Source organism: Nicotiana tomentosiformis, chromosome 6 (assembly GCF_000390325.3).
Source record: "Nicotiana tomentosiformis chromosome 6, ASM39032v3, whole genome shotgun sequence".
Lineage (NCBI taxonomy): Eukaryota > Viridiplantae > Streptophyta > Magnoliopsida > Solanales > Solanaceae > Nicotiana > Nicotiana tomentosiformis.
In genome coordinates, this window is record NC_090817.1 from 127297162 (window position 1) to 127369250 (window position 72089).

Consider the following 72089-nt stretch of genomic DNA (forward strand, 5'->3'; position numbering starts at 1 on the left):
AAAATATAACAAATATTTCTAGGCTCTTTACTCCAATGACAACTTTTAAAAAAAGAAGTTAATTCCTTCTTGATATCTGAAAAAATCAAATATTGTTGACTACAAAAAAGGCCAAAAACTCGGACAGAAGGGAGTAATAATTTTGGATTTGCTTAGAGAAGCTAACATTGCCTATTATCTACTTGACTTAAAACCATCATTAAGGCTCTAATGAAAGATGTTGCAGGTAGTAAAGGTGACTAGTGCAAGTCACTTAGTTTTCACTGTAAAGATATCTTCTTTTATTCATTCCTTATTATTACTATTGCTTTCTCCACCTTTTGCCACATAAGAAATGTACTATGGACTCCTAAGCAAATCGAAAAAGTAATTATCCACCTTTAAATCAGCATCCTTCAATCATCTCTAAACAACTAAATTGCTTAATTATTGGATTTATAAATATTAAAAAGTGTTCCACGCCTGATAATGACTTATGGGCAACTTACACTCATCCTTAGCAATTATTGCTATGAATTATACATTAAATTATCAAATAAGTATAACAATAACTCTACGTACTACATCTACCAGGAGTAATAACTCCAATTAGAAGAGGCTTCAGGGTTTGAGATTGGTTGACCCACCCATCATTAACAATAAACTAATAATCAAAGGAGAATCTAGCATTTTTAAAGGGTAATTTAGAATTTAAATCATAGATAAAAAGAAAAATTGTTCAATTATATATGATTCAAGGCAAGGACAGTGCTAATCTTGAGATAAAGTTTCATGCAACTTGCTTGAAAGGTATATATCTCGTATCTTATACTATATTCATTAATCTTAAATCCTCTGTATTGTATTGCATTATTTTGGATATATTAATCATCTATATATTGGATCGCCGCCAGCACCTGCATGTAGAATATCCCAGATGCTAAACTGCATATATGATTAGTGGTGGGCATCGGTCGATTCTGTTCGGTTGTGAATGTTATCGGTTTAGTATATCGGTTATCGGTTTATAAATATGCTAAACCGATAACCGAACCGATAAGATATCAGTTTTCGATTATTGGTTAATCGGTTATCGATCGTTATCGGTTTTCCCGATAAGATAACTCAATCTCGATTATATTAGAAGAAGTAATGAAAGATTATGTGTGCTGTATAAAGAATATGATAAATTTTCTCGATTGTTGTAACCTCTCAAAGAATATAATAAACTTTACAACATTATTTCTCTCTGTTGAATGACAAATTTGGGAGGGTTAGAACAGTAGATAGAGAATTGAAAAATTTATATATCTAAGGGTAAAATCGTATTTTTATAAAGTTTATTGGGTTATCGGTTAAACTGTTAAAAAATTGGGCAAACCAAGACCCGAACCGATAACCCAATAGTAAAATGACACTAAACCGTTACCGAACCGTTAATCCAATAACCTGATACTACGGGTGTCTAACGGGCGGGCTAGGACAGGCTGGACATAAAAAAAATCAGCCCGTCCGTTTAACGTTGCGGGCTGTTAGCGGGCTGAGTTAGTGGGTTGTACTTTTTCAGGTTTTTTTTTGTCCGTTCGGGTTCGAGCTGGACCGGGCCGTGCAATTTTTTTTTATTTTTTTTTTAGTAAATTTTTTTTTTCTTATTCAATGTTATTGATACTTAAGTGTTTGCAAACTTTTAAGGCTTAGAATTAAACTTTGAAGTTTAAAGTTTTAAATTTAAAATTTGAATTTTATAATTTTAAAATTGAAATTTGAAAGTAAGTGGCTACAAAAAATTATTTAATAAGACCAATAGGCAATATGTAAGGATCAAGCTTCGAAGACTTTCATTTGATATTTTTATTGAATAATATATAATACTTCAAATTAAGTTGCAAGTTCTTTTTTGATTTTGTTATTTTTGAACTTGCAAATTAAAGGTAAACTAAACAAAGGGTTATAAATTCTTTGAATATAAGTAACAAGATATGGTGAAGCAGCAAAACTAAAAGGTAAACAACCTAAAACAATCATTTTAGCTAATTCTTCCCGATCTTTCTCAATATCGTATTTACCCATTAACCCTTCAGTACCCGGGTTAAGTTTTTGTTGCCCATCTTCCTCATCTACTCCCCAATCAAGAGGGTGGTTGTCTACCATGTGCCTACGAAATTGACCCGTTCCCCCTCCCTTACCGGTCTCATGTTTATAAATATCCTTACAAATTCTACATCTTACATAATTTTTATCTTCTTCTAGTCTGTCAAAAAAATTCCAACACTTACTTCTTAATCTTCGATTCTTCTTAATAGGGAGGGGAGGCCCACTTGTATTACCACGACTTCCACCCCTAATATTTTGAGTTTGACTAGCATTACCAGGTGTAGCTGGTGGTGTTTCAAGATTATCAGGTGATGGAATATCATCTAAATTATCATTTAAATCATCATTTATACCATAATTTTCTTGAAGTCGCTCATAATCTACATTTAAATTTTCAGGTGAACTTTTAGAAATAAGTGTAAAGCTACTAGAAGAACAAGCACCACCTCTTGATCTTTTGGAAGTTTTCTTACTACCACCTCTACTAGTGCACGCTTTTTTGGCTGCTCTAAATATATCCATTATGTAAATTAAATTAATAATTCTAAATAATAAAATAAGTGTACACCAAAGAAGAGAAAGATATGGAACGAGTGTACCGGGATTCCGGATGCCGCACCAAATTTAATATCAAAAATCAAACTTCAATTGATAGATCGATATTTGATAGTTGATACCACACTTCACTTGAATACTTGATATTTGATAATAATAATTTTGCAATGGCTAAATTAAATATTTGATGAAACTTAAAATAATAAGTAATTGAGAATTTAAGAACAATAATCAATAATATCAAGAGAGAATTGAGAGAGAATTAGAGTAGTAAGAGAGTGAATTGTGAGGAAAAATGAAGAAAAAGGGGGGCTATTTATAGTTTTTAAAAGGTTAAAATTGTAATTTATCAAATGTTAGGGGTATGGGGGCTATTTTCTTAAGGAGGTAGGCCGAAATGGCCATTTCTGCAAAAAAGGGCCGTTGGCCAACGGTCATATTTGAATTTGATTGTTGGCAATGGTCCACAAAAAAAAAACGGGCTGAACCGGGCTGTAGCCCGTTAACGGGTTCCGGTGCACCAATATCAAAAAACTGTTCGTTTGAAATCCGCTCCCCGTTCAATCCGTCCCAGCCCGCCCCCCACGCTACAGTACCGAGCTGAGCCGGGTTGTAAACGGGTCAGCCCGACCCGATTAACAGGTATACCCGATACCGATAACCCAATAAGCTTTTTTCGATTTGGGCTATCTATTTTATCCGATATATGCCCAGCCCTAAATATGATAACTCATTCATTACCTTGTACAAAAGGATTTTTCTATCTTGTACATCAATTGGGGCATTAATTGGTCTTTGCAGCGTTAATGTTTTTTGCTGGTTGGTTTGATTATCATAAAGCGACGTCAAAATTAACTCGGTTTCAAGATGTAGAATCTATGATGAATCACCATTTGACAGGACTACTAGGACTCGAGTCTCTCTTGGGCGGGGCATTAAGTACATGTATCTTTAATGATTAACTATTTTCTAAAGGCTGGAATAGATCCTAAGGAGATACCACTTTCTCATGAATTTATCTTGAATCGAGATTTGTTGAATGTAATTCTAGCACACCTATACGCCTTTATATAATTGCTACTACATGCTACTCAATTGTTTTTTTTTTTGTATTGCATGTTTTTGCTACATTAACCGACGAGGACAGTGTGGAACATCTATAGTGGAACTTGATATGGACGAATACTGTATGACAAATGTGGAAATGACGAAGGAAATAGAAACATGCATGTGGAAGAAGTTTGATAAATTAATCAAAGAATGAGGCAGCCAGAGCAAGCAAACCATGAAAATGTCTTGTCTTTTGAGTTATTAATTCTCTACTCATATAACACCATGAAACAATAAATAAACATAACATGCATTGGACATAAATGTCTAATCTTTGTAGCAAGATAAAGACTACTTGAAAGAGGTGTGGCTCCTACTCCCAGATGTAGGTCATTCAATGATGTTTTTTCTTAACCATTCCGTATTAGAAGTCTGGCCCAACTAATTCGCATCCATATCAGATTAGGTTTTACTAAGGAAAATAAAATGCATCCTACTAAAGAAATTAAATATTCATTCCCAAGCCTCGACCACAAGACCTTGGTTAACGATGGTTTAAGTGTATCGATTGATCAGATGACTAGAAGTTGGCATGAAAATGGTTAAATGAATATGAAAGCCAACTAATTAATAAGAAGTTTGATCCAGATAAGACTTTAATCTTGATGGTCATATTGGGACGTGACCTAATTCCTCTTTACTTTTCCTTCTTTTTTTGGAAGCATTTGCCGGTTTTGCGTAGAGCAGTTTCACAGAAATTAAATTCACACTATCAAATAAAGCTAGAGTTGAAAAAATTTGTCAGAATTGTATATATCAAGTAATTTGGTTTCGTTTTCTTATAGTTTTTGCTCAGGCTTGATTGGGGATCAAAGTCGTATGGAGTAAAGTACAAAATATGACGGAAACGCAACAGTCCTGTTTTTTGAAAAATAATGTTACTATGATACTGTGTCGAAATGCTTGCAAAATATTTAAAGAATATACTTCGTGTTCAATTTTGTGAAACTATTTGAAAATATAGAGCTTAAAAAAGAAAGTTGACTTTAGAAATTTGTGATCTCAAGCATATCATATAATATATTTGTGTGACTTTAAATCTTTTGAAATTTATGGTCTTAAACAGAGGCGGATCTAGGATTCAGATTTTATGGGTTCAACTTTTAAAAATTTTAGCATCGAAATTACTGGGTTCAGATAAATCCGGCAGCCAAACTCTACAGCCGCCCCTGGTCATAAATATGTCATGATATATGTATGGTTATAAAAGTTTCTTATTAAGAATAAAATAAAAAGTTAAGTTAAATTATTTTCAAATTTATGATTAATTGGTTACTCGAAACTACTGGATATGGAATGGGAATTGTTAGGGAGAAGATATTTTTTTATCTTGGTTCTTAGTTTCCTCTACCTAATGCTACTTATTTAAAAGGTTAATACCATAGACGTATCTTTCGCAAGAGTTATCTATAGAATTGACAAAACAAGCATAAAGCATGAGATACGTGCTAATGTGTCGATATTTAATACAGTACCATGTGAACTGATGATCCTTGATGTCTTCCCATGACAACAATACTTCAACTTTTCTATTTTTAATTAATTGTTTTTTCCCTAGCTAAATTCTTTTCCTAAGAGTGGGTCGTGGCCGAAGGGAGATGGGAGGGAGGTGAAAAAAGGAAGGAAAAAAAAAAGAAAAAAAAAAGCTCTTTCTGAAATTGGAACTATAGACCTAATTGAAGTAAGTGGAATTGTTACTTTTTTTTTTCTTCTAAAAGCACCCAGTATTATTATTGTGTACTAGTCCAATTAAGCACATGAATCAAATGTTCTTTATTCTCACGGTTCAAATGGACTCTAATTATTATTCTACCTCACTCTTTCGTAGCAACTTCAACATCTATATGTTTAATCTCAAAATCGGATAACAATTAAATTTGTAAGTAATTTTAAGGATATGTGGATTAATTTGATACAAACGATAAATCGAGTTAGAATGGACAAGTAAAGATATAGTAAATTCAAACCACGCGAGTAGGATGATTCCAGCCTCAGTGAAACATTCACCCTCGATCCGGGCTCATAGTGGACAACTTTGACGAATGAGAGAAAAAGCTTACAATAATAGTGAAATTAGTAGTATATTACTTTGGAATGTGTGTTACCCTCTCCCTTATGAATTATCAGACCCCCTTTATATAGTAGGGGAATCCTACTCTAAGTACATCTCTATAAAAGGTAAAAAAACTTCTGTTTTAACTGATTGCTGGTTCTACATCGATACGTGCCGAGATCTGCGCCATGATATCCGGCCGGTCGCTGATATTACGACCTTTTATTGGTCGTGCTTGATTGCCCGACAATGTTCTCCAAAGTCTCTCAGTACTTGGATCGATCTCGAATCATGACCCCGATATTCTCGAGGGCAGACAATCAGCCCCCGGACTCTGAGTCGATGAGACCCTTGCTTCGATTCTGATCCTTCGCAATCATATCTCGAGCTCGTTTTACTCTGTTGGAGGCCGGAGTGTATCATGAGCTCGATGTTTTAACCGTATACAGATAGTCCCCTCGTTTCTCTAAAAGCAAGCTAATGAGAAACGACATGAGCACCCCGATTCCTTCTCCAATACGTCGTGTCATAAACGACAAAAAGCCTAAAACATCTCGTCAGTCATGTCATAGTGGCATTAAATGCATGTTAGCTGCCGATCGGCTGTCCCTGGAGACGAAGCATCGCGGAACCACTATAAATAACCCCTCTTTCGTTCATTTTTTTACTTTACATTGAACCGTCTACCCTCGTACCCTTAGGATTTTACTACTCTTTTTCACATTCTAGCATTTTTACCTTCGTTATTCACGATTCCTTTGAAATCTTTACTCATCATCTACTCAAACCAACACATCTAAGCTTCCAACTTTCAACCTTTTTCTATCTCCTTCAAGTTTTCCCTTATAATAATGGCAAAAACCTCAAAATCTGTTCCCCAAAAGGTTGTTTCTACCTCCCAATCGACTGTCGGAACCAATGAAACTACTTCCGATATGGTCGACCTCGGGAGATCCGCTGCTAACGTGGTCAGTGATGAACCGGCTGAACCTCCCTTGAAGATGTTCATTCCCGGGGGTTGTTCGGTTGTTGATGACTTCAAGGTCGAGAAACCCTCATCGGTGCAGGGTCGGTGTAAGGAGGCATCGAGATTTATTTGCCCGATCACCGAAGACGATCTCCCCTTAGTCTGAAAGGACTATAATTGGGCCGATAAAGACATAGTGGTCCCCGACTCTGAGGAGGCCATTACTACACATGCTGAGAGATACCTAAGTATCTACACTTATCCCTTTACGCTGGGCCCAGTGGATCCGGTCATTATAAACTTCTACAAGAGGTACGAGGTTTGTCTCGGCCAAATTCACCCTTCACTGTGGAGGATCGTGATCCTCCTTCGAGTTTTTGTAAATAAAATTGATTCATGCACATTTAACATCGATCATCTGCTCCATTTATACAGTCCTCGAATTTTCCGGGGGTGACTGATAAAGCTTGTTCGCCGGTCCAGTAAAGCCCCATTTTTGTGTATCGATGAGGACCGGGACCGAGGCTGGTAGGGTCATTTTGTATGGGTGAGGACCTCAGATTTGATCCCGGACGAATTCATGACGTTCCCCGAGAAGTGGAATACATCACATAAGTAAAACTTTCCCTCGAATGTTGATTTTGTGTTCGTCTCTCTTTTTCTCGTTGTATTCGTGGTGGTGCAGTTGTTGCCCGAGTTCCGAATATTGTCCCTCAACTCAAGGAGTAGGTCTAAGTATTGTCTCATAGATGTCTTACTCCGAGCACTTGTGGCGCAAATTCTCGAAGGGCCATTGGGAGGCCCGTTGTCATAGTAAGATTCCTTTCCTGAGTAGGTTGAGTTAGGCTTCTTCTCTTAGCATTACGTTCTTATTATTTTTTCTTTACCCTTCTTTTGCAGGTCTTCCTAAGACCGTAGAGCTAAAGTCCTCGGTTGGGGGCGAGGACTTATCTGTCGATCCTTCTGCTTCAGGACAGCCCGGGGCCACAGTAGGGGAGAAGAAAAGAAAAAGGGCCCCGAGTTCACCGAGCTTGGAGAAAAAGAAAACGAAAAGGAGGTTGGTTCGTAAGCCAAAAGAAACCTCCAACTCCCGATTGCTTGACTCAGAATCACTCCTCTGGCTCAGAGACGAGCCCGAGGAGGATGACATCTTCATGGCCCATGAGCCATCTGTCCCCGAGGAACGGGTGGCAGCCGAAGGGGAAACGACTCAAGCCAATCCCCCTCAAGTTCGCGAGGCTGATGCCGAGGTAAGGGCCGAGGACTCGCGAGATGTCGGTCCTACCCCGCCCGACGTTATAGATATTTCGGTAACATCTTCGTTCATAGAATCAATGTTTGATGAAGCCCGAATGACGAATGAGCGATCCCATGAGGAGGTCCATGGAGCGGATGATCCCCTCCGAGGCTTTTTTGATGGTATAGACTCATCCGCCCCGGAGGATTTTACCGGGTTGGGTGACTTAAAGATGACGAAGAAAATTCCACCTTCGGTTGCTGGCAGGTGAAGCTCGAGCCCGAGATTAACCAATCGGTTCCCCGCTCCGAGCACGGATCCTGATCGGAAGCGGACTATTATTATCATCGTTCCTGAGGATGCCCGGATCCTTTCAGCCCCCGTAGAGGTAGCCAGTTGCCTCCAGTGTCTGGTAACCGAAGAAGACCAATCCAAAATGAATGAGGTAGACGCTCCATGCCTATTCAATGAAGCACAACAGGCGCTGAACCGAGTAATTCTTGATAATTCTTGATGATTCTAATATGCCTTCTAATATTTGAACTAACTTTTGATAATTCTAATATATTTTCTCATATTTGCAGGACTCGGTGTTCCATCACGAGACCTTCCTCCGGTACCGGGATGAGCTGAGCCAACTCGAGGCTGAAGTCAAAGAGCTGTTGAGAAGAGAGGCATGTATAATATTTTCAGCGAGCAACGTGAATGAGAAGTCAAAAACCTCCGAACCTAGTTGGATGCGGCTTAGAAGGAGCACGCCGACCTGTTGGAATAGGTAAAAATCTTTGAATTTAGTAATGATGAGTTAGGAACAGTATCTAACGGTCAGAATGCACAGGTCCAACAGAAGGTTGATCGGGTCGATCAGCTCCGGGCTGAGATGGATGAAGTCAAGGCCATTACTGAGTAGTAGAAGGGCAAGATGTACCGATTGTCTTCGGAAAAGGAGTCCGCCAGGGAGCAGCTGGCCTCGGTGGAGGCCCAAATTCGATCGATGAAGGAGAAGGCTGAAACCCGGTCCCAAAAAATTAGAGACCTCCAATCTCAGCTGGGCTCGGTCGTCGCCGCACGGGATACCCTTGCCAAGGAGCTTGAAGCGGCCAAGTCAGTGGAGGAAATAACCAAGACTGACGTTGAAGAGATGGTGGCCTAGTATAAAGCTGGTGCTAAGGCGGCTCAGGAACACCTGAAAGCTATCGTCAAATATGTGAGGTGGCAGTCCCGGAGGGAGGCTCTCAAGGAAGTTCATGCCCAGGGGTTTGATTTATCGGCTGAGATTAAAAATGTTAAAAGGCTTGAGGTCGAGGCCAAGAAGTTGGCGTACCCCGAGGAAGAGGAAGATTCCAAAGGTTTGGGCGAATCTGAGGATGGGGAAGACCCCGATGGTTCCGGTGACGAGGCGGGCTCCGACGAAGATCGGGCTTCTTAGGTGCCTTGTAGATTTTTCTTTTCTTCTGTACTTTTGTATTTTGTTGAGGCCGTTTGGCCTTTGTAAATATTTCTGTATACATACAAGGCTTTTTCCTTTTGACAAATTTCAAGCTTATTTCTTTTTGCTTCTTTCTTTACGATCGCAGGGATTTTGAATGCCTTAGCAGGTAATAATTAGGTCTTGTTCGAAGGTTCGAACAATGGTCGTTCTTATTATTATTTTTCTTGGGGGCTCGGTATGACCGGAAGCTTTCCCCGAAGTATTTACTTAGAATATTTTTTAGATTATAATTTTGCTGATGGTAGCCTTTGAACCGATTTAGAATTTTTAAAGGCCTTATGTTTTGGTTACAGATCTCGGACGTCTCCGAGCCATTATAGGACAGTCGTAGCCTCTTAAGTTCGGGTGTTGCCTGATGCGCTTATTACCTCGAATCATCCAGGCTCGCCCGGGAAAATAGTCCCCGAATGAGGATGGATGTAGCCTTAAAGTTCGGGCACTACCAAATAGGTTTTGTGCCTCCATGCTTCGTAGCCCGAGCCGTCCGGGCTTGTACATGATGGCAGTCCCCGAGTGAGGGTGATCTCTTGGATTTGGACAGAGGTGGCCCTTGGGCTTGATGTCTTTAAGTAATAAAACACAGTAATTAGATAAAATATGTATCTGCAAGGTAGAAACTTTCTTTTATTTTTGTGCAACATACAAGATTGCAAATGTGTACAAGATTCATGTTATGGCTTAAGTGGTCTATGTGGGCACGAATCATTTGACCGTTTGGACCTTACAAAAAATCTTATCCAGCAAGCCCAGACTTGTCTGAGCATGAAGTTTCCTTCCTTGCTAAAATCATTGCCCGAGGGTGATGGCCACCAGTATTCGGGGCAGATCTTATAGAGAGCTCGGATACTGTTGAAGTGAACCTTGATTCTGGTTCATAGTCGGTCTTCAATTCTAAGTTAGCACGATCCACTGTTGCCTCATTAAAAACCTTGCTGGAAAACCCATTTGGGACAAAACTGGTTCAAGGGAAAAAGAGTGCAACGCGTGCTTTCAGGACTAATAGTTGCATCATTCCTTGGTTGTTACCTGCAAGTGTTAGTCCCATCCACAATATATTTAAAGAAAGGTAATGAATGAGATTGTACCTTAGCAGTAGTATCGTTTTAAGTGGGTTGTGTTCTAGTTGTTCGGTAGCCGCTCACCGTTCACCGTTTCGCGTTTATATGATCCTTTGCCGGTGATTTCTATAATTTGATATGGACCTTTCCAATTTTGTCCCAGCTTTCCTTCATTCGGGTTCCTGGTATTTAGTGTCACCTTTCTTAAAACCAAGTCCCTGATATTGAAGTGTCGAAGGTTGGCTTTCCGATTGTAATATCTTTCGATCCGATTTTTTTGGGCAGCCAATCGGACGACGGAAGCCTCGTGCCTTTCGTCTAATAGTTCCAGATTCGTACTCAACGATTCGTTATTTGATTCTTCGATCGCATGTCAGAACCTAGGAATCGGTTCTCTTACTTCGACCGGTATAAGAGCTTCGGCACCGTAGACCAACGAGAACGGGGTGGCCCCAGTACTAGTCTTTGAGGTCGTACGATATGCCCATAGGAATTCGGGCAAGATTTCCTTCCATTTCCCTTTGGCGTCGGTTAACCTCTATTTGAGGTTTTGGAGTATGGTTTTATTCGTGGAATCTGCTTTACCATTTCCATTAGGGTGATAGGGCGTTGATAGGATCCTTTTGATCTTATGGTCCTCGAAAAACTTTCTCACTTTGCTGCCGATAAACCGCTTCCCATTGTCGCACACGATCGCGGCCGGCATTCTGAATCGACATATTATGTGGTCCCATATGAAATCAATAACTTTCTTCTTCCTGACTTTTCCAAATTCCTAGGCTTCCACCCACTTAGAAAAATAATCAGTCATAAATAAGATAAATTGAGACTTACCGGGCACCAAGGGTAGGGGACCAACGATGTCCATTCCCCATTTCATGAACGGCCAGGGTGACAAGATCGAATTCAGCAGTTCCCCGGGTTAATGGATCATCGGAGCATGCCTCTAACATTCGTCGCATTTTCGCACGAACTCCTTTGCGACTTTTTCCATGTCGATCCAGTAGTAGCCGACTCTGATTATCTTCCGAACCAACGACTAGGCGCCCGAATGATTCTCGTATGTGCCCGAATGGACTTCCCTCAAATCATACTCGGTGTCCTCCGATCCTAGACATATGGCGAGTGGGCTATCAAATGTTCTTCTGAATATGGTACCGTCTTTGGACAAGCTGAACTGGGCCGCCTTCGTATGCAGAGCTCTCGACTCTTTAGGATCCGATGGAAGTTTTCCAGTCTTTAGGTAATCTATGTATTTTTTTCTCCAGTCCTAGGTTAAGCTCGTAGAGTTTATCTCGGCATGGCCTTCCTCCACTACCGACTTCATGAGTTGTACGACCATCCCTAAGTTGAATTCATCATCGTCGACTAACGATCCCAAGTTAGCAAGAGCATCGGCCTCGCTGTTTTGATCTCGAGTCACATGTTGTAAAGTCCATTCCGTGAACCGATGTAATGTCACCAATAGCTTATCCAAGTATCTTCAAATCCGTTCCTCTTTAACTTCGAACGTCCCATTGACTTTGTTCACTACAAGGAGGGAATCGCACTTAGCTTCGATAACCTCGGCCTCCATGCTTTTAGCCAGTTCAAGACCTGCAATCATGGCCTCAGACTCGGCCTCTTTGTTGGTCAATTTTACAGTTCTAATAGATTGCCTAACTACATTACCCGTTGGTGGCTTCAACACGATGCCAAGCCCGGACCCCTTTGTGTTTGAGGCGCCGTCCGTAAAGAGGGTCCAAATTCCGGAAGAGGTCCCCGAGTTCAACAACAACTCCTTCTTAACCTCAGGAATGAGGGCAGACGTGAAGTTGGCCATGAAGTCCGCCAAAATTTGAGATTTGATGACAGTTCGGGGTCGATATTCGATATTGTACCCACAAATCTCCACGGCCCATTTAACCAATCGTCCCGAGAGCTCGGGTATATGCATTATGTTTCTCAATGGGTAAGTAGTCATAACACATATGGGTTGTCATAATAAAAATGGTTTTAGCTTCCTAGAGGCGCTTAACAATGCGAGAGCCAATATTTCTAGGTGAGGATACCTAGTTTCGGCCTTGCCTAGAGTTCTGCTAACATAATATATGGGAAATTGTATACCTTCCTCTTCCCGGACTAGGACTCCACTTACCGCTACCTCGGATACTGCTAAGTACAGGTACACTTGTTCGTCTGCCTTTGGAGTATAAAGAAAAGGTGGACTCGAGAGGTACCGCTTGAGTCCCTCCAAGGCTTTTTGGCACTGCGGGGTACATGGGAAGTTCTTCTTCTTCTTCAACACTAAGAAGAATCGGTGGCACTTGTCGGAGGACCTCAGATGAATCGACCCAAAGCGGCTATGCGCCCGGTTAACCTTTAAACGACTTTGACACTATCCACAACGTTGATCTCCTCGATGGCCTTGATTTTATCGGTATTAATATCGATTCTCCGGTTGGAAACCATGAATCCGAGGAATTTCTCGGACCTGATTCCGAATGCGCATTTCTCCGGGTTCAGCTTCATGTTGTATTTCTTCAATATATTGAAGGTTTCCTACAGATGTTTCAAATGGTCCACTTCTCGCAGGGACTTAACCAACATATCGTCAATGTAAATCTCCATTGATTTTCCTATTTTCTCTTCGAACATCCGATTTACTAGACATTGGTTAGTGGCATTGGCGTTTTTTAGTCCGAACGGCATTACGTTATAGCAGTAGGTACCGTATTTAGTGATGAAGGACATTTTTTTTTCTGGTCGTCCAGGTCCATCTGAATTTGGTTGTACCCAGAATAGGCATCGAGAAAACTGAGGATCTCGTTACCGGTCGATGCATTGATCATGCAATCGATATTTGGTAGAGGGTGTAAGCACGTAATTTTTGACCCACACATTAGAATTACCTTTAATAGTCCTAGTATTTTTTTAGAATATTTATTTGAGTTTATTTCATTAGGATTTCACTTTATTATTAATTTTTATTCTATTTTTTTTAAAGCACAAAAATTGAAAAATACAAAAATAGTTTCATTTTTCTCTATTTAATTTAGGTCTTAGGTATTTTTAGAAAGATATTGTTTTTATTATTATTTGAAAATACCAAAAAAATATGTTTTGTATTAATTAGTATATTTTGATAGTATTAGTATTTTTATTTTTATTTTTTATTCAATGAGTAAGAATTGAATTTGGGCCAATTGGGAGCTCATTTTCGTATTTTGGTGGCCTAGCAAGACAAAGGCCTATTCTTCCCAATCCCTTTCAGCCCAAACCCTTTTCTCACCCATCAAACCCCTCCCTGAATCATAGCCATTGATATACTTTCATCCAAAGGCCAATACTCACTCCCCACTACCATATAAAAACCAAATTAACACCCAAAACGCCTAGGCTAATTCCCCCACTTCAGACACAAAAAAGGGCAGCCATCACCTTTCTCCAACTCCAAAATTCCAGCTGTTTCCCCTCCCTTCTTCAGATTTTGATCGTCTCATTAGCTACACATAAACACACACATGAGAGATCTGAGAGAAGAGAGGTCAGCTGCCACTACCCCCCAATCACTCTCCATCTCTCTTTTCTTGCCGCTGCTCATCAGCTGCTAGCCAGCCACCATGGCAACAACTACCAAACCACCCTTAAACAGTCCAAAAACACCCAAAACAGTCGATGTTAAGTGAGGTCTCCGTTCAAACATCGGCGAGGTTTTTCTGCCGAGTTTTCTGTCTCAGACTAAGGTTAGATTCCATTCTTGTTCATTTTTTAATAACTACTGTCAATGTGCTTACCTTCTTGGAATTCGGTGAAGAGTGGTAATCCAAATTGTGACTTGTGGTAAATACACAGTCTTGCATTGTAATACTGAAATTAGATTCATTATTTCTTGAAACTGGTTAACTTCAATTTCAGTTGCGATTCACAAGGATGGTTCTGTTTTAAAAAATGGGAAAGAGAAATATTTTCTTTTACTGTTGATAAGTAAATTATGCAATTTCAGTCATCTTTTGGCTACTTTCTTTTGGGTATGAAGAGAATCTCCACAATTGTAACAAAAGATAAAAATTTTTTTGTTTCTTGAATTACGTTAGTGCTTGAAGTAGCCTACCCTTTTCTTATTACATTTTTATTTTTGTTTAACAAAATTGCATGTTAAACAATAGCACATAATATATAGTTTATGAGTGGTGTTAAGTCAGAAGAATGTATAACTCTTAAGCCTCACAATAATTTGTAACTTAGGAAAATAATTAACTTGAACATCGTAGCCTGTTTTAGGCGTGTTGTTTAAATAAATTATCGTGGTGTGGTCACGATACGTAAATCCCAATTTGGGTGTACATTTCATGTAACCCGACCACAACTTCGAATAATAATAAAATAAACATGTCGTAAATCGCGGGTGCATTTCATGTGGTGTGGTTCGCAACGTGTACCAAAATGACAAGGGTACGACATCGTGACTTGTTCAAGAAATAATTCCATAAATACTAAAAGCGGTTAAAAGTTAAAAAACACACAATAGGTTCTAAATATGCAATTAATCAGATAATTAGGCCAATCATTAATAGTTGAGTGACCGTGCTAAAACCACGAAACTCGGGAGTGCCTCACCCCTTCTCCTGGGTTAACAGAATTCCTTACTCGGTCTTCTGTGTTCGCAGACCATAAATAAGAGTCAATTTCCTCGATTTGGGATTTTAAAATAAACCGATGACTTGGGATACCATAAATTATTCCAAGTGGTGACTCTAAATAAATAAATAATCTCATTTCGATTTATGTCACTTTAATTGGAAAAACTCCCCTATCCCCTATCCCCCTCGGAAAAAAGGAGGTGTGACAGCTCTGGCGACTCTGCTCGAAAAAAGAATCCAGAACTTCTGGTTCAGGGTTCAGAATTCGAGCTTAGAATAACTGTTATACTTGGTTTTTGTTTATTATCTGATTTTTATGTGTTTGAGGCTAATGTGCTAAATGCCGCTTTTTACCGCTTTGATATTGCCGTGAACTGTATATAAAACTGCTACGAAACCCTCCTTTTCTCTGAGTCTTCTAAATCTTCTGGGGAACGTGCGCTTCGCATGGCTTCTTTTCTGTTAGAGTCATATCCTAATTTTAGAACGAGGTTCGGACAAGTTGCAAAGCCAGTGAAGCTTCTGTATTCCCGGTACTCTCCCCTCCCCCCCCCTTCCGGCTCGAGTTGTCCGCTCGGGTAAGCCAGGTCTAGAACAATATACCCAGGATTTAAACTTAGAATAACACAACATCATGCCGGATCCCTAGTAGGTACGTTTGCTTGCATCACGTGCATTTGACCTAGGGGACTCAACACAGGGGTTGGGTCTGTCTAGGATATGTGTACCCAAAATTAAAGGACCATCCTGATGCATTTTACTTGCTACTTGTGCATTTATTTGTTTCGACTTGCATGTTGACTGGCTTCTAGAATAGGGAAGAAAAATCACGAAAAAAAAGAAAAAAAAATCACAAAAAAAAAAAACAAAAACAAGAGTGAGGTAGGTATTTGAAACATTTCGAAACTCTGCCGAAAATTTAAAAAAGAAAAGATAAAAAATAAGCCAATGTTTTCAAAATTCATGTTTCCCCTGTTCCATCAAAACTGGCAGAACTACGCGGGTCTGATTCTCACCAGATGTGAGATACGTAGGCAAACCTAATCGGTTCCGGCCCCCATTTTTTAAAAAAATTCAAAAATATTTTCCTTTAATTCCTTCTTTAGGAGTCTTTTTTTTTATAGAAAATCCCAAAAAAATATATAAAAAAAAGAAAATTTTTAAACCAAAAAAATATTTTATTTGTAGGAGTCTTTTATTAGAAAAAGAAAACAAATGAAGTCAAAATCCAAAAAAAAAAATATTTTCTACATTTTTTTTAGAAAGTCTTTCTCCCAAAAATCCAAAAACAAAAAACAAAACATCAAAAGCCAAAAAATATTTTTCTTTCTTATATAGAAGTCTTTTCGGAAAAAATTAGAAAAAAAAAACACAAATCAAATTCCAAAAATATTTTCTTTCTTCTTTATAAGCCTTTCTTTCGAAAATTAAAATAAAAATCAAAATCCAAAAAGTGTTAGTTTATTTACTTTATTTTTGATCTTTTCGAACTACGCATGATCTGATTCATATTCCCACATGATACGTAGGCAACCCACATCACGTTCGATCGACCATAAAAAAAAAATTGTTAAAAAAAATAATAAAAAAATAAATAAAATGATGATAATAATAAGGACCGACTGAGTCCATTCTAACGTGTCTCTTGTTTTGAATTGTAAAGAAAGTTTGAAGTGGTCGATTTGTGGTAAGTTGGCAACACAAGATCCAAGGGAAAAATGTCATTGACAACTGACATCGAAGCTGTTACAAGTGCTCAAGAGACTCAGGGTCAGAGGGTTCAACAAGAGTCTACTGTGGTTGAGGAAAATAGAGTACTGAAGCAGCAAATGACTGAAATGTGTCAAGCATGGGCCAATGGCCAAGGACCGCCTTTTTCTATTCATGGTTTCCTAGAGTTCACATCCATTTCGACTACTACCATTCCGGTCTCATTGCATGATCAATCTTATCCACATGGGTTTAGTCTTTATTCCAACTATATGACTATAGCTGGATCTTCTGTTGCGCGCTCCCAAAGTGTGCCATTGACAACCAATCAAACAACCACTACTGATATGCCCGTCTTCACTATCCCACAGCCGACAGTGGTACAAAATAAAACTCATGAGTCACAATTTGCTACCCAGCAAGAACAATACTATTCTCCTGAGTACTACTCGTACCTATTTGATCTTCCTTCAAAGATTGAGAAGCCTACCCGAAAGATGGCATAAGAAGAAATGACCCAAAGAGTGAAAAGCTTAGAACAAAAGTTGAAAAACATGCAAGGGTCGTCAGGTCAGAAGAATATTACCTTCAAGAATTTATGTATGTTCCCCGGTGTTCGTTTGCCACTTGGTTTCAAGACTCCCAAATTTGAAAAGTATGATGGACACGGAGACCCCATAGCCCACCTGAAAAGGTATTGCAATCAGCTAAGAGGTGTTGGAAGAAATGAAGAATTACTAATGGCTTATTTTGGGGAAAGCCTAACAGGGGTAGCCTCTGAATGGTTTATTGATCAAGACACCTCTCACTGGCATGTCTGGGATGACATGGCCCGGGCCTTTGTCAGACAATTCCAGTACAACATCGACATTGCCCCAGACCGCAATTCCTTTTCTAACCTGAAGAAGAAATCGACTGAAAGCTTCAGGGAATATGCCATTAAATGGAGAGAGCAAGCGGCTAGAGTTAAGCCACCCATGGATGACCACGAGCTAATCACTGTCTTTCTTCAGGCTCAAGAGCCAGATTATTTTCAAAACATGATGTCCGCAGTGGGCAAGTCCTTCTCGGAAGCAATCAAAATTGGGGAAATGGTTGAGAATGGCCTTAAGACAGGCAAAATTATAAGTCAAGCAGTTCTCAAAGTTGCAACTCAGGCTGTCCAGATTGAATATGATAATTTTAGTGACACGAATGAGAAGGATGAAGAAACCATGATGACAATAAGGTCGAGAAGAGGTCCTAGGAGAACATCTCGAAGGTATGAGCAGCCTCATCAGGTTTCCGATGATTCCCCTGAGCACTACTATCCACCTCAGAACCCACAATACTCTATTTCTCTACTTCAGTATGTTGTCCAGCCACCAAGACACCCCAGAAGGCAAGCACCAGCACCGCAAAATCTCCACCAACCTTCACAAAATTTTCAAGTGCCCTATAACCCACATCCAAGCCAGGAGTATAGAGGGGAACAAAGGTTGAAAGATAATTTTACACCAATAGGAGAGTCCTATGCAAGTGTGTTTAAGAAATTAAAGCATTATGACATGATTGCACCTATTCCTCCAAATCATGTGGACCCACGTGCAAGAAGCTTTGACCCTTCTAAAAGGTGTGAATACCATTCCAATGCCCAGGGGCACAATGTTGAAAGTTGTCGGGATTTGAAAAGAGAAATAGAAAGGATTGTCCCGGAAAAACTGATTGTGATCCAAGATAATGACACCCAGAATATCACGCAGAATCCTTTACATACACATGATGATGCACACTTTGTGGGGATGATGTGTGGTGACATGGAGTATGAGAATCCTCTCGGGAACTTGCCGACTGAAATTGGAGAAGGCCATGGTGATTCTGATGAGCAAGTTTGTGGCTAAATGTCAAGCTTAGCAATTGAAAAGTCATTCCCTCCTCACTAGGAAGGAATCTTGGTAGCTTGTTTTGATATTTTTTCTATTATCTGGGTTATTCCAGGGTGTGATCCAGATTTTATTTGTTTTCTTGAGTCAAACCCTTCTATCCCTCTATTTTGTTTGTGTGAGTCTTGTCTGTTCGTTTTGTTGCTATTTTCATTAGCCAGGTTATTTTAGGGTTGTAACTCAGATTTTAGATTGTTTGTCTTGTTGTTTACTCAATGAAATACAGTTTGTCCTTTGTGTCATTCCATGCTTAGTTCTTTTCCCGCTAGTTTTAATGATATGACATGCATGCGGAATTTTTGGCCAGATCTTAGAAAACTGATTTAAGCTTGAATTGGATAAATAAGAAAAAGGAACTTTTGAGGATGAATAAAGAGTTGAAGCACTTTGGAATTAAGCTCGAATAAAATGACATGTGGAGGTTAATGATCTTTACCTTCAAATCATTGTGAAGGTCGGGTTTGAGGAAGAATCAATTGAAGTTTATTGGAAAGTTTGACATTAATGGGTGAAAAGTGTCTTCCGACCACGACACACCAAGAAGACAGACATGTTCATTAATGTTGTGTCGCGAAAGAAAACCATGATTGGCACTCTAGAGGCTAGGAGGCCCTTGTTCTGCTACCCAAACACTTTATACCCTTTGTTACACCTTTTGAGCCTGTGTTATTTTCTTTGATCACCCTCTTTTGGAATCAAGTTTAGAGTCAAAAGTTAAAAAAAAAAAAAAAAAGTTCATGCTCCCAAAGTACAAACTGGGAAAACTCTTAGAAAGTTCAAGTGAAAAAGAAAAAGAAAAAAGAACATTCGAAGGTCGATGCCCCTAGAAAATAGAAGCTAGGGCAGTTTGTTTTGAAAACAAAAAAAAAGATAGAAGGAAAAAATGAGAACAAAAGAACGAAAAAGAAAAAGAAAGAAAGATGAAAACATTAGTTAGTTCAGAGATGTGAACTACGTTAGACCTGATTCCTTAAAAAAAGGATACGTAGACAGCCTTACATGGTTCGGTCCGACCAAATAAGAATTCAAAAAAAAGAAAAGAAAAAAATCCAAAAATCCAGTATCAGAAACTGGGACAAAGATTTTATTCCACTTTTGAAAGAGTCGATTCCAAGAGTTCTAAGTCTACAACCCCTCATCTCGAATCTACTTTGAGCCTTCATGTCAACCCTTCTTTTTAACCCTATCCAAAAACCTTCCAAATAAAGACCTCCTGATATGCCTTCAAGAATTCCAAGAGAAGCATGAAATGAGCAAAAGTTGTCACGCGACATAGAACACTGTCAAGTTGCTCACATAAGAAAGCAAAAGAAAAAGAAAAATGAGAGAGTCTTACTAGTGAAAACCCTCACGGGCACTGTAAGGCGACAATAAGCAGAGATAAATAAATGAGAGAGGCTTGTTGGTGAAAATCCCTCGGGGCACCACTAGTCGAAAGTGAGTCGTGAAGCTGATGCAAAGGATTGGCACGAACAAGCCCGACTTCAAAGTTTATAAGAATAGTAAAAGGAAAGATTGGATTAGTTTGATGGATCGGCCATTAAGTCTAAAATGCATGTCATGATTTATTAAGGTTAGCTATTAAAAAAAAACTCTTCCTTATGTCCTTCTCGACAGGGGTATTTCTTGTTAATACCGTTTCTTCGCACCATTGCGTCCCTTCACTCTGAGTCAGTCCTTGTCAAAACAAGCAAGAAAAGATTTTAAAATCTGCTACCATCTTTTCAATTGCACAAAGTAAATTTGGCCAGCACAGTCAGGTGTTACAGTCAACATGCCTTGAGGATTCATGCAAAGGCTTCCCCCTAAAATACCCCCCCCCCCCCAAAAAAAAAATACCCTTGTCAGCCTACTTGGCTAAAGCAAGCAAAGATAACCTCGAGGTTGATCAGGGGCTCTGGCTCTCTATAGTACTGAACAAGAACTATGAAGTGTGCACATCATGCAAAAGACACTTACCAGTTGTGATTCTCTCTAACAGACAAATTGCTCAAAAAGCAAAAAGACATTCAAGACATAGAAAAGGTCACCTAAGCAAAGATCTCCAGTTGGGATAAGGCTGATTGAGCCATAAATACAAATGGTACTGGGTGTGAAACGATCAGGGATGATGTAAAGTAAAAAGTCTCTTGAAACCGACTCAAGCTGATTGAGGAAAAGCCAAGCTGCCCAAGACTCAAGGCCACAAACCGACCCCCACTTTTAAAACTGACAAAATTTCCTTTGTTTGAAACAGGAACAACGCAGTGCAAGGAAAGTGGTTCAAAAAAAAAAAAAATAAAAAAGAGAAGAGAAGATCCGACAAAGGGAAATTTCTCAAATATTTGCCTTTATTTGTCTTGCTAGTGTGCATAAAATATTGCCATTGCTCTTCACATTTTTCCTCCTAGGATAAAAAGTCCTAGTCTGATGGATTTTCTCCCAATAAAAATCTTAGTCTGATGAATTTTTCTCCTAAGATAGAAAACTTAGTCTGATGAATTTTCTCCTTGGATAGAAATCTTAGACTGATAAATTATTCTCCTAAGATAGAAAACCTAGTCTGATGAATTTTCTCCTAGGATAGAAATCTTAGCCTGGTGAATCTTTCTCCTAAGATAATAAAAAAGGACCTAGTCTGATGAATTTTCTCCTAGGATCAAAATCTTAGTCTGATAAATCTTTCTCCTAAGATAGAAAACCTAGTCTGATGAATTTTCTCCTAGGATAGAAATCTTAGTCTGATGAATCTTTCTCCTAAGATAACAAGGAAAAAAACCTAGTTTGATGAATTTTCTCTTATGATAGAAATCTTAGTCTGATGAATCTTTCTCCTAAGATACCAAAAAAAAAAAGAGACCTAGTCTGACGAATTTTCTCCTAGGATCAAAATCTTAGTCTGATGAATCTTTCTCCTAACATAAAAAAAAAAAGAGGACCTAATCTGATGAATTTTCTCTTAGGATCAAAATCTTAGTCTGATGAATCTTTCTCCTAAGATACCATAAAAAAAAAAACCTAGTCTGATGAATTTTCTCCTAGGATAATAAGTTTAAAAAAAGGGAAGTCTGGATTAAAAAAAAGGTCAATTTTTAGTTTTCTTAAGTTATCAATCTTTAATTTTCTTGAAATCAGGGGTCCCGCCTAGAGAATAGGGTTAGTTTTTAGTTTAGTCAAGCTTAGTTTATAGTTTTCCGCAAGCTCAATCTCAAATTTAGGAGACACACTTCCTAGTTTGGATTTTTCAGATTTTTATTTCTTTAGGAGACGCATATCCTAGTCGAGTCTTCAATTTTACTCTCATCATTGCATCATTCATCAATAGCATAGGTGATTTATAGTTGTGCTAACAACTTACAAATCTTCCTAGTGCAAGCTGGGGCAGAAAAGTTTCTTTTATTTTGTCTATTTTGTTGTAGTATCAGGCACCCACCTGGAAAACGAGGGAATTCATTTCAAGTTTTTAAGTCAGCAGGCGCACACCTGAAGAACGAGGAAAGTCATTTCAGAATTCAATTTAAGTTATAAGTACAGAAGCTCGCCTCAAGAATGCAAGTCGACAGTCCGAGATGACCAAAAGAAGAAGGCTCAATCCAGAATAAAAGAAAAAAAAGAAGTGAATTCAAAATGTAGAAGCAGATGAAAAGATATGGGCTACTCAAGACATGACTGAAGTCGCAAGCTTTTCATGCCCCGTCTTGATCCGAAGAAGCTGAAGAGATGAATCTGCACCTGCAGCTAGCAAGCATCAAGGTTCAAATCAAAAGTCTGCATGAAGAACCATTCAAGACTCAAGGTCAAGCTTCAGAAGACTTATAGATAGGAATCTTGTAACTCATAGCTGACATGCTTAGTTAGTCTTTTTCATTTTTGATTTTGATGTAATAACAGGATCGCGGACCGGAACCTCGATGGAACGGTATCTCACTCGACTCTCTCATCCTCTCCACACACTCCATCACTTCTGAACTACACGTGGCCTGATTCCTTTATAGCCAAGGATATGTAGGCAGCTCATATACCAGGGCTCGGTCATAATCTTTTTGAATAAGTGTCGGGTCAGAAATCAATTACGTCGCTTACTTGTTTCTTTACTCAAAAACACTTTGTGTTTCCAAGCAAAGAGGGCCAGCTGTAAGCACGTAATTTTTGACCAACACATTAGAATTACCTTTAATAGTCCTAGTATTTTTTAGAATATTTATTTGAGTTTATTTAATTAGGATTTCACTTTATTATTAATTTTAATTCTATTTTTTTTAAAGCACAAAAATTGAAAAATACAAAAATAGTTTCATTTTTCTCTATTTAATTTAGGTGTTAGGTATTTTTAGAAAGATATTGTTTTTATTATTATTTGAAAATACCAAAAAAATATGTTTTGTATTAATTAGTATATTTTGATAGTATTAGTATTTTTTTATTTTTTTTTGTTCAATGAGTAAGAATTAAATTTGGACCAATTGGGAGCTCATTTTCGTATTTTGGTGGCCCAGCAAGACAAAGGCCTATTCTTCCCAATCCCTTTTAGCCCAAACCCTTTTCTCACCCATCAAACCCCTCCCTTAATCATAGCCATTGATCTACTTTCATCCAAAGGCCAATACTCACTCCTCACTACCATATAAAAACCAAATTAACACCCAAAAACCCTAGGCTAATTCCCCCACTTCAGACACAAAAAACGGCAGCCATCACCTTTCTCCAACTCCAAAATTCCAGTTGTTTTCCCTCCCTTCTTCAGATTTTGATCGTCTCATTATCTACACATAAACACACACACGAGAGATCTGAGAGAAGAGAGGTCAGCTGCCGCTACCCCCCAATCACTCTCCATCTCTCTTTTTTTGCCGCTGCTCATCAGCTGCTGGCCATCCACCATGGAAACAACTACCAAACCACCCCTAAACAGTCCAAAAATACCCAAAACAGTCGATGTTAAGTGAGGTCTCCGTTCAAACTTCGGCGAGGTTTTCCGCCGAGTTTTTTGTCTCAGACTAAGGTTAGATTCCATTCTTGTTCATTTTTTAATAACTACTGTCAATGTGCTTACCTTCTTGGAATTCGGTGAAGAGTGGTAATACAAATTGTGACTTGTGGTAAATGCACAGTCTTGCATTATAATACTGAAATTAGATTCATTATTTCTTGAAACTGGTTAACTTCAATTTCAGTTGCGATTCACAAGGATAGTTCTGTTTTAAAAAATGGGAAAGAGAAGTATTTTCTTTTACTGTTGATAAGTAAATTATGCAATTTCAGTCATCTTTTGGCTACTTTCTTTTGGGTATGAAGAGAATCTCCACAATTGTAACAAAAGATAATTTTTTTTTTGTTTCTTGAATTACGTTAGTTCTTGAAGTAGCCTACCCTTTTCTTATTACATTTTTATTTTTGTTTAACAAAATTGCATGTTAAACAATAGCACATAATATATAGTTCATGAGTGGTGTTAAGTCAGAAGAATGTATAACTCTTAAGTCTCACGATAATTTGTAACTTAGAAAAATAATTAACTTGAACATCGTAGCCTGCTTTAGGCGTGTTGTTTAAATAAATTATCGTGGTGTGGTCACGATACGTAAATTCCAATTCGGGTGTGCATTTCATGTGACCCGACCACAACTTCAAATAATAATAAAATAAACATATCGTAAATCGCGGGTGCATTTCATGTGGCGCAGTTCGCAACGTATACCAAAATGACAAGTGTACGACATCGTGACTTGTTCAAGAAATAATTCCATAAATACTAAAAGCGGTTAAAAGTTAAAAAATGCACAATAGGTTCTAAATATGCAATTAATCAGATAATTAGGCCAATCATTAATAGTTGAGCGACCGTGCTAAAACCACGGAACTCGGGAGTGCCTCACCCCTTCTCTTGGGTTAACAGAATTCCTTACTCGATCTTCTGTGTTCGCAGACCATAAATAAGAGTCAATTTCCTCGATTTGGGATTTTAAAATAAACGGTGACTTGGGACACCATAAATTATTCCAAGTGGCGACTCTGAATAAATAAATAATCTCATTTCGATTTATGTCACTTTAATTGGAAAAACTCCCCTATCCCCCTCGGGAAAAGGAGGTGTGACAGAGGGAAAGAGTCCTTAGGGCATGCCTTGTTTAAGTCTTTATAGTCTACACACATTCTTAATTTATTTCCCTTTTTAGGGACTACTACTACGTTTGCTAACCAATTCGGGTACTTAACCTCCCGGATGGACCCAATTTTAAGGAGTTTAGATACCTAATCCTTGATGAATGCATGCTTGACTTCGGACTAAGGCCTCATTTTCTGCTTGACCGTATGGAAATTCGGATCTAGGTTCAGCTTGTGAGTAGTTATCTCCGGCGGAATTCCTGTCATATCGAGGTGGGACCAAGTGAAACAACCTATGTTAGCTATAAGGAATTGAATGAGTTTTTCCGTAAGCTCGGGACTTAACCCCGTGCCCAGGTATACCTTACGATCGTGCATGCGCTCAATCAATATGACTTGTTCCAGTTCTTCGACCGTTGATTTGGTGGCGTCGGAATCGTCAAGGACTATGAAAGACTTGGGAACTCTGTAGTTGTTGTCCTCACTCATCCCTTGCTTTTCCAGTTCGATCAAGGCTGGTGTCGGTAAATGCTATTTGGTTTCCTCTTTGGCCATCGGATTTAGACCCTTCGATGTCGAAAGTGCGGATACCCCTGATCACCTCATCGACCGCGAACATCTTCTTTGCAGCCGGTTGTTTCCCATTAAATGTTTTATCCCCCTTAGTGTAGGGAATTTCAGCACCTGGTACAGCGTCGAGGGTACTGCCCTCATGTTATGAATCCACGGTCTCTCGAGGAAAGCATTGTACCTCATGTCTCCTTCGATCACGTAAAACTTTTCCTGTATGGTTCCGGCGGTGTTCACCGGTAATGTTATTTCCCCTTTAGTAGTCTCACATGCCATGCTGAATCTGTTCAGAACTCTGATGGCATGCACAATTTGGTCTTGTAGACCTAGTTATTCCACGACCCTCGATCTAATGATATTGGCCGAGCTACCTGGATCAATTAACACACGCTTAACTCGAGATTTATTCATGAGTACAGATATTACCAGTGCATCATTATGGGGCTCCATGATGCCTTCAGCATCCTCGTTGCTGAAAGACAAGGTTTCTTCTGGTACGTAATCTCGAGTCCGTTTTTTCCTCGTGATGGATACTTTGGTGCACTTTAACATCGGCCCCTGGGGACATCGACCCCACCAATGATCATATTAATGACGTGCTGAGGATCCTCTTGCTCGATCTGCTTACTAGAATCTTTATTCCTGAAATGGTTTTTGGCTCGATCGCTCAGGAACTCTCAGAGATGTCCGTTGTTGAATAACCAGGCTACTTCCTCTCTCAATTATCGACAATCCTCTGTTTTGTGGCCGTGAGTTCCATGATATTTATATATTAAGTTGGGATCCCTTTGGACTGGATCAAAATGTATAGGTCGGGCCTGTAATGACCCGACCGGTCTTTTTATAGTATTAGCCCAAAATCCCTATTTATTGCTTGCTCTATTTTATTTTGTGGCTACGTGACTCGCTGGGAGGTTTGGTTTTTGGTTTCGGAGTGAAATAGGACACATAATTCCTAAAATGGAAGTTTAAATCGTAGGAATTGAACGTAGTTCTAATTGTGTGAAGACGACTCCATAATGGAGTTTCGACAGTTCCAATAGCTCCGTAGGGTGATTTTGGTCTTAGGAGCGTGTTCGGATATTGAATTGGAGGAACGTAGGTCATTTTAGCGTCAATTGGCGAACGTTGGTGTCACGGCCCAAAATCCCACATCAGGCGTCGTGATGGTACTTAGTCTCTAAGACTAGGTAAGCCGATTTCAATTTCATTTCCAGCCATTTATTTTTAAAATAGATAATCGAAACCCACAACAGAAATAATTATAACAACCTCCTAAGGCTGGTAATACTGAGTCACGAACTCTAACTGAATATATGTAATGATCTCAAGGATCGAATATATAATATTGTTTGAATAAGAGTTGACAGTACAATAAAATAGAAAGACTCCAAGGGGCTGCGACGACCAAGCAGCTCTACCTTGAATCCTTGCGATCAACACACTAACTCTTCCCTAGTCTGATATCTCCAATATCTGGCTCTGCACAAAAACATGCAGAAGTGTAGTATGAGTACACCACAGTCGGTACCTAGTAAGTATCAAGACTAACCTCAGTGGAGTAGTGATGAGTTACAGTCAAGACACTCACTAGTCAAATAACCTGTGCAATATAACAATATACAATAGTACTGAAAAACAACTAGCAATGATAGCAACAAAAATCAACCAGTGATATAAACATCAAGGCAACAAGAACACCATGATTATTACTCAAATGAATAAGGAATACAAGTACAACCAATTAAACAAGTCCTTCAAATATAAATCTTTCACATATAATTCTTTTGAATAATACCTTCCGAATATATTTCTTTCAAATAAATATCTTTCGAATATAAAATTCTTTCAAATAAATATCTTTCGAATATACTTCTTTCAAATAAAAGTCACTCTGTGACACCTCATTTCATAATCATAAAACACGGGTCTCAACCCACTTTCATATTTCCATGGCATCCTGTGCCCATATTTCTATCAAAACCGCACGGACAACTCACGTGTCAATAATAAAAATCATCATATTTTCCTCGGCGCCTCGTGCCCGCATTTCATATTACATCTGCACGGACAGTTCACGTGCCAATAACATAATCATTATATTTCCCTGGCACCTCGTGCCCACATTTTATATCACATCTGCACGGACAGTTCACGTGCTAATAACATAATACGCCCGACAGTAGCCACAGGCTCACAATTTCAACATAGATCAGACTATTATCAAGTTTACCGAAATAACAAGATAAATTGCACAAGATATAAAAATAAACATAAGGAAAATCACAACATCACATGAAACTTACCAATGCAATAACCCCACATCATTACATAAAAAAAAAATACCAACACAATAACCCCACATCATCACATATTATCCCTGATAATAGCCACACTTATCTCTCATATAGCCACCCTTATCACTCCTATAATAGCCTCCCTTATCCCTCCGCCCTGACAATATCAATAGTCACCCTTATCGCTCATATAGCCACCCTTATCGCTCTTATAATAGCCTCCCTTATCGCTCCGCTTAATAGCCTCCCTTATCACTCCGCCCAGACAATATCCCAATACATATAACAACGGTGAAATGCCACCCTTATGCCGCATAATGTCAATAATGGAATGCCATACTTATACGCCGCATAACAGTAACCCAAATCACACAGAATATTATCACAACAGCACAACATCATCAACTCGTATTTACAAATTGCTCGTAGGCCACAACCTTTCCAAAGGTACAACAAAGATAATTAATTTCAGAACAGATAGTCCATGGCTCAACACAATGCATATAAAATCTCAAAACAACAACAAGGATGGGAAAATAACTCAGCATAGGACAACGCCTTCTTTAATTTAAATTTTAGATAAATATATAAACGCCTCAATTTAAACATATTTAATTCACTATTTGCAGATGAAAAATCCATAATGTGATTATTTCCAAGAAAAATCAAATAAGCAAACACACGGAATTCATATAAAAATCCCAGTGGCAATCACACCAAATTTTCATATAAAATACAAACTCGACAAACAAGGAATGAGGCATGACAAATCAAAGATTTACTAAGTTCCAACAATTTTCCAATTTAATACATAAGGGCATCTACGAATTTCAACCGATATAATTTGCACATATAAACCAAGAACGTACTCGTCACCTCGCGTACATGGTTTTCAATTACACAATTTTCACATAAGACTCAATTCCTAAGGGGTAATTCCCTCACTCAAGTTTAGGCAAGATACTTACCTTTTTGAAGTGTTACACCCCATGTTTTTGTACGTGAAAGTACGTCGTAAGTCAATTGATGTAAGTTTGAAAATGAGATCCTCTTTGAAAGTATATAAAGTAAGTTAATCATATTACCTCAGAGTTTACAAATATTGAAGATCATGAACAACAAGTACAAAGAGGGTTGGAAGGTTCAGAAGCTAAAGGAATTGAAGAAAATAATGTTTTGTCGAAAGTCGACAAGTTGGGAATGTTATAGCATGTACTTTTGGGGTGATACCAGGGTGTTTAACATGATAAGGAGGTTATGTTATGAGTTATGTTAGTCGTATGATAGTCATGTGTTATGTTTTGTAGTCAAGCAAGTGGTGGAACAAAAGTCGATAAAAGTCATCATAAGTTACGTTCATAAGTATTACTGAAACTTTGGGTGGAATATAACTGCGATTTTCTCCCAATATACTTAGAGTTATGGGGTCTTCCACAACATCAAATTAAATATCTATGAGTCTATTTTCTAACGCATTAAACCGTTTTTCAATACGATATCGGAGTAGAGAGATATGAGCATTTTTGCGAGGCTGCGCAGACTGTCACCTACTTGCTTAAATGAGAATCCAAAAATGGGCCAGTTCGGATCGTCCAAAAATGGGCCAGTTCGGGTCTTCCAAAGAGGCCTTTTTAATAGCCTATCCCCTTCATATATTATACTTATAATAGGGCAAAATAACCAGATGTAATCTCTGCAAAAATCTCCCAAAAATTGCCCACAAATCCCAATTGATTTTCTCTCCCTTTCAAGTTCTAATTGGAGGTAAAGCCTAAAGTTTGAAGAACCAAGATAGGAGCTGAGTTATCCAACAAATAAAGTAAGTTTACTGCTCTCTTTTATACATTTATTTCTGCTGTATATGCATAGTAAGTCGTTCTATATTTGTAAGAACTCACGGGATGGTGATCGGAAGCCGTGAGTTCGAGTTATTCACTTGTAGCGGACTGTTTTGTGAACTGTTTTGTGTTGCTGTTGGGCTGCGTATTTTACTACTATTTTGTGGAGTTTGGAGGTGTAAGGGTGTGGAGAAATACCACATAAATGCAGGGTGGTGGGATGGTCGCTCGTCGTAATATTTTCGGGTTGTTTGACACTACTACAGTGGTCATTTTGTGTATGAAGCGATTGGGGTGTGTTGGGCTGTTTTGTAGTATTTTGTAGTGTATATAAGCTTGGAAAATAATGTATATAGGTTGTTATTGTTGCGTTCTTGTGTTGTTGGTATTATCGTGAATTTGGAGGAAGTAAGGATTATAGGGGAGATGCTGCCCATTTTAATACAAAATAAGTTTGTCGTTCGTTGTGCGATAGTTGTACCTTTTGTAACTTAATGATAGTATTATTATCATTGTTGTAGATTAAGATGCGAAGAGGCGAGTTCAACTTGGTGATTGAAAAGATTGTGATAAGGTATGTTAAGGCTAAACCTTTCCTTCATTTTGGCATGATCCCGTAACTATATATGTTTGACAACGAGACATAAAGAGAAGTTCGTATTCATGAATTTATTCACATTAACCTAGTCTCAGAAGTTAAAATGTTCTCCCTTATCGGGACTTTATATTAAGTTTAAGTATTGTTTTCTTCCAGTCAAGAGAGCAGAGGGTCAATATATATATACAGTATTACAATATTTTCACCACCATCGAGCTATAATCAATGGGCGGGCCCCTATTGGGCAACCTCTAATCAGATGGTAAGTTATATACCGAGCCTACTGTGGCCGAACACCTATGAGCGAGCCCAGAATAGCCGAGATACAGAGGATAGTATAGCCAAACACCTATGAGCGAGCCTACTACGGCAGAGAAGTTACACATATCGAGCCTTATAGGGTCGGACAACTACTTTACTTAATATATTGAGAGAGATGAGTCAATATCAGCAGGTAAGCATATCTTCAAATTATATTTGACTCCCAGGTACTTTCACTTATTATATTATCAGTTCAGTTTTAGATTTTAGTTCTCTTGTTGCCTTACATACTCGGTACATTATTTCGTACTGATATCCCTTTTGCTGGAGATGCTGCATTTCATGCCTGCAGGTACTAATAGACAACTGGATAGACCTTCCTAGTAGACAAAGTCAAACATCAGCTTGGTTGGTAAGCTCCACTTCCTCAGAGTTACCAGGTCAATACCTTGGAGTCCATTTTATATATACAGGTTTGATAAGTAGGTCGAGGCCCTGTTCCGGCCATGATACAATTCAGTTATTCCTAGAGGCTTGTAGACGAGTCCTGTACATTTTTTTATATCATTATTGTGGATTTACCAGCCATATGTAGATGTTTAATTTGTTATTGCTGGTTGTAGACGTTATTTTTAGATGATTCAGAATATGATCTCATCGGTCTAAGTTGAGGGTTACCCTCCAGAGTTCACAGTTACAGAGTGGTACGCTCGGGACGAGTATGGAACCAAGTGCCGGCCACGCCTTTTCAGGTTTGTGGCGTGACATGAAGTTAGGCCGATATTCCAAAATAGCTTTCTCACGTGAATTGACCTCCGGACGGCTCCAATCGTTCTTGAGCTTTCCTTACATTACTTACGAGGTTCCAGAAATCCTAGAAACTTCAATCTATTTAGAAACATAACAAAAGTAAACCATGATTAGGAAGTATTCATGGTTTCAGCTCATTTGAGCATTTTATCGAACACTAGGTGTGCGAATTTGGTTACAAGGTTCTTCTACAAGATTTCCTTCACTCCACAACCCAATCCTTACTTATTTGAGCTCAACAAATATTACCACAAACCTAATTGGTACAAGCATATATGCATAATACTCTTACACCCAAATATCATACTCCCAATCACCCATATTTTACCCCAAACTCGAAATTGAAGACTAGAAGTTTGAATCTTACCTCTTGAGTGAAGATCTTGTGAGATTTTCTTATTCGATTTCAAGGCTTGAACAAGATCTTGGTGAATAAAATACTTCATCTACTTCCTCTCTCTAAAACACTCTCACTTCTCTCTAAAATCATCAGATATTTTCACCAAAATAAGCCACAAAGCCTATTTATCAAAATGGGGTCGGGTTATGAAAATAGGAAAATTAACCCCCCAAACTCAGGTTTGCGGTCGCACAATGGACCGCATAATGGGTATGCGGGTCGCACAATGGATCGTAAAATTGATGCCCAGAACTGGGCTACACTGGTCAGGTCTGCGACCATTTTGCAGTTCGCAGACCACTTTTGCGATCGCATAATGATTCTGCGGTCGCACATCTGACCGCAGAATCACATTCTTCCATCCTTTGGTAATTTGGTTATAACTTCTTGTAGGATTGTCCAAATGACGAACGGTTTGAAGTGTTAGAAACTAGACTCGGCGATATTTTATTTTATAGGTTTTCAATCATATAACTCCTTATATATATGTAGATATGCTCGTCAAAAGTTTGGTCTTATGCGTACTCATTTGGAATTTTAGTCTATCATATAATTTTCAACTTGACTTGGACTTAGGGCTCTTCTTAGACCCCACACCACTTATAATATGTCTCGTACACTTATTATCATATCCAATTGATATCAATTATATTAGTAGTCATCTTCTGCACACAAAATAATATAATTAGAATACATCAACTTTCTTACTAGCGCTTAAGTACTTCGAAATTTTTCGGGGTGTTACAGTTGGAAAATTGGATTTTTGACCGGGAGTGGACTTTCTGATATCGGAGTTGGATTCCGATTCCGGAAGTTGGAGTAGGTCTGTAATGTCAATTAAGACTTGTGTGAAAAATTTAAGGTTCAATCGGACTTGATTTGATAGGTTTCGGGGTCGAATGTAGAAGTTAAAAGTTCTAAAGTTCATTAGGCTTGAATCGATGTGCAATTTAAATTTTTAGTGTTGTTTGATGTGATTTAAAGGCTTATATTTATAGTATGTAATTGCTTTTGGGACTACGAGGCGGTACCTAGGGAGTGCCCCCTGTAGTTTACCTCTATTGGTTGTGTTGTTACCTTTACTGTAATTCCTCATTGTTAAATTCTCAGTCGTTTCATTATATTATTATATCTTATGCCTTGTTTCCTTTTTATTCGAGTAGGGCCCCGACCTGACCTCGTCACTATTCTACTGAGGTTAAACTTGAAACTTATTGGGTACCGTTGTGGTGTACTCATGCTACTCTTCTGCATATCTTTTTGTGTAGATCCAAGTTCTTCCTACCAGGCAAGATACCAGTGAGATAGCCTGTACGTGGAGACTTCAAGGTACATCTGCCAGCGTCCGCAGGCCTCGGAGTTCACTCTATCATTATTATGTTATTTTTCTTTATTCTCTTTAGACTTTAATGTATAGAGACTTAGTATTTTCTCTTAGAAGCCTGTGACTTATTTCTACCAGGTTTTGGGAGTTGTAATTATTTGAATCGCGGTTTCTATTTACATTTCATGTGTTGAGGTTTGAGTTCAGTTTATATTTTGTTGTTCCGCACAAATGTTAGGCTTACCTACTCATAAAGATTAGGAGCCATCACAACATCGTACAGCGGAAAATTTGGGTCGTGACAAGGCCACTTGGTGTCTTTGATGTATCCGATGGCAGACACGATAGCAGCAACATCGACGTTGAAGTTGTACTCCGGTAACCTCGGTGCTTCCTTAGGCCCGATGGGCCTATCGACACCGTTTTTGCTCATGAGTCCCCAGTTATTTTGACCTTGGTCGCTTCTCCTTTCAGTTCTCACAGGGTTCCGTCCATACCCGTTACCTCAGTGAAGCATTCACCCTCGATCCGGGATCATCGTGGACAACTTTGACGAACGAGAGAAAAAGCTTACAATAACAGTGAAAATAGTAGTATATTGCTTTGGAATGCGTGTTACCCTCTGCCTCACGAATTATCAGACCCCCTTTATATAGTAGGAGCATTCTACTCTAAATACAACTATATAAAAAGTAAAAAAATCTTTTGTTTAACTGATTGCTGGTTCTACATCGATACGTGCCGAGATCTGTGCCATGATATCCGGCGGGTCACGGATATTACGGCCTTCTGTTGGTCGTGCTTGATTGCCCGATAATATTCTTCGAAGTCTCTCAGTATTTGGATCGATCTCGAATCATGACCCCGATATTCTCGAGGGCAGACAATCGGCCCCCGGACTCTAACTCGATGAGACCCTTGCTTCGATTCCGATCCTTCGCAATCATATCTCAAGCTCGATTTACCTTATTAGAGGCGGAGTGTATCATGAGATCGGGTTTTTATATTTATATATATATTCAAACTTCTCTCCTTTGCCATGTAAATAAATACTCAATGCATGAAAGATGAAGGAATGTTTTCGACCTCTTACACTTTTCGTATTATTATTAAGTGCTGTACTTTTCATAATCATGCTTCCCCATGTCAACAAGAAAAAAAAAGAGAATCAAGCTTTCTTTCTTCTCACTTGGTTCATGCAATACTATCCGGGGATTTAAATCTTATGAGTTCAGAATTGTAATCTTTGTAAGTTATTGAGTTATAAATTAATAAGTTGTACATATTCAATAAATTTATTAAGACAAATACATAATTTGAACAAAAGCTACAGGGTTCGGCCGAACCCGCATCCCGTACTCTACCTCTGCCACAGATACTATCTAGTATAATCAAAGAAGAGAAGCGAGACATGAAATAAATGTAACTAGCGTTTGGACATAAATTTGGCTGAAACTTGAAAAAAAAATTTTGAAGAATAATTTTTAAAAGTTGAAATTGTATTTAGACATGCATATAATTTGAAAAAACTTTGAAGTTTTGTGAGTGGAAGAAAATTTTTCAATAATTTTTGGGAACTTTGAAAAAATATTTCAAATTTTTTTCAAAACTGATTATAATCTATGATCAAAATATGTTTTCACAAAAAAATTGAAAAACTTTTGCCAAATCTATATGACAGAACTGGAGCGTAATTACTCAGTAACATTTGTTTCTTTAAAGCTAACCCCTGCGTACAACAAATAATAATGGGTAAGTGGCCAACTTTGGGTAGCGTGGACTTCACTCTTGGAATCCAATAATTTAGCCACCTCAAAAATGGAAAATCAGAAATGACATTTCTATTATGTTGTACAAAGTCAGCCGCAAAGGTTCGCTTCCGGCAACGAGTTGGCACTTCATAGAGAAATTGGCGGCTTCCTTTACGAAACAATTTTCCACTTTCAAGATATTAATGCTTCGTCTAGAAAGCACTAACGTTACCATATATGAAATATTACTTTAACCGTTTTCTTGAAAATATTTTACAAATATTTTAAATAGTAATTTTGTTATATTTATAACACTTTATATATGTTAAAATTCATATAAAAAATTAGTTAATTCGACTCTCATACTTAAAACTATGTCATACAAAATTAGTCAACTTAACTTTTGTAATTCGAACCATGTCACATAAAATGAAACTTTGGGAGTAATACATAGAGCTGGCTGGTTATTTTCAAATAATCTATGTTGTTTTCCCACAATATGAATTACCGCAATTTAGACACATTTTATATACATTTTCTTCCTTTTCTTACGGGAGTACTTTTGAGTTTAGACACCTTTTGACCGAAGAGGTTACAATTGGTGGAACGCATATTGTCCGACTTGCCATTGAAGCATTTGCTAGGCGATTAAGGTTAGAATCCTAAGCTAACATAAAACTTGAGTTAAAGTTAATTATGAAAAATTCCCTTTTCTGTAAAAAAGGAGTAATAAATAATTTTAACAAAAAAAAAAAAAAGATACAAAATATTTAGAAGAGATCCTTCTAGGACAGTAATACTAATAATTTGCCAAGTTTCTTTGCGACTCGATCAGAAACTTTGCTTGCAACAACAAGAAATACTTTTCTATTTAGATCTGACTAAATCGTAAACTATAAATTATTAACTCCGTATTATTTTCACATGTGATGTTTTATTATTAATATTAATATTCTTTCCTTATGTAGTGAGGAGTAATATATTGGACACAAATGTCGGTGATCCATCATTACACGTGCTTCTTTGTCATTAGGTATCTCCTAAAAGAATAACGGCAAGAAAATTTTGTTCAAATTGAAGAAAATAATCAATGCAATTTTGGCCCTTTAGTTGAAGAACGTTGATTTTAATTCTCATGGTACGTGCTTTTTTAGTCTCTTACCTAACAATCTTTTTAAAATTTAACTTTCAATCTTTAACCTAAAAAGAGTAAAATTAAAGTTCAAAAAAAGATCAAAATGACTTTCTCTAGTAAGAAAAATTATTAGTCACATAAATTTAACTTCCTCGTCCCACACTGTCACTACAAGGAGTTAATTAATTTTAAGAATTTGAAGTACTTTCTTTCATAAAAATTATCTATGACTTACGATATTATATTTTAAGTAATTATAAATATATAATTTTATTTCAGAGATTTTAAATAATTAATGACCAAATTCACTCTGATCAAAATTGATAATTTAACCATTGTATTCCAGATTTTATCATTATTTATTCGGCAAAGGGCTAAATATACCCCTGTACTTTCGAAAATGGTCTAAGAATACCCCTCGTTATACTATTGGGTTATCTATACCCCTACAGTCATACTTTGGGTTCAAATATACCCCTCATTTAAACGGAGGGACACGTGTCATCATCCGGTTGGTCACTTCTAAATATTTTCTAATTAATTAAAAAGTAATTTTCTAAAGCAATTTTTTTTTTGTAAAAACTGAAAAAAACTGAATTTTTTTTACTAAAAACTAAAAAAACGAAAATATTTTTTTTTTCAATTTTTACAAAAAAACTGCTTTAAAAAAAAACTGAAAAATATTTTCTAAAACTATGTTTTTGTAAAAACTGAAAAACAAAAATTGAAAAGTAATTTTCTAAAGCAATGTTTTTGTAAAAACTGAATGTTTTTTTTACTAAAAACTAAAAAAATCGAAAATATTTTTTTTCCAATTTTTAGAAAAATATTGCTTTAAGAAAAACTGAAAATAATTTTTAAAGCAATTTTTTTTGGAAAAACTAAAACAAAACTAAAAAGCAATTTTCTAAAGCAATGTTTTTGTAAAACCAAACATTTTTTTTTTCAGTTTTTAGTTTAAATTTTTTTAGTTTTTTCCAGTTTTTAATTTCTTTAGAAAATTACTTTTTTTTTTCTTCAGTTTTTACAAAAATATTATTTTAGGAAATATTTTTCAGTTTTTTTTAAAGCATTTTTTTTTTTGTAAAAACTGAAAAAAAAATATTTTCGTTTTTTTCAGTTTTTAGTAAAAACAATTCAGTTTTTTCCCATTTTTACAAAAAAAAAAATTGCTTTAAAAAATTACTTTTTAAGTAATTAGGAGATATTTAGAAGTGGCCAACAGGATGATGACACGTGTCTCTCCGTTTAAATGAGAGGTATATTTGAACCCAAAGTATGACTGCAGAGATATAAATAATCCAATAATATAACGAGGAATATTCTTAGACCATTTTCGAAAATACAGAAATATATTTGGACCTTTACCGTTCTTTATTTAGATTGAGGGACACATATTAAAGTACTAGTAAATTTGTAAAAGTATTGTTAGTGGAGGAATCAGAATGCAATAATTGAACCTTAATTGTACTAGTTAGGTTACATTAGATTCGTTAATAAATGGCAACTGGGCTAGAATCTGAACTTGTTTCTCCTCTAAAGTAAATGAAAATATTAAGAAAGAACAGCTGGCAATGTACAAGTATACAGCCGGCAATTTTTAATTGACAGCAATAGCTGACGTGGATTCTCCAAACCGCAAATCAATCCTTGCGGCTTGGGTTTGGCCAGGCTTTTTGTTGGGCTTATTATTATTTTGTTTTTGACAAAAGTGTTTTTTGCCAAAAATTAATATGTTTGGCCAAGTTTTTAGATGAAAAAAAGTATTTTTGAGGAGAAACAGAAACAGTTTTTGAGAAGTAGAAAAAAATAATTTCTCTTCAAAAGTACTTTTCTATAAGCAAAAACACTTTTTTGAAAAGTACTTCTCAAAATAGGCTGATTTTAGAAGCTTGGCCAAACAAGCTATTTGTCTCCAAACCATCCACCCACCCATAGGGTTCAGAATTATAATCCGTTTACGTTAATTAGTTTCTAAATTAATAATATATATACTCCCTCCATTCACTTTTACTTGTCTAGTATTCTAAAAATAAATTTTCACTTTTACTTGTCATTTTTAGCATATCAAGAGAAGATAATTTTTTTTTTCTGTTATACCCACAATATTAATTACTCATTTCAAATTATTTTTCTCAAATCTATTAAAAATATGCATCAATTAATATGAGTATCATGATAAATTATTAACTTTATTTATTATTTCTTAAGGGATGTGCAAAGTTAATAGTGAACAAATAAAAATGAACGAAAAGAGTATATTTAATGAATTTTTTAAGACAAGTATAGAGATATTGGGTTCAGCCGAACATATATCCCACGTGCTGGCTCCGCCCTGCCCCCACCCCCTTCCTACTTCTTGCATATATACTTCCAATCTCTCTCAAAAAGCCTAAAAAAGAATTTTTTTTTCTTTTTGTGTGGAGCAGAACAAAAAAAGCTATCACTTTGTCTCTTTCTCTCCACTTTGATCTCATCTCTGCATTAAATTCGTTGATGTTTCTATGTTCTCTGAGTCCACAAACTGATTGAGGAGTCAGCTTTTGAAGTTCTCTCTCTCTTTTTCCCCCTTTTTATGGATACCTTTTCTGTTCATGAGGAAATCAAGGAGGAAGGCGAGTACGAGAAAGAAAGATAGAAAAGTATTCTTTTAAGTTGTGTCTATCCCAAATAAGCAGAATTAAGGGGAATAATTATATGTTCCATTGTTTTCTGCATATATTTGGTCTCTCTGTTCCGATATCTGCTTCTGCTGGTAAGTCATATATTAATCTTCGAGATAGATCCAGACTATTCGTAGTAGGAACATATATGTCGAGCTCAGACTATATATGAATATATAGAATTTAATGAAAATTTATACGAGTGTTTCATAGTCTGTGTCTATTATAGGAGTGTCTTTGGCAGAGGCGGATCCACTGAACCTATTGCACTTCTGAATTACGAGTTCGAAGTTTAATAATTTTAGATAATTTATGTCGAAAATACTGGTTCATTTAACAATTAGGAAACATGCTACGTATTACTCTGGCATTTGATTTTTGAATCACTTCTGTTTTGGAGTATTTTCTTGTTTATTAGAGCAAAAAGTTTTTATTTCCTTTAACATGTTCTGCTTTGACGTTGAAATTCCTTTCCAGTTTTGAAGAATAATTACGATGTCACTAATCAGCGAGTCAATGACGATGAAAGCGGCAGAGACACAAACAGTTAAAGTAGCAAAACTTACAGCGCAAATCGAGGTGGATTTTGCGAAATGCGACTGTTGCGGATTGACAGAGGAATGCACTCTTTCCTATATAGAAACAATCCGGCAGCGGTACCAAGGGAAGTGGATTTGCGGATTGTGTGCGGAAGCAATCAAGGATGAGATCATGCGATGCGAGAGGCTGATCAGTGCGGAAGAAGCGTTGAATCGTCACCTCAACTTTTGTAAGAAGTTCAGTTCATCTACTCCGCCTTTGAATCCAACTGTTCACTTAATTGCTGCGATGAGGCAGATCTTAAGGAGGAGTTTGGAGTCTCCGAAATTGCTAAGGTCGATGTCCAGTAGTCCAGCGGAAAACAGTAGTGAGATGAAGCACGCGGTGTTACCTCGATCAGGAAGTTGTATTCCTACAATTTCTTTGGTTGATTCGAGTTCGTTTCATGCTATGGGATTGGATGGAGGTTGTGAATGACGAGTGGGAATTGAGGTGAAAATGGGAAACTGAACGTTTGTTTTCAACTCCAGGCCATGGGAAACACTTACCAATTAGCGCTTAATTTTGCTCCCAAGTGAAAACACAACAGAACAGTTTGTTGTTTTATTACGGAATGGCATAGTACTTGCTCTAAATTTGTTGTTGGTTGTGCGTTCAATTGTAACCTTTATTCACCCAGCAGATGTTACTACAATTTTGATTGATTAGCTCTTAGTTTATCTTGTAAATATGCATATGCGAAAGCCATCTTTTAGCTGAAAAGCTGTAATATTCCCTCTCTTGGAATTTGTGTACCTCTGCAATTTTGTAGTAGAAAACTTGGTTCTACTAGAACACTTTGATTGGTGAATTATGTGATGAGGATTAGTTTCGGGGAGCCAGGGAACTGTGAATTGTGGTTTAGTCAGAAACTTTGAGCAGAGAAGCAGTCATTGTCTGTGCATGGCTAGGATCCAAGATTTGAAGGTGGCGAGGTCGCGGGGCACATGGGCTAACTACTTAAGGGTTCCACATAAATATATTGATCGTTTTTAACATATATATATATATATATATATTTAGAATTTTGCCTTAACGGGTCCAGTGACCCTCTGCTCCAAACATAGGTCCGTTTCTGATGGCTAGCCTGAAGGAAAAAATAAGATGATATAGACATTTGCGAGTATGAAATAGTGAATTGTGCTCATCTTGCTCTGGCCTAAATTATTTTTTCTTTTTGAAGGGGATACATAGTCTAGTTTCTCCCAAGTCCTGGTATGTTGCCTCTCTCGTCATTGGGCGTTGTCACTGATGTCTTGTTATCTCAGGACACAGCAATTGGTGAGCGAGGAGGTTCGGAGAAGTGGGTGACACTTTCTTTTTCTGGAAGTGGGTGACTAAGATAGCTTTATAGGTGTCTGAATTCTGATGGTAAGTACAAAAGTAGGGCTAGGACACTGTTGTTTGTCATGCTTACATTTTCTGGGACCAAAGCTGACCATTTTTGTGCTACAGGCCTCAGATAAGGACATTCTGCCCTTATTTCTGGGAAACAAGCATTGGTCAATGAGGATATAGTACATACAACAAGTTACCTACACATCACCTAAATCTGCTTTTAGGCCCATCCTCTTTTATTCTGTTAGGATGGTCACCAAACTTCAATAATTTTCTTCTACTTATTGTCACCACACATGATCAACCAACTAAATCATGTTCTTGTCCTGTTCCAAGTACAAGGGACGTTGTAACAAAGAATCCTCATTATTTCAGATAATCAATGTCCGTCATATTAGCCTGTAACGACACACAGTTTATGGCTTCATTTGGTTGATTATGCGACAGACGATCCAGTCTGGTCCTGGCTCCGTTACTCCAGAAGACCGGGATAATAGTAATACTATAGTATACTTAAAACAAACACTACACCTCAATCACAAGTTCATTGAAATTGATTTAATGGATTTTAAATATTCATTTTGATTCTTTTCATTCCAAATGACTAACATTCTAAAACTAGTGCATTGCTGTTCTTATGCAGAGTTTCAAACAGAACTCTCCTTTTAGGCAATATGATATGCTAGAATTAGCAGCAGTACAAACGGTGAACACTGCACTATCAGACTTAAAAAACTCATTCTAATAACAATGTTTAAATGCTTCCATCGTTCAGTTAGGAAGCACTGAATGATGACATAAAAGGAGAAGAAAAACTATGAAATCTGGTTTCCATGTGCATTTCTTGAGTGAGAACCCGTGTTGTGAAGAGCGTGAAGCGAGAAAAAGCGACATGCCACTTTTCGCTTAAAGCGAGAAGCGAAGCGCTCGCTTTTTTGAAGTGAAGCGGAATTTTAAAAAAATAATATTAAAATAAGAAAGAACAACTGAAACGAAAAAATAAGAACAACTAAGAAGAAGGCCATTAAAAGAACAACTACATAACACATAAGAAAGGCAATAAGAACTAAGAATAAAGGAGATGAAAATAAGAAGAAGGGCAATATAAGTATAACTGAAAGGAAAAAATTTGGCAGCATTTCAAACGAAAAAACAGTGCAAGAAAATGAAGAAGAAGAGGAGGAGAAGAATGAGAAAGAAGAACTGAAGGGAAAAAAAAAATTCGCCAGCATTTTGCTGCTATTTGGACGCTGAAATAGTGAAAGAAAAAGAAAAAGAAAAAGAAGAAGAAGAAGAAGGAGGAGGAAGAAGAAATCACGTACCTGGACCAAACTTGGACCAAACTTGATGATCTTGAAGTTGAAAAGTGTAGAAAACTTGAACCCTAGTTCGCCTCTTTCTTTCTCTGTTGCTGCTGATCGATGATGTTTTAAAAAAAGAACAGCTTTTTTAATTAAATAGGTTGGCAGCCCTGTAATACAGAGAAGCGCTTGCTTCTTACACATCGCTACGCATCTGCGCTTCTCGCTTTTTAATGGGAAGCGAGCGCTTTTTTAAACCTGCTACGCTTCAGCTAACAAAAGCGTTCGATGGCTCGCCTCGCTTCACTTCTCGCTTTAAGCGAGGAAGCACTCGCTTTTCACAACACTGGTGAGAACAACAGGATTTGAGGTCTTCGTTCTAAAGGGTATCCCTTGAGGAGTACTTGTTTTCTTATCCAATGTGCTACAACAACAACAAATAAAACAACAAATCCAGTATAATCCCACAAGTGGTGTTTGGGCAGGGTAATGTTTACGCAGGCTTTATCCCTGCCTTATGAAGATAGAGAGGTTATTTCCGGTAGACCCTCGACTCAAGGAACAGTGAAACTAAAGCAACAAACAGCTGCAACAACAAGGTAACAGGGTCACAGAAGCGAATGACACAATATGTACTAATAATGATCTAGGAATAAGAAAATACAACAATAGAACTAGTATTACTGGTAAGCCTAGGAGAGACTCAGGACAATCTGTCAACCTTCAACCCTAATACTCGTCGTCCACACCTTCCTATCGAGGGTCATGTCCTCGATAAGCTGAAGCAGTGACATGTCCTACCCCAATCCTTCCTCAGACCCGCCATGGTCAACCTCTCACACCTCCTAACCGGGGCAGCTATGTCTCGCCTCTTCACATGCCCCAACTATCTAAGCCTCGATTCCCGCAACTTGTCCTCCACATGGGCCACTCCCACCATGTCCCTGATAACTTCGTTCATAATTTTGTACTTTCTGATATATCCACACATTCATTTCAATATCCTCATTTCAGCTACTTTTATCTTTTGGACATGGGACTTCTTGATAGGCCAACACTCAGCCCCGTACAACATAGTCGGGCTAACCACCACTCTGTAGAACTTGTCATTAAGTCTCGGTGGCACATCTTTATCACACAAAACCCCAATGTGCTATATAATTGAAAGTGAAAGAAGGAACTTCAGAAGGTTTAGTAAGAATCCAAGTTTAGCAAATACTGAACCAAAGCTGAGATTACCAAATGAATGACAAACAGGTTGGTAAGTTAGCTAATCAACATCTAATCTTGTACAGCTCCAAATGATTTAGTTTAGATGTCATCATTACCATAAAAACTCAATTGATTTTAAAACTGTTGTACAAGGTATTATTTCGACATTATGTTATTAGCATGTTAGTTCGGATATTACATACTTGAACCTCCATTTCCTTCAGCATCTTCCCCATTTCAAAGGGAAACAAGACGACCGAGTTGCTGAAGTTTTGCTCGGAGTGCATCTCCTATTTGCCTCACAATCTAACCTCTTTTTGCTGCAGAAACCAGACATTTAATAAACAATCATTATGTAAGAGAAAAATAGGCTTGAATTTATAAAATTGTAGGATGCTGAATGGAACTTATACCAGTTTCTGCTCTATCACAAAAATAGCAAATTATACAAGAAATACAGGCATCTGACTTTAGCAACTGATGATAACACAAAGAGAACATCAAGATGGAAACAATGACAGGTTTTTTAAAATAAGCGAGTAGCAAACCTTAAACCATGTCTTTACTGCTGCAGAGCAAGCTGCATGCTTTCCTTGTATTAATCTTAGGCAGAAGGCTCAACAACTTCAGCTATTGTTTGAATCAACAAAACAAGCTTAAATTTAATACTTTTCATAGTATCACATATTGAATCAGAACAATCACTCCGACAGTGAATAGTTGAACAACTTAATATCAGTGTATGGATATTCCAAGGTTATCGCCCGAAGCACAACCAAAACATTGATGTACCACACACCAGTCAAGATTCGAAAAAATCCTCAAACAAAATCTAAAACGTTCAGATGAAATAACTACGCCTCAATACCTGCATTACTAATCCATGTATTATTCATCTCTGTGTTACAATCGGTCAATCCCTGCATAACTTGTTTCTAAACCAAACAAACCCCTACGAATGTTCTAGGATAATTTGCTTAAAAGGAAAGAAAGGAAGGAAAACAAATAAGAAAATAAAAAGAATATCATTGCAAACAAATGTTCAACAGGAATTCTCCTATCATCGACAAGTACACAATCTGCTCCTAGCACATCATGAAAAACACATCATTAGCTAGACGCAACTACACAAAAGGAACAATGGAATATTTAAAGAAGATCTACTGAACTGAACTACAAATGTTGCATCTTGGTGGATCTTCAATTATCTCCAATATATCTGTATTTGTAAGAAAGTAGTTTCTCAACTTCGATAGCTCCACACATGTAAAGTTTTGCAATTTAACTTTCTTTAACTCGTGCCTCCAATATTTCCAAGGTAGAGATTCACAACAAGGTTCCTCATCAGCTGCATCTCTGTATGTAAACTACAAAACCAGCAAAACCAATCACAATTAAATATGCAAGACACGAATAAAGGTATTAAATGTCAGCATGAACAATCAATCATGAAGCCAATATAGGACTGCTAGGTAAGCAAAAGATTTGTAACCAAGTATGAAGGCTTTGCTACTAAAATAAAGTATCAAAAAGGAAAACCAAAAAAGGAACTAATTGTAAGAAAACCATGTATAAAGAGTAAAGGTGCAAGAAACCTTAGTGATCACTAATCTTTTTGAACATATAACAAAGTTAGTGCCTTTGAAAGATAAACATATTACCTTCAGGATCTTTATGTCTAGAGCCCTGCCAAAAGATAGGGTGTCCAATTGAGGAGAAATCCAAAGCAAACTATCAACAAGATCCACAACTGAATGATTCCATCGGTTCATAATTACGTACAAATGCTTAGTACAATAAAGTGGAGGAATCAAGTTTTCTCTCTTGTATTTTGGTATAACTATCACCTGCACAAGCAAAAAGAAGAATAATGAGAAATCCAGAAATGCTTCTTCAAGCAGGAGCAAGTAGACAATTTGTTTCACGTACCTTGTCATTTTCGCAGCGAAATGTAATAGCCTTGGAATGATTAAAGTTAGCTAGAGACTTCATGAACTTATTGTACCAGTAAGTGTCAAGGGTTATTTCCGGGATCAAATTGAGATTAGCTTCCAGCATATGTGAAGCTTTCAGTTTGAATGTGGGCAAGGGTTCAACAATATCTTTTCCATAACGAACCTCAGATGAGAATCTTAATAAGTTGGGAGTATCTAGATCAACCTCAATCAGATTGTCGCACGCGACTATGTCCAGATACTTAAGCCCGTTACTTGAGATCTTCACGATCTTCAACGACCAGCAACGAGATAAGTAAAAGATTTCAAGGTTGGGTAGATTTGGTAAAAGGTTCTCTAACCATTGGTCAGTCATAGCCACATCTATGAGCTTCAAACATTGTAGGGTTTTGCAAGCAGTTATTTTAATTAATACACTTAGGTCCCCTCTATCGGAAATAGCCTCTCTGTCCTCTCAGGATAGGGGTAAGCCTGCGTACATCCTACCCTCCCCATACCCCACTTGTAGGAATCCTCTGTGGGAGCTAATGTAAAGGTCTTTAAGATTAGGTGCTACAATATCAACCATCTGGAATTGAGAAGGGAAATCTTCCAAATATACCGACCGTAGTTTAGGTAAAGTTCCTACAACTTGAAAACTGATTAATCCATGAAATCTCTTGAAAGACAAAACTTCTAAATCTCTGCAACTTGCGCATAGAGCTTGAAGTAATTGCTCATCCAAAAACAGGTCAACAAGGTGCAACTCTCGCAAAGATGAAAACTTTATGCCATTTGAGGGTAATTCAAGCTTAAATCCAGATAAACGAAGCACATTTAGAGCTTTGGCCCCACTTGTGATTAATACACTTATGTCCCCTCTATCGGAAACAGCATTTCTGCCCTCCCAGGATAGGGGTAACCCAGCGTACATACTAACTTTCTCAGACCCCACTTGTGGGAATTCTCCGCAGGAGCTAATGTAAAGGTCTTTAAGACTATGTGCTACAATATCAACCATCTGGAATTGAGAAGGGAAATCTTCCAAATATACGGACCGTAGTTTAGGTAAAGTTCCTACAACTTGAAAACTGATTAATCCATAAAATCTCTTGAATGACACAACTTCTAAATCTCTGCAACTTGCACATAGAGCTTGAAGTAATTGCTCGTCCAAAAACAGGTCAAAAAGGTGCAACTCTCGCAAAGATGAAAACTTTATGCCATTTGAGGGTAATTCAAGCTTAAATCCAGATAAACGAAGTACATTTAGAGCTTTGGCAGCAAAAATTGCTTCAGGCAACTTGATGTAAGTGAATATGCCAACCTCTAAAAACAACTCTTTGACATTACAAGCTATCAGTATATTAATCCAATCATTCACATAATCAGAGGTTAACGAAGAATATGATAACTTAACAATGAACCTTTGTATAGAGATATTCTGCCTTTGACGATTTGCTAGAATTTGATCCACACTGTTTATTGGCATCCTTAAATAATCATCACCAAAATTTAAGCAGGAGAGGGAATTCCAAGCACTGTTCCAAGCCTTACACAATATACTAGTTTTGGCAGCATCTATAATAGTAAGAAAAGACAGAATGTGCTCCAAAATTGGCACTGGCAGTTCAGGAATTTGAGCTGTCCTTTCCATCGTTGCCAAAATATTTTCTATAACCTTTAACAGTGCCTGCGAGAGGATAAAAATATAGAAATAGGAATATATATTATATGAGTGACACGCGCAGTCTAAACCAATTAGTGAAAGGATTTACACAGTGTAAGGAAATGGAGCCTTCTCTTCAAAAACCAAGTTGTTAGCGGATTTAGGAAGTGAAAAAACCAAACCCCACAAAAAAGAAAAGGGAAAAGGCAAGAGGAACAAAAACAAATATAAACAGGTTAGAACTGGTTTTACACTAGGCCCATTCAAAGTTTTCACCGCCTGTCTAATCAGTTTAGCCATGTCGCCAAAATGATAGTTTCTCTCTCCGTTCAATTTATGTGAACTTGTTTGACTAACCACGGAGTTTAAGAAAAAATAAAATTTTTAGAATTTATGGTCTTAAATAAGTCAAAAAGGAGTCCAGAGTATTTGGATGGCTATAAAAGCTTCTCATTAAGGGTATAATTAGAAGTTTAAGCTAAATTGTTTCCAAATTTAGAAAGGGGTCATTCTTTTTGGAACGAACCAAAAAAGAAATAGGTTCAAATAAACTGGAACAGAGAGAGTATCATTTATCAATACAAAATAGAACCAAATTACTGATTTTTTATATAGAAAAGGGCCAAAAGTGCCCCTGAAGTATCGAAATTGGTATAAAAATGCCCCCGTCCATTTATTTGAATAAAAATACATATAGCGTTATTTTTTTGGCGCAACATTACCCTTATTACTAACAGAAAATTCTAGAAATTTTTTTTAATTAATATCCACGTGTCACCGTTTCATTGACCTAACTTAAACTTTAATCAAAATATAATTAAACTCACCCATAACCCATCCGAATATTGACCCGCTCCTTTAAAATCCAACTCTCTCTAGTAAAAAAATTGCCGGCTATTATTAGTACATCATATGAATCCAGTGTGTATGAAATTGCACAATACCCGTTACACAGAGCAGAAAAGCTACATATTAATAGGAGAAATAGCAAAATAAATTAAAAATAAAAATACACATTGCATAAACAGTAAAAATTTGGGGAAAACAAATTATCATATTTTCACAGAGGAATGACAAAAAGTAGTGAAGAAAACCCCAGAAATTTCAAATAAAAATAATTATACAATAAAGAATACTCATTACATAAACAAAAAGAATCCAAACTTTTTGCATTAAGAAGAATATGACAATTCCTTCCATATTCCATAAAGATTATTCTAAAAGAGAACTCAATTTTGAATTTGCCTCATATATAATCGTAGACATACACTCGTCAAAAAATGCTCACTAAAACGAAATGGATAGGAGGCAGAGGGGTGTGTGAGAGAGAGAGAAAGAGAAAGAGAAAGAGAAAGAAAGACTTATATTTTAAAATTGGGGTGGGTCAATATCTGAACGGGTTACGAATGAGTTTAATAATAATTTGGCTTAAGGTTTACATTAGGCCAATGGGAATGAGACAATGACACGTGCATATTAATTAATTAATTTTTTTTTAGAATTTTCTGTTAGTAATAAAGGTAATATTGAGCCAAAAAAAAATGGTAGAGGCATTTTTATTTAGATAGTGGACGGAGGACATTTTTGTACCAATTCCAATACTTCAGGAGCAGTTCTGGTCCTTTTTTATATTGTACTTGCACCTTGAATTGGTTTGGATTGATTCGGTTTTGTGGGTCTTTTCGGGTTTTTTGTTACATGAATATTATTTTATTTTTACTTTATTAAAGTTATAGATAAAGTTTTGATAAGTGAATATATGTTTAGCAAAAATTGGAAAAACTGACAAACATATGATCTATTAAAATATTCTTAGCACAAAATCTTTTTAGTAATGCATGATTGTTATTTTCTTAGTCGTCTAATAACAATTTCTCGTTGATTTACGCTTTCAAGGTTAACCAATATAATAATTAAACATAAAAATCAATATGAAACCTAAATAATGATATGTTCTATTAAATTTTAAAATTATCATAATACCATTTCAAATCGAAAAAGAAATATAAGATTTAATAGATCTTGACATATGAATATGAAAAAACAAAGAGATTGACGCATTTCAATAACACTTGATAAGAAAGTAATGATACAACCTATTATTTAAAGTAAATAAAAATGGATGCACTTCATAGTTCTATTAAATATTACATTCCATGAGAGGATCCCACATATTTCTAGACATTTTTAAAAATAATTCTATATAAAGTCTTAAAAGTATATATTAAATTTTATATATTTATATGTCGGTTTGGTTCAGTTTTTTTTATTCAATACTAAACCAAGTCAAACCAAACCTAATCGGGTTTTTAATCGATTTGGTTTGACTTTTCGGTTTGGTGCGATTTTCCGGATCGTTTTGAACACCCCGAAAAAAACAAATTTTTGAAGATATTTATTTTCCGGTAAAAAAAGAAAGTATATGCTCAAATTTGTTGGTGAGAAAGGAGAGAGAAGCACTAAGAGGAAATTGTAAAATGGTAATAATAGATTATGTATAGGCTATAGTCCATGGGTACTATAAGATACAGATGACTACTTCTAACTTACTGATGAATGATTATTACTATGGAGTATAGTTGTTTACCCTCAAAATTGGATAACGATTAAATTTGTAAGTAGTTTTAAGGATACACGGATTAATTTAATACAAAACGATAAATTGGGTTAGAATGAACAAACAGAAATACAGTAAATTCAAACCACGCAAGGAGGATAATTCCAGCTTTATTGAAATATTCACCCTCGATCCGGGCTCACGGTAGGCAATATTGATGAATGAAAGAAAAAGCTTGAAATAACAGTGAAAATAATAGTATCTTGCCTTGGAATGCATGTTACAATGTATTTAATGAATTATCAGACCCCCTTTATATAGTAGGGGAATCCTACTATAAGTACAATACTATAAAAGGTAAAAACAATCTTTTGTTTAACTGATTGCTAGTTTTATATCTATACGTGCCGAGATCCACGCCATGATATCCGGTCGGTCACGTATATTACAGCCTTCTGTTGGTCGTGCTTGATTGCCCGACAATGTTCTCCGAAGTCTCTCAGTATTTGGATCGATCTCGAATAATGACCTCCATATTCTCGAAGGCAGACAATCGGCCCCCGCACTCTGACTCGATGAGACCCTTGCTTCGATTCCGATCCTTCGCAATCATATCTCGAGCTCGTTTTACCCTGTTGGAGGCCGGAGTGTATCATGAGCTCAGTTTTTACCCGTATACAGATAGTCCCCTCGTTTCTCAAAAAGCAAACTGACGAGAAACGACATGAGCATCCCGATTCCTTCTTCAATACACCGTGACATAAACGACAAAAAGCCCAAAACGTCTCGTCAGTCATGTCATAATAGCATTAAATGTGCGTCAGCCGCCTGTCGGCTGTCCCTGGAGGCGAAATGTCGCGGAACCACTATAAATAACCCCTTTTTTGTTCATTTTTTACTTTACATCAAACCGTCTACCCTCGCACCCTCAGGATTTCACTACTCTTTTTTTTCACATTCTAGCATATTTACCTCCGTTATTCGAGATTCCTTTGAAATTTTTACTCATCATCCACTCAAGCCAACACATCTGAGCTTCCAGCTTTCAACATTTTTCTATCTCCTTCAAACTTTCTCTTATAACAATGGCAAATACCTCTAAATATGTTCCCCAAAATGTTGCTTCTACCTCCCAAACGACTGCAAGAACCAATAAAACCACTTCCGATGCGGTCGACCTCAGGAGATTCGCTGCTAACGTGGTCATTGATGAACTAGCTCCTGAACCTCCCTTGAAGATGTTCATTGTTCGATTGCTGATGATTTCAAGGTCGACAAAACCTCCTCGGTGCAGGGTCGGTGTGAGGAGGCATCAGGATATATTTGCTCGATCACCAAAGACGATCTCCCCTTAGTCCAAAAGGACTGTAACTGGGCCGATAAAGACATAGTGGTCCCCAACTCTGAGGAGGCCATTACTATACACGTTGAGGGATACCTATGTGTCTACCCTTATCCCTTCATGTTGGTCCTGATGGATCCGGTCATCATAGACTTCTGCTAGAGTTACGAGGTATGTCTCGGCCAAATTCACCCTTCACTGTGGAGGATCGTGATCCTCCTCCGATTTTTTGTGAATAAAATCGATTCGTGCACCTTCACCATCGATCATCTGCTCTGTTTATACAGTCCTTGAATCTTCCGGGGGGACTGATAAAGCTTGTTCGTCGTGCCAGCAAAGCTCCATTTTCGAGTATCGACGAGGACCGGGACCGAGGCTGGAAAGGTCATTTTGTCTGGGTGAGGACCTCAGATTTGATCCTGGCCGAATTCAGGCCATTCCCCGAGAAGTGGAATGCATCAGGTAAGTAAAACTTTCTCTCGAATGTTGATTTCGTGTTCATCTCTCTTTTTCTCATTGGTATTCGTGGTGGTGCAACTGTCGCCCGAGTTCCAAATGTTGTCCCTCGACTCAAGGAGTGTGTCGAAGGTATTGTCTCACAGATTCCCTACTTCGAGCGCTCGCGGTGCAAACTCTCGAAGGGCCGTTAGGAGTCCCGTTGGGAGTCTCGTTTCCATGGTAATACTCATTTCCTGAGTAGGTTGAGTTAGGCTTCTTCTCTTAGCATTACATTCTTATTATTTTTTCTTTACTTCTCTTTTGCAGGTTTGCCTAAGACCGTCGATCTTAGTCCCTCGGTTAGGGACGAGGACTTACCTGCCGATTCTTCTGCTTTGGGACAGCCTGGAGCCAGAACAGGGGAGAAGAAAAGAAAAAGGCCCCCGAGTTCACCGAGCTCGGAGAAAAAGAAAACGAGAAGGAGGCTGGTTCGTAAGCCAAAGGAAACCTCCAGCTCCCGAGTGCTTGACTCGGAATTACTCCTCCGGCTCAGAGACGAGCCCGAGGAGGATGAAATCTTTATGGCCCATGAGCCATCTGTCCCTGAGAAACGGGTGGTAGCCGAGGGGGAAATGACAGAAGCGAATCCCATCAAGTTCGCGAGGCTGTTGCTGAAGTAAGAGTCAAAGACTCGCGAGACGCCGACCCTTCCCCGCCTGACATTATAGATATTTCGGGGTCGCTTTTGTTCATAGAATAAATGTTTGATGCAGCTTGAATGACGGAGGAGTGATCCCATGAAGGGGTCCATGGAGTGGATGATCCCCTCCGAGGCTTTTTTGACGGTGTGGACTCATACGTCCCGGAGGGTTTTACCGGCTTGGGTGACTTAGAGGTGCCAAGGAAAAGTCCACCCTCGGAGGCTGGCGGGTCGAGCTTGAGCCCGAGATTGACCAATCTGTTGCTCGCTCCGAGCACGGATCCTGGTCGGAAGCAGGCTGTCGATATCACAGTTGCTGAGGATGTCCGGATCCTTTCTGCGCCCGTAGGGATAGATAGTTACCTCCGATGTCTGGTAACCGAAGAAGACCAGGCCAAAATGAATGAGGTAGACGCGCCATGCCTGTTTAACGAAGCACAACATGCGCTGAACCGGGTAATTCTCGATAATTCTCGATAATTCTAATATCTTCTATAATATTTGAATTAATTCTTGATGAAGCCCGAACGACGAAGGAGCGATCCCATGAAGGGGTCCATGGAGCAGATGATCCCCTCCGAGGCTTTTTTGACGGTGTGGAATCATCCGCCCCGGAGGATTTTATTGACTTGGGTGACTTAGAGGTGCCGAGGAAAAGTTCACCCTCGGAGGCTGGCGAGTCGATCTTGAGCCCGATATTGACCAATCTGTTCCCCGCTCCGAGCACGGATCTCGGTCGGAAGCGGATTGTCGTTATCACCCTTCCGGAGGATACCCAGATCCTTTCTACTCCCGTAAGGATAGCTAGTTACCTCCGGTGTCTGGTAACCGAAGATGACCAGGCCAAAATGAATGAGGTAGATGCGCCATGCATATTCAACGAAGCACAACAGGCGCTGAACCGAATAATTCTTGATAATTCTCGATAATTCTAATATCTCTTCTAATATTTGAATTAATTCTTGATAATTCTAATATCTCTTCTCTTCTCGGGGGTTCGATTTATCGGCCGAGCTCAAAAATGTTAAGAGGCTCGAGGCCGAGGCCAAGAAGTTGGCGTACACCAAGGATGAGGAAGATTCCAAGGGTTCGGGCGGATACAAGGACGGGGAAGACCCCGATGGCCCCAGTGACGAGGAGAGCTCCGGCGAAGATTAGGCTTCTTAGGTGCCTTGTAGATTTTTCTTCGCTTTTGTACTTTCGTATTTTTTTTAGGTCGTTTGGCATTTTGTAAAAATTTATATATACAAGGCTTTTCCCTTCAGCAAATTTCAAGCCTGTTTCTTTTTGCTTTTTTCCTTTATGATTGCAAAGATTTCGGATGCCTTAGCACGTAATAATTAGGTCTTGTTCGGAGGTTCGAATAATGTTCGTTCTCGATATTATATTGCTTAAGACTCGTGGGGGCTTGGTATGACCAGAAGCTTTCCCTGAAGTGTTTACTTAGAATTGTTTATAATTTTGCCTAGGGTAACGTTCGAACCGGTTTAGAAATTTGAAGGCCTTATTGGATTTTGAACCCGGTATTGGATTTTGAGGTCATACAATATGCCCAAAGGACTTCAGGTAAGATTTCCTTCCATTTACCTTTGGCGTCGGTCAACCTCTTTTTGAGGTTTTGCAGTATGTTTTTGTTTGTGGACTCCGCCTTCCCGTTTCCACTAGGGTGATAGGGCGTTGATAGGATCCTTTTGATCTTATGGTCCTCGAAAAACTTGCTCACCTTGCTGCCGATGAACTGCTTCCCATTATCGCACACGATCTCGGTCGGCATTCCGAATCGACATATTATGTTGTTCTTAATGAAATCAATAACCTCCTTCTCCCTAACTTTCTCAAATGCTTGGGCTTCTACCCACATAGAAAAATAATTAGTCATAAATAAGATAAATTGAGCCTTACCGGGCACCCAAGGCAGGGAACCAACAATGTCCATTCCCCATTTCATGAACGGCCAGGGTAACAAGACCGAAAGTAGCGGTTCCCTGGGCTGATGGATCATCAGAGCATGCCTCTGACATTCGTCGCATTTTCGCAGGAATTCCTTTGCGTCTTTTTCCATGTCAATCCAGTAGTAGACGACTCTGATTATCTTCCAAACCAATGACTCGGCGCCTGAATGGTTCCTGCAGGTGCCCTCACGGACTTTCCTTAAAACATACTCGGTGTCTCCCAGTCCCAGACATATGGCGAGTGAACCATCGAATGCTCTTCTGAATAGGGTACCATCTTTAGACAAGCTGAACCGGGCCGCCTTCGCACGCAGAGCTCTCGATTCTTTAGAATCCGAGGGAAGTTTTCTGGTTTTCAGGTAATCTATGTATTTGTTTCTACAGTCCCAGGTTAAGCTTGTCAAATTTATCTCGGCATGGCCTTCCTCCACTACCGATTTTATGAGTTGTGCGACCATTCCCGAGTTGAATCATCGTCGTCGACCGATGATCCTAAGTTAGCAAGAGCATCGGCCTCGCTGTTTTGATCCCGAGGTACATGTTGTAAAGTCTATTCCCTGAACCGATGTAACGTTACTTGTAGCTTATCCAGGTATCTTCGCATGCATTCCTCTTTGACATCGAACGTTCCATTGACTTAGTTCACCACAAGGAGGGAATCGCTCTTAGCTTCGACCACCTCAACCCCCAGGCTTTTAGCCAGTTCAAGACCTGCAATCATGGCCTCATACTCAGCCTCGTTGTAAGTCAATTTTACAGTTCTAATAGATTGCCTAACTACATTATCCGTCGGTGGTTGCCTAACTACTCTGGACCCCTTCGCATTCGAGGCACCGCCCATAAAGAGGCTCCAGATTTCGGAAGAGGTCCCTGAGTTCAACAGTAACTCCTTCTCGACCTCAGGAATTAGGGCCGGTGTGAAGTCGGCCGCGAAGTCCGCCAAATTTTGAGATTTGATGGCGGTTCGGGTCGATATTAGATGTCGTACCCGCTGATCTCCACGGCCTATTTGGCCAATCGTCCCGAGAGCTCGGGCTTATGCATTATATTTCTTAAGGGGTAAGTAGTCACAACACATATGGGATGGTATTGGAAATACGGTTTTAGCTTCCTAAAGGCGCTTAGCAAAGCAAATACCAATTTTTCTATATGAGTATACCTAGTTTCGGCCTCGCCTAGAGTTCTGCTAACATAATAGATAGAAAATTGCGTACCTTCCTCTTCCTGGACTAGGACTCCACTTACCGCTACCTCAGATACGGCTAAGTACAGGTCCAATGGTTCATCTGCCTTCGGAGTATGAAGTAAAGGTGGGCTTGAGAGGTACCGCTTGAGTTCCTCCAGGGCTTGTTGGCACTCCAAGGTCTATGAGAAGTTATTCTTCTTCTTCAACAGTGAAAAGAACTGATGTCTCTTATCGGAGGACCTCGAGATGAATCGACCCAAAGTGGCTATGCGCCCGATTAACCTTTGAACGGCCTTGGCATTATCCATAATGGTGATGTCATCGAAGGCCTTGATCTTATCGGGATTAATCTCAATTCCCTAGTTAGACACCATATCCAAGGAATTTCCTGGACCCGACTCTGAATGCGCATTTCTCCGAGTTCAGCTTCATATTATATTTCTTCAATATGTTGAAGGTTTCCTGTAAATGTTTCAAATGGTCCTCTACTCGCAGGGACTTTTGCAGGGACTTGACCAACATATCATCAATGCAAACCTCCATTGATTTTCCTATTTGCTCTTCGAACATCCGATTTACTAGGCGTTGGTAAGTGGCACCAGTGTTTTTTAGTCTGAATGGCATTACGTTATAACAGTAAGTACTATATTTGGTGATGAATGACATTTTTTCCTGGTCTTCTGGGTCCATCTGAATTTGGTTGTACCCGGATTAGGCATCGAAAAAATTGAAGATCTCATGGCCAGCCATTGCATCGATTATGCGATCGATGTTTAGCAGAGGGAAAGAGTCCTGGGGCATGCCTTGTTCAAGTCTTTATACTCGACACACATTCTTAATTTATTCCCCTTTTTAGGGACTACTACCACATTTGCTAACCAATCCGGGTACTTAACCTCCCTGATGGACCCTATTTTTAGGAGTTTAGATACCTCGTCCTTGATGAATGCATGCTTGACTTTAGACTGAGGTCTCCTTTTCTGCTTGACCGGATGGAACGTCGGATCCAAGCTTAGCTTGTGAGTAGTTATCTCTAGTGGAATCCCTGTCATATCGAGATGGGACCAAGCGAAACAATTTATATTAGCTATAAGGAATTGAATGAGTTTTTTCCTTAGCTCGGGACTTAACCCCGTGCCCAGGTGTACCTTACGATCGGGCAGGTGTTCAATCAATATGACTTGCTCCAGTTCTTCGACTGTTGATTTGGTGGCGTCAGAATCATCAGGGACTATGAAAGACCTGGGAACTCCGTAGTCATCGTCCTCATCCATCCCCTACTTCTCCGGTTCCATCGAAGCTGATATAGGTAATTGCTATTTGGTTTTGTCTTTGGCCACCAAACTCAGACCCTTCGATATCGAAAGTTTGATACCGGGATCACCTCTTCAACTGCGAACATCTCCTTTGCGGTCGGTTGTTCTCCGTAAACTATTTTAATTCCTCCTGGCATCGGGAATTTCAGCCCCTGGTGTAGCGTCGATGGTACTGCCCTCATGTTGTGAATCCATGGTCACCCGAACAAAGCATTATACCTCATGTCTCATTCTATCACACATAACTTTCTTTCCTGAATGGTTCCGGAAGTGTTCACTGGCAATGTTATATCCCCTTTAGTGGTCTCACATGCCATGTTGAATCCGTTTAGAACCCTGACTGCAGGCACGATTTGGTCTTGTAGACCTAGTTATTCCACGACCCTAGATCTACTGATATTGGCCGAGCTACCTGGATCAATTAACACACGCTTAACTCGAGACTTATTTATGAGTATAGATATTACTAGTATATCATTGTGGGGCTGCACGATGCCTTCAGTGTCCTCGTCGTTAAAGGACAAGGTTCTGATACGTAATCTCGAGTCTGTTTTTCCCTCGTGATGGATACTTTGGTGCATTTTAACATCGGTCCCTGGGGAATGTCGACCCCACCGATAATCATGTTAATGACGTGCTGAGGTTCCTCTTGCTCGATCTGCTTGCTAGAATCTCTATTCTTGAAATGATTTTTGGCTCGATCACTCAGGAACTCCTAGAGATGTCCGTTGTTGAATAACTGGGCCACTTCCTCTCTCAACTGTCGGCAATCCTCTGTTCTGTGGCCGTGTGTGCCATGATATTTACATATTAAGTTGGGATCCCTTTGGGATGGATCGAGCTATAGAGGTCGAGGCCATTTGGTGTCTTTGATGCATCCGATGGCGGATACGATAGTAGCAATATCGATGTTGAAGTTGTACTCCGATAACCTCGGCGCTTCCTTAGGCCCGATGGGTCTGTCAAAACCGTTTTTGCTCATGATTCCCTGGTTATTTTGACTCCAATCACTTCTCCTTTCATTTCTCACAGGGTTTGGTTCAGACCCGTTACCCCTACGATCATTTTAAATATTGGATTTTCCGTTATTTAAATCACCGTTATACGGCCGATACTGATCCCTACTTAACCTTGGTTCTTGATCAATTTCTCTTTTGGATCTGTCACTAGCTGATCATCTTCGACCCTAATTTTGATTGATATCGGTTATGCACATCGACCCAAGTTACAGCCGGATATTCTACCATATTTTGCTTCAACTGCTGCAAAGCCAACAAGCTTCAAGTATTGAGTCCTTGATGAAGTCCTGAATGGCCCAATCATCTGCCACCGGCGGCAGGTCCATCCGTTCCATTTGAAACCTTGATACGAACTCACTGAGCATCTCGTTATCTCTTTGCTTTACCTAGAAAAAGTCTGACTTCATGGTCTCGACCTTTCTAACAACCCGACTGGTCATTTTGAGCTTTAGCATGTCGTTTGGTGTTTTGAGGCCTTGAGTAGCTTCATTTCGGGTATTATGACTTATACGTGTGATCAGAATTGAATTTCAGGAAGTTCGGAGTTGATTTGGAAAGAAAATTCTAATTTCGAAAGCTTTAAGTTGGAAGAATTGACTAAGGTTTGACTTATGAGTAAACGACTTCGGAATCGGAATTTGAAACTTCAACAAGTTTGTATGATGATTTTGGTATTAGAAGCGTGTACGGATATTGATTTGGAGGTCCGTAGGTCATTTCGGTGTCAATTGGCGAAAGTTGGAAATTAGATGATTTTTGGGAAGTTTGACCGGGAGTGGACTTTTTGATATCAGGGTCGGATTCCGATTCTGGAAGTGGGGTTAGGTCCATAATGTCAATTATGACTTGTGTGCAAAATTTGAGGTCAATCGGACTTGATTTGATAGATTTTGGCGTCGAATGTAGAAGTTTGGAAGTTTTAACGTTTAAAGAAAGGTTTCGATCGTCGATTCATAGTTTTGATGTTGTTTGATGTGGTTTGAGGCCTCTACCGGGTTTGTGTCATGTATTGGGACTGGTTGGTATGATTGGACGGGGTCCCGGGGGCCTCGGGTGTGTTTCGGGATAGTTTTAGAACATTTCTCCATGTTTTGCTGCTGCTGGTTCTGGTGTTGTTCATCGCGAACACGTAGGGGTAATCACGTTTGCGAGGAAGGAATTTTGACTGTTGGATATTTGTGCTTCACGTTCGCAATTGTTGGCATGCGTTCATAAAGGTTCGAGGGGCAAAGCTACGCGTTCACAATTGGGGCATCGCGTTCGCGAAAGGGAAATGTGGTCTGGGTGAGATTGGTCTTCGCGTCCGCGATGGAGCGGACGCGTTCGCGATAGAGCCACTTAGTGAAGCATCACATTCGTGAGGCCAACCTCTCATTCACGAAGAAGAGTTTGGGTCCTGAGTTTGTCGAGCCTCGCGAACGTGGCAAATGCGAGGGAAGTGCCGCGTTTGCTATGAAGGTCGCCTGGGCAGTGTATAAGTTTGCAAAACAAAAATGGGTTTTGGCTCATTTTATCTCAAATCTTCCATGGGAGCCAAGCTTGGGGCGATATTTGGAGGAGCTTCTTTGTCACCCAACACTAGGTAAGTGATTCCTTCTCATTGTGAGTTAAATACATGAATTATATATGTATTTGAACATGAAATTGGTGGAAAATGTGGGATTTTGAAGAAAACCTAGAATTTGGTATTTTTGCATTTTTACCGCGACATTGGACATGGAATTGGGAATAAATTATATATTTGAGTTCGTAATGTTATGGGTAAAGTTTATCTTCGAAAATATTCGGAATACGGGCACGTGAGCCCGAGGGTTGACTTTATCGACTTTTCGAGCGAAGTTGGGAACTTGTTTAAATTGATTCATTATGAGTATTAGAGTATATTTTGATTGGTTTGCACATTGTTCGACTAGTTTTGGAATGATGGCCATCGGTTCGAGGTGTTAGAGAGACGTTGGAGCCGGTTATGGAACTTTGAAGCGAGGTAAGTCTCATGTCTAACCTTGTGAGGAGAAAACTACCCCTAGGTGATATTTATTGTTATGTGCAACTAGTTGTGGGTGCTACGTACCCACGAGGTGATGAGAGTCTGTACGTAGCTAAAGCATGTTTATGTCTAGGTAGACTTAGGATCTTATCATGTAATACTTGAATTACTTGAACTCACTCTGCTGGCTTAATTAATTGAAGTTATAACTGAAATCGATTTAGAAATAAATATATGCACACTAGGCCAAGCCTTAACACTTTGAGTTTTGGGCGAGTTGTTTAAGAAATGGTAAATGTTATATTTATTTTATGCTCATGTGCCGTATTGTAAACTCGTGTCTCATAATTTGGTAACTTCCTTCCTTTTCTTGTGGAGCATGCCAAATGCCTCGACAGTATATAGATGCATCTATGGTTCGTGCTGCACGACCCTCAACAGTGTACATATTATTCCGGATCGGGCCGAATGACTTCGGCAGAATCGTGCGTTATATCGCTAGTAGTTCGATTATTCACGAGCTAAACTTTCCACTGATGCCGGGCATTTTATATGGTATTTCTTACCTATTTGATAATGACACTTGACATTTCCCCGAGCTATTAATGTAGAATACAAGATTTAGCAATTTATGCTTTGGAAGAAGGAATTGAAAGATTATGTAACTTACAGATTTACCCCATTATAGCCGTATGCCTCATATATGCTTATATTTTACTATATTGCTTTATTGGACCTTTAGTAAGTGTCGATGTCGACCCCTCGTCAATACTTCTCCGGGATTAGGCTAGATACTTACTGGGTATGCATTGATTTACGTATTCATGCTGCACTTCTGCACTAAATGTGCAGGATCTGACAGGTTCATTGATGATCACCTTGGCGCGTAGGCGCACCTGTTGAGGAGAATTCACGTGAGCTGCAATCCAGGCCACGTATTGCAGTCCACCAAGTCTCCATTGTACTATTTATTTTATTCTGTCTTATTACATTCGGGATAGATATTGTATTATTATTGTACTCCTTAGAAAATGCTCATGCACTTGTGATACTAGGTTTTGGGGGTTCCTACGGGTTGTTCGTTATTGTAGTTGTGTAAATTCTATTTCATACTATTTAATTAAGGAAAACTATGATTTCAAAATACAAAAAAATGGGTAATTAAGTTGATCAATCATCGTTGGCTTGCCTGACGGCGATGTTAGGCACCATCACAACGTTTAGTGAATTTTGGGCCGTGATAGCTTGGTATCAGAGCGTTAGGTTCACTTTTGTCTCACGAGTCATGAGTAAGTCTAGTAGAGTCTTGCGGATCGGTACAGAGACGTCTGTACCTATATTCGAGAGGCTAGAGGGCTGTTAAGAGCACTTCCCTTCTTGATTCCTTATCGTGCGATTTGATTCCTTTGAGGCTTATGCCTTTATTTCCTTCCTACTCAATCTTATGTGACGTGAAGCATTTGTTATCAAATGGGAGTTGAGTAGTTGTGGTGGTACTACAGATGTAGTGCAGGATGTTTTTCCCTGCGTGTTCCGGCGGGCTATTATCGTCGCCTTGTGAAAGGATGTTCTGTCATTTCAGCTTAGTAGCTGTATTTTCGATGGTTTTGAGGCTATGCACATATTGCTATGATGTTCACGCATTATTATCACACGACGTTGGTGTAATGGTAGGGTGCTTATTTATGTGTTGAGGTAGTGAATGACTTGAAAGGAGGAATTTTTCAGTGCATGATTTAGAGGTTCATCATTTAGTTCCAACAAAGGAAAGGCAATCAGACTATGGATGTTTAGGTTTGGTTGATGGAGTAACGAGACTTGGTATTTTCGAGCGTGTTGGAATTTTCATTGTGATGTAATGTCATCGTCCTTTGTTGAACGCATTAAGGTTCGCCGGTGGTATGGTTTTCTTGATTTTGCCTTCGGGGCAGGGTGTTGTGAAATAGTGCCTGAGGGGCGGCTGTCAGAGATAGAGGTGTGCAGCGGTTTAGAATCGAATTGGTATTTCTAATGTTGATGGATCGAGAAAGATAATCTTATAGGAGGTTTAGAGTTGGTGGCAATTCATTAGCTCTGGTGTTACAGATAGGGAGTTGTGTAAGGCAACAGTTGGGCAGCAAAGTATGGGGGAGGATATGGCGGGAAGTGTCTCGCGGTAGTTGAATTACCAGCAGGTCAACTATGAACAACAAAGGTCGGGAAGTTTCTTAAAAGAGATGATTTGACCGAAGTGGGAGTGGTAGAGTAGCATATGGATTTTGTGGTAGGAGAGCTACGTACCTTGAGAAAGTGTAGAATAATTTGGGAGTCATGATGGAAGTTGATTTAGTCTACAGATTTTATTTGGAATAATGGTTATTGTACGAAGAAAGATTAAATATGACAGAAAGGGGTTGCTTGAAATGAAGAGGGGTGTGAAGATTTGATTATCGTTTCTGATGCAATATGATTTGAGTTTGGAAGGTATTGTTGAACTTTCAGTTGATGTCAATGGAGAAGGAACAGACTTATACAGCTGGTGGGCGAGCATGGGCTCAGAAGAATTTACTGATTACGTGGTAGTTGTACCCAGTGCAGCGTCGTTGGAAGATGTTGGTAAGGAATTCCATAGGTGGGTTATCTCCTGTGAGCAGGTTAGTGGTTGCGTGATGTCGATGAAGCTTCTGCAAAGAATACTACTTGCTACCCAGTAAGAGGTCCAATATGTGATTGAGACTGATGATTCAGAATGTTCATGAAAAGCTTAACAAAAGACTTCGAGAAGTTTGGCAGGCTAACGGTGCGAGATCATGGTAAATGAGAAGGAGGAATCTTTATGGGCTCTACATTATGTGATGGTAGATTAAAGCTAAGTGGGGGAGCCCTACCATTTACGATTGGATCACGTGGTTGTCGGCTTGTGTAGCTTCTGGTTATCAGTGCATTGGTGGATTATTTATGACTAAGAAAAGGGAACATCAGGGGTAATTCAGCAAAGAACTTGATGGATGTGTGCTATATTCAGCTTTATCGAAGCATGTTCAGGTTTTTGGGAAGATTCTGAGCTTATGCTTTTGTGGATGTGATGTATAAGGAAAGGCATTCAGCCGGTTGCTTCTTTGATAGGGTGTTCATGTGCTAGTAGAGCGTTGGAGTTTGGTTATATTCTAGACCAGGTCAGAGTGGGTGACTCTCGACAACGGTTCTAGTGGGTTCAATAATTAAAGTGCAGTATCAGAGAAAAGGAAGAAATAGCTTCAGACTCACGAAAGGTCTTGCAGAATGGGTGCACCAGTTGGAGATGCTATTGTGCGCGTAAGGAGGTATGAAATGATTCATGGGTATTGGGACGATGTGGTCTCGCGATTCGGGTCACTTGGAATGAGTGCGAGTTTAGTTCGTTATGTTGTGAATAGAGCTATTATATTTCTAAGTCTGGTCAAGGGTAAATTGAAAGAAGTTGGGTCGGTTAGTAATGGTTGAGTCAGCATGATTATGGCAACGATCAGTTTCTTCGGCGTGTAAAGTCATACATGTGATTTGTGGTTGTATGTGCGGGCTTGACAACCACTATAACTTGATTGATTTAGGAGGTATTTGATTCAAATGGCCTTGTTGTGTAAGTGGAATTCGGAAGGGTCATGGCGATTTAGGTCACGACTTGAGGCTTGTATTTTCTGCGGTTTGGGAATTCAGTTGCGTGTTGCATTGGTTCTTCTGAAATGAGCTAAGTGAAAGGTTTCTAGCCAATGAAGTGGTTATTCCACTTGTAGTTCAAGGGTTATGTTGAGTGCGTGTATTATCGTGTAGCTGCATGATAGGTGCATTGAGTGGCATGGGAATTTGAAAGTTGAGGATCAAGGTTGCGGTTCAGGGTCGACAAGAATGTCACGAGCTCGGATGAGCAGGGATGAATTCAGATGTTTAGAGTAAGCTGGCATTTTCTTTAGTGTCACCTAAGAATGGTGTTCTGTGGAAGGGGCATTGGGTATTGATTTGCGGGTTCTAGAATTGCTTTATAGATTAGAACAATTGGTGGTATGGATGTGCAGACTTTGCTATCTGGTGCGAAAGGTCGTGTGAGAGTATCCCATGGGGAAATTTGTATCAGTGTGACATGTTAGACACTTGATTATTAAAGATCGAAACCAAGTATGAAGATTATGGTACTATCGTTAATGAGAGAGTTTATGCCTGAGAGACATTCTATTCCTTGGGTTGTGGACTGTGTGAAATTGTTCCGGATTTGATGATCATTCTTATATGTCATGAATAGGGCCGTTGTGGATCCTTGAAAGGTTATTGGCCCAAGATGGTGTGATCAAAATCAGTTTGAGGTCCGTTGGTGGGTCTAATGTGAATGAGTTATCTACATCAGGTCGGATGTGTTCATTCGTCATAGCATTGCTTACGGAGGAGTCGTCAGGCATTGGATGTTATTCACGTCATCAGCTATTCCATGTAAGTCTCTATTGTGTCATGTGGTTTGTGAGATGGCTTGATTATTCGAACGTGTGTTGAGGTCCCATGTAGCTTGTGGTGTTATATGAGCAGGGTGGCTCTCGTGATGCAAGTCATATATCGCACCTTAGTTGTGCTTGGGTTTCGTAGCGTATGGCATTATCCGTCTCCCCTGGATTTGTATTATGCACATTGCGTGCTTGTGGTCGATATTCGGGAGTTTTGTAAGTATAAGCGTTACGACTTGATATGTGTTTTTCTTCTTGATTATTATTTTCGGATCGGGTGGCACGCCGCCACGAGTATATTGTTTTGATCGGATGGCGCGCCTCCACGGGCATGTTGTGTGGATCGGGTTGCAATCTACAACAATGTCATATTGGATTGGGTTGCATGCTGCAATAGTGAGATGTTGAGCATAGTTCCTTACACTTATTTTGTGTGCCTTATTTTTCATCCCTGAGGTAGGTTTATAGCATCTATTCGGCAGTTGTTTTTGTTACACAGGCTGGGTAATTCCCTGTCAGAGTTCGTTCTTCCTTATGAGTTATATTCTAGTGGTGGGTTGTTGGCGCTTTGATGGTGCTGCATAAGATCTTGGTCAGTGTTTGAGGTGGTTCATTGCCTGAGCAGTTTGTACTGGGTGAGACAAGATTACTATACCTGAAATTTGTGCAATCAGATTTATATAAGGTACATTAAAGAGAAAATATCGTTATTTAGTTCAGAATGAGGTAATGGTTCTTGTCAGGAGGAGAGACTCCATGAATTATTTATTCGGCAGGTGGTTATGAGTTTCTACGTGTCTCTTTTATCGTGGCAGTATTGTGAGAGTTGGAACAAGACTTATATGTGTCATGAGGTGTGTTGTGGGTATCGGTTTCGTGAAATTGCAACTATTGTGGTCGGGAGATGTTATTTTGGGCAACCGACTTACGTGGTGCATGGTGGGATTTCGTCATAGGTGCATGATCATGTTTTGGTACAGTGTGTGATGATTGGTACGATGTTCGTATGTTAGAATCGGGTCTTGTAGAGAAATTCGGAGGTTGGAATTTGGTTATAAGGCTTATTGACTAAGTAAAAAGGGAGAATCTTCACTCTGACTCGAGCTATTGTGTTCAACTGGATTGTGGTGGCACGGGTAGGTGCGCGGGGTGTTAAACAGTGATTTTGGACAACTCCGGAGTAGTCCCTAGCACGTTCGAGGACGAATGTATGTTTAAGTGGGGGAGAATGTAACGACCCGACCGGTTGTTTTGAGCTTTAGCTTGTCGTTCGGCGGTTTGAGGCCTTGAGTAGCTTCACTTCGGGTATTATGACTTATACGTGTGGTCGGAATTGAATTTCAGGAAGTTTGGAGTTGATTTGGAAAGAAAATTCTAATTTCTTAAGTTGGAAGAATTGACTAAGTTTTGACTTTTGAGTAAACAACTTCAGAATCGGAATTTGAAGGTTCCAACAGGTTCGTATGATGATTTTGGTCTTAGGAGCGTGTCCGGATGTCGATTTGGAGGTCCGTAAGTCATTTTAGTGTCAATTGGCGGAAGTTAAAAATTGGATGATTTTTGCGAAGTTTGACCGGGAGTGAACTTTTTGATATCGGGGTCAGATTCTGATTCTGGAAGTAGGAATAGGCCTATAATGTCAATTATGACTTGTGTGCAAAATTTGAGGTCAATCGGAATTTATTTGATAGATTTCGACGTCGAATGTAGAAGTTTGGAAGTTTTAAAGTTGAAAGAAAGGTTTCGATCGTTAATTCATAGTTTTGATATTGTTTGATGTGATTTGAGGCCTCGACCAGGTTCGTGTCATGTATTGGGACTGGTTGGTATGATTGGACGGAATCCCGGGGGGCCTCAAGTGTGTTTCGGGATAGTTTCGGAACATTTCTCCATGTTTTGCTGCTGCTCTTGCTGGTTCTGGTTTTGTTCATCGCGAACGCGTAGGGGTAATCACGTTTGTGAGGAAGGATTTTTGGTTGTTGGATATTTTTGCTTCGTGTTCGTGACTGTTGGCACGCGATCGCGGAGGTTTGAGGGGCAAAGCTACGCTTTCGCAAACGGGAAAGCTGGCCTGGGGGAGATTGGTTTTCGCATCCGCGATGGAGCGGGCGCGTTTGCGATAGAGCTTCCTGGTGAAGCATCGCATTCGTGAAGAAGAGTTTGGGTCCTGAGTTTGTTGAGCTTCGCGAATGCGAGGGCAGTTTCGCGTTCGCGATGAAGGTCGCCTGGGCAGTGTATAAGTTTGCAAAAAAACAAGTTTTGGCTCATTTTATCTCAAATCTTCCATGGGAGCCAAGCTTGGGGTGATATTTGGAGGAGCTTCTTCGTCACCCATCACTAGGTAAGTGATTCCTTCATATTGTGAGTTAAATATATGAATTATACATGGATTTGAACATGAAATTGGTGGAAATTGTGGGATTTTGAAGAAAACCTAGAATTTGGTATTTTTGGATTTTTACCATGAAATTGGACATGGAATTGGGAATAAATCATATATTTGAGTTTGTAATGTTATGGGTAAAGTTTATCTTCGAAAATTTTCGGAATCCGGGCACGTGGGCCCGATGGTTGACTTTATCGACTTTTCGAGTGGAGTTGGGAACTTGTTTAAATTGATTAATTATGGGTATTAGAGTATATTTTGATTGGTTTGCACATTGTTCGACTAGTTTTGGAATGATGGCCATCGATTCGAGGTGTTAGAGAGACGTTGGAGCCGGTTATGGAGCTTTGGACCGAGGTAAGTCTCCTGTCTAACCTTGTGAGGGGAAAACTACCCCTAGGTGATATTTATTGTTATGTGCAACTAGTTATGGGTGCTACGTATGCACGAGAGGTGACGAGAGTCTGTACGTAGCTAAAGCATGTTTATGTCGGGTAGACTTAGGATCTTATCATGTAATACTTGAATTACTTGAACTCACTCTGCTGGCTTAATTAATTGAAGTTATAACTAAAATCGATTTAGAAATAAATATATGCACACTAGGCCAAGCCTTAACACTTTGAGTTTTGGGCGAATTGTTTGAGAAATGGTAAAGATTATATTCATTTTATGCTCATGTGCTGTATTGTAAACTCGTGTCTCGTAATTCGGTAACTTCCTTTCCTTTCTTGTGGAGCGGGCTGAACGCCTCGACAGTATATAGATGCATCTATGGTTCGTGCCGCACGATCTTCGGCAGTGTACAAACGACCTCGGTAGAATCGTGCGTTATATCGCTAGTAGTCCGATTATTCACGAGCTAATCTTTCCACTGATGCCTGGCATTTTATATGGTATTCCTTACCTATTTGATAATGACACTTAACATTTCCCCTAGCTGTTAAGGTAGAATACAAGATTTAGAAATTTATGATTTGGAAGAAGGAATTGGAAGATTATGTAACTTACAAATTTACCCCATCATTGCTGTATGCCTCATATCTGTTTATGTTTTACTATATTGATTTATTAGACCTTTAGTAAGTGTCGTTGTCGACCCCTTATCACTACTTCTCCGGGGTTAGGCTAGATAGTTACTAGGTACGCATTGATTTACGTACTCATGCTGCACTTCTACACTAAATGTGCAGGATCTGACAGGTTCATTGATGATCACCTTGGCGCACCTGTTTAGGAGACTTCACGTGAGCTGCATTCCAGGCCACACATCGCAGTCCAGCGAGTCTCCATTGTATTATTTATTTTATTCTGTCTTATTACATTCGTGACAGATGTTGTATTATTATTGTACTTCTTAGATAATGCTCATGCACCTGTGATACCGAGTTTTGGGGGTTCCTACGGGTTGTTCGTTATTGTAGTTGTGTAAATTCTATTTCATATGATTTAATTAAGGAAAATTATGATTTCAAAATACAAAAAATAGGTAATTAAATTGATCAATCACCGTTGACTTGCCTGACGGCGACGTTAGGCGCCATCACGACCTTTAGTGGATTTTGGATCGTGAAAACATTGATGGCTCCGGCGTGTGCTTTTACAAAAACATCTGCAAGTATAGCAAATTTGTCAATAGTATTGGAGGGTAAGTTGTGATACCATATCATAGCTCCTTTTGACAAGGTCTCTCCGAACCTTTTCAGCAGGACAGATTCGATCTCATCATCTGCTAAGTCGTTCCCCTTGATGGCGCACGTGTACGAGGTCACATGTTCATTTTGGTCAGTTGTTCCGTTGTACTTAGGAATTTCAGGCATGCGGAACTTTTTTGGGATCGACTTCGGGGCTGCGTTCGGAGGAAAAGGTTTCTGAACAAACTTTTTGGAATCTAGGCCCTTCAATATCGGTGGTGCTCCGGGGTTTTGGTCGACCCTGGAGTTGTAGGTCTCCACCTTCTTGCTGTTGGCTTCAATTTTCTTTTTTCCCATTTCTACCCGTTTTTTTAATTCCTCGAGCATCTTTATTATCTCAGGGTTGGTCACGGGTTCATCTTCATTTGGCCTATCTGCGGCTGGTTCATTTCTGTGAGTTTTTTCCCGGGATGATTCGGGCTCAACCCTACTGAGAGCACGACTTTGGTTCTGCAGTTGGGCTATCACTACCTGCTGAGCCTGCAGCATTTCGAAGATCACCCGTAAGTTGATCTCATCTCCTTCACCATCACGAGTATTTTGGGCTACCGATCCGACTACCCCGCGGACGTTGTTCTCAGGATAGGTAGGCAAGTTCATATTGATGGCCATATGTGAGTTGGCGTCGATCGGGTCCGCGGCCGAAATTCTGTTGGGATCGGCAAGGGGCACCTTGTTACCGGGCACCGTGTTGTTGTTCTCCCCATAGTAGCCAGACTCAGCATCCGTGTTTAGAGGGACATATTGGGAATCGACATTTAAAACGTTGACCTGAAATCAAAGACACTTCAAAGAACAAGTGTGAAGTAGGGTGTGTTATGGAAATTTGTATCAAATTGTCACTATTATCCTTAGTCCCACTGTGGGTGCCAAACTGTTTACCCAAAAAATCGGATAACAATTAAATTTATAAGTGGTTTTAAGGATACGCGGATTAATTTGATACAAAATGATAAATTGGGTTAGAATGAACAAATAGAAATACAGTAAATTCAAACCACGCGAGGAGGATGATTCCAGCTTTATTGAAATATTCACCCTCGATTCGGGCTCATGGTGGGCAATATTGATGAATGGAAGAAAAAGATTAGAATAATGGTTAAAATAATAGTATATTGCCTTGGAATACGTGTTATAATGTGTTTAATGAATTATGAGACCCCCTTTGTATAGTATAAAAATCCTACTCTAAGTACAACTCTATAAAAGGTAAAAAAATCTTCTGTTTAACTGATTGCTGGTTCTACATCGATACGTGCCGAGATCCACGCTATGATATCCGGCCGATCGCGGATATTATGGCCTTCTATTGGTCGTGCTTGATTGCCCGACAATGCTTTCCAAATTCTCTCAGTATTTGGATCGATCTCGAATCATGACCCCGATATTCTCGAGGGTAGACAATAGGCCCCCAGACTCTCACTCGATGAGACCTTTGCTTCGATTCCGATCCTTCGCAATCATATTTCGAGCTCGTTTTACCGTGTTGGAGGCCGGACTATATCATGAGCTCGATTTTTACCCGTCTACAATAATTATTAATAACGTATTGTTAAATTAACACTTCAAAATATAATATTTTGCAATAAATGAATGAGCAAAATGGTTCGTAAAACTCATAAGAAGTGTTATTTTTTAACACATTCAACTATGATCTATCACGAGAAAAATAGAACTAGTGGAAGTAGTTGGAGAAAGGGTAACGAGGGATCTGCAACTATGTATGTGGACTAAATTAGGAATATGTTCATTCTGCAAACGACAACCTCACGAATGGACAAACATCGACGTAGTTAATCTATAAAAATATCATGATCTTTTTGATATCTCCAATAAAAGTTAAGTAAAAAATATACAAAAGACAAACAGACGGTTGGTCCTTTAAGTTTTTTTTTTAAAACCAATAGAAGAAGGAAAAATAGAGAGTGGATTAAAAGATAAGAAATTGAATCTCACCAATCAATTGACTACTAAGATTTCCCGATGTTTAAGAGTTTGAGGTTGCAATTTAGAGCCCGTGGCTTAAAAAAAAGACTTTTTAGCATAAATAACTTTTAAGTTAAAAAGTTGGGGTTGCCCACCTTATTACTTTTGACTTGTTTTAAGCAGTTTTAATCGTATTTTAAACACTTTTTAACTTTGTCAAATACTGAAAAAAAAGCTAATAAAAGTTTAAAAGCATATCCAAACAATTTCTTAGTTATTGGAACTTTACGTTGTACCCAAGTGAGTGATGTAAGATTCAAATTTCAACAAAATTCTTCTCTCTTCTCTTTATTTATCGTATGTTATTTTTCAGGCCTCAGTTAATTATTACTAAAAGTCAATATGTAAATGCATCGAGTTAATTGAAAAGTTATTACTCTTTCTGTTTTAGTTTATGTGAACCTATTTCATTTTTCGGTTTGCTCCAAAAAAGATGACCCTTTTTAAATTTGTAAATAATTTAACTTAAATATAATAGGCTACGTACCATCAATAAGAAGCTTTTGTAGTTACACAAATCTTCTGAGATATTTAACACTAGTATTTTAAAAGTCTTTCTTGGGACTCGCCTTGAGGCGGGGCACTATCAAAACATCCCGGGGCTCATGTGTGGGGCATAGTTCTGTGAGGCTTATGCCCCAAGCGTCTGACTGTGCGCCCGAAATAAGCCTAACGCTCAACGCTCGGGGCTCGATGTAACGACCTGATCGGTCGTTTTGAGAATTTGCATTTTGCTTGGTAGTTTGAGGGTATGAGTAGCTCCGTATGATGTATTATGACTTGTGTGAATCGTCGGTTTTGATTTTCAGGTTATTCGAATTCGATTTGGAAGAATGAATTTCATGATCGAATCTTTAAGTTGGAAGAAGTGATTAAGTTTAATTTTTTTTGAATTTGACCCCGAAACGAAGTGTTGATGGTTCCGTTAGGTCCGGATGGTGATTTTGGACTCAGGCGTATGCCCGAATTTTTATTTGGATATTTCTAGAATGAGTTGGCACTAATTGACAAAAACTAGAAATTTGAAGGATTGGAAAGTTCATAAGTTTGACCGAGAGTTGACATAGAGGATATTAGATTCAGATTGTATTTCTGGGAATTGGAATAACTTCGTTATAAAACTTGGGACTTGTGTGCAAAATTTGAGTTCATTCCGAGTTGATTTGATATGTTTCGGCGCAAGTTTTGGAAATTGAAAGTTTAAATTTCATTTAAGTTTGATTTGAGGTGCGATTCAAAGTTTCGATGTTGTTATGCGTGATTTGAGGCCTCGAGTAGATACGTGTTATGTTTCGGAAGTTGTTGGTATATTCGGATGGGGTCCAGAAGCCCAGCCACACCAGCCTCGGTTGTTTTCTATATTTCATGAATATATTTTCATTTTTGGCAATTGGTTGATGAATTTTAAAGAGGAAATTGGAGATTTTGTCTAAAGATTCATAGAATGAATTTTTGAGTTTTGAACATCGATTCGGAGTCGGATTTGAGTGAAACTAGTATGGTTGGACTCTCAATTGAATGGGTTGTCGGATTTTGTGAATTTTGTTGGGTTTTGAGGTGCGGGATCGGGTTTGGCCTTTTGGCTCATTTTGGGATTTTGATTAAAGAATCGACCTTTATTGATCGGGTTTGTTTCTTTTGGCATTATTTGATGTATTCGAGTTGCTTTTGGTTAGTTTCGAGTTGTTCGGAGGTCGGTACGCATGGGATGACAATTTTGGAGCATCGTTTGGCTTGTTCGAGGTAAGTAACACTTCTAAACTTGGTGCTGAGGGTATGAAACCCAAAATTACGTGCTATGTGATTGTATGTTGAGGTGACGCGCATGCTAGGTGACGGACATGTGGGCATGCACCATGTGAGTTGTGATTTAGTGGATTCCGTGGAATTGTGTAGCTATCTTATTTGAACATTTTTACTGTACTCTATGTGTTAGAGCACTTGAGCTATAATTTATGCTAGAAATCATGTTTCGGCTATATGCTGGTACGATTAGGACCCACAGTGGTCGTTCTTTGCTGTCGAGTTTTGTGCTTAATTGTAGTTATGTACTCAGTCAAATTCATTCATTGCATATCATATCTCAGTCTCTGTTGCTATTTATTGATACATCATATCATCATTTTGGGCTAGTTTCATGACATTGTAAGCCCGAGAGACTGGAGAGATTGATGACTGAGTGAAGCCGAGGGCCTAATTGTGAGTGATTTTTATGGGATCAGGCTGCACGCCGCTGCATGTTTCTATTTATTTATGCCCTGACTTGGCTTATTATAGCGCTTGGGCTGAAGGAGCCCCTACGGAGTCTGCACTCCCACAGTGAGCGCAGTGGATATTATATTTGGGATGGAGTTCCCTAGGCATGGAGTTGCCCTATATATTCATATTTGGGATGGAGTTCCCTGGGTATGGAGTTGCCCTATACTTTTATATTTGGGATGGAGTTCCCTAGGCTGGATTGACTCTTTACAGTACTGCGTGACTGGCTGTCAGTTGCTATTTATTGTCACGATCC

General features: G+C 38.9%; 2 protein-coding genes and 1 long non-coding RNA gene across 5 annotated transcripts; 2 read left to right on the forward strand and 1 right to left on the reverse strand.

Moving 5' to 3' along the window:
* The first annotated feature begins 17389 nt into the window (after positions 1-17389).
* LOC138894743 (uncharacterized) lies at positions 17390-18861 on the forward strand. The gene is made up of 2 exons (XM_070179472.1): positions 17390-18678; positions 18855-18861. The coding sequence occupies exons 1-2, from the start codon at positions 17390-17392 to the stop codon at positions 18859-18861; spliced, it is 1296 nt and encodes a 431-aa protein (XP_070035573.1).
* Positions 18862-38218: 19357 nt separating this feature from the next.
* On the forward strand, positions 38219-39852 carry LOC104105867 (uncharacterized). Its single transcript, XR_011408849.1, has 2 exons — positions 38219-38622; positions 39008-39852. It is a non-coding gene; the product is annotated as an uncharacterized lncRNA (long non-coding RNA).
* Positions 39853-43000: 3148 nt separating this feature from the next.
* LOC104105868 (uncharacterized) lies at positions 43001-46803 on the reverse strand. 3 transcript variants are annotated; one of them, XR_011408850.1, is made up of 4 exons: positions 44890-46803; positions 44622-44807; positions 44130-44327; positions 43001-43280 (listed from the first exon to the last, which is right to left on the reverse strand). XR_011408850.1 is itself a non-coding variant. In XM_009614281.4 (4 exons), exons 1-4 carry the CDS (start codon positions 45268-45270, stop codon positions 43260-43262), a joined length of 786 nt encoding a protein of 261 aa, XP_009612576.1. In that variant the 5' UTR covers positions 45271-46800; the 3' UTR covers positions 43001-43259. The 3 variants fall into 3 exon arrangements, 1 of the variants encoding a protein (XP_009612576.1); XM_009614281.4 differs by having other exon boundaries at positions 44890-46800; XR_688451.4 differs by lacking the exon at positions 43001-43280 and having other exon boundaries at positions 43295-44327.
* Positions 46804-72089: the final 25286 nt, after the last annotated feature.

Excerpts from the sequence above, each read along its gene's own strand:
- LOC138894743 (XM_070179472.1), top strand. The coding sequence starts at position 17,390 with ATGACCCAAAGAGTGAAAAGCTTAGAACAAAAGTTGAAAAACATGCAA.
- LOC104105868 (XM_009614281.4), bottom strand. The coding sequence starts at position 45,270 with ATGACTGACCAATGGTTAGAGAACCTTTTACCAAATCTACCCAACCTT. Across the intron at positions 44,328-44,621 it reads TAGACATAAAGATCCTGAAG|TTTACATACAGAGATGCAGC; the intron begins GTAATATGTTTA and ends CTGGTTTTGTAG. Across the intron at positions 43,281-44,129 it reads GATGCAACATTTGTAGTTCA|CAAAAAGAGGTTAGATTGTG; the intron begins GTTCAGTAGATC and ends TGGTTTCTGCAG.